Source organism: Pinus tabuliformis, chromosome 7, assembly GCF_031772625.1.
Source record: "Pinus tabuliformis cultivar Carrire ecotype Pingquan chromosome 7, CPIR1, whole genome shotgun sequence".
In the NCBI taxonomy this organism is placed as follows: Eukaryota; Viridiplantae; Streptophyta; class Pinopsida; order Pinales; family Pinaceae; genus Pinus; species Pinus tabuliformis.
In genome coordinates, this window is record NC_142293.1 from 740,559,175 (window position 1) to 740,631,263 (window position 72,089).

The following is a 72,089-nucleotide window of genomic DNA, read 5'->3' on the forward strand; positions in this document are numbered from 1 at the left end:
AGTACCCTCACACCTAGGAGCCTTTCTGCTCATCCTCCCCACCCCCACAAGTCCATGGCTAGTCGAAAGATTGGGGGAAGAGCATATGCTCTTTGTTCTCGATTAGCAGTGCTCCTTCCCAGGGAGGGATACATTGTCCTGCACTCCACGCTACACTCTAAAAAATAAGAACTTCGCTTTTGACAAAGGCTAAGTGAGAATGTTTGCAACCTATTCATCTATCGAGATGTGTTGGAGCCTCACTACTCCTCTCTGTACCATATCTCTGATATAGTGGTACTTGATCTCGATGTGCTTCGACTTGTCATGCAATACTGGATTCTCTAAAAGTTTGATCCCCCTTTTATTGTCACTTGTATATCACGGTCGTATCTAGCACATGATCAAACAGCTCTGCAAAGAGCTTCTGCAAAAACACTATCTCATAGCTAGCCATACTAGTTACAATATACTTTGCCTCGGTTGTACTGAGAGCCACAGATTTTTGCTTCTTTCTCATCTAAGAAATCAAGGGAGATCCCAACCTAAAACAACACCCTGATGTGCTCTTCCTATCGATAACACTCCTAGCCCAATCTGCATCTGTATATCCATGTAGTCTCAAATAATCACCAGAGGCATATCTCAGTCCATAATTGATTGTCCCACGTAGATATCAAAACACATGTTTTTGTGAAAAATCCTTGAAATGTAGCTACTATAATTAATTCTTCTAACTGATAAATTATGCAGTTTATTTTGTTACAAAAAAATATCGAATGAATCACAATGCAATTCTTCACAAATAAAAATACTACAGAAGCAAAAATACGAACTGAGAAATGCTATCACACAGACATAAGAATTGACACTTATTTTTGGACAAATGTCCCCGAAAAAAACCAATGCAACAGCTGAGGGTTTTATTATTATGCAACATTGAATTATGAGTACAATAAATATGGATGCCCAACTGGTTATCCAATATGAGAGAAACACTGGCAAAATCACCAGAGGGAATTTACCCTCATCTCAAAGAAATCCCAACTCAAAACTAACAAGCCCAAGCAAGTCGTCCAAACCCTCTACGTAGGCTCTACATCACCTCTGCGCAGTGTATCACACACTCATCCCAAAACTAATGCTACTCAATTCGTCCTAACTGTTGCTGATTGGGGAAGTGTATATATTTCCTACTAGAAAATCCTCCTGACCTTTATAAACTGAAACAACCTCCTCTCCAGCTAAATCGAACTGCCTCTTTGAGGCTCTACATAGGCCTTACACTACCTCTTAGAGAAAATAATTCTGCCTCCTCTCTTGCCTTTCCAAAATTGGAAAGTCTTCCTCTCATCACTGTCTTTGCCCCTCTCTAGCCCTGTGTCCCCTCTCTAGCTCAAACTTTGCTGCTGGCTAGCTCGACCTGTCAAACGAACTCGAACAGCTAGCTCTCACTCACTGAGATGTGTTTTTCCATCTACCCATCGACCTCCTCTTAATCTTTAGTTGAGTCTTCAACGGCTAAGATTAAAACTTAATTAATGACTGAGATCAGCTCTAAGTCGATCTATGTGAGTTTCTAGAGAATTCTCACCTTTCTCAATTAATTACTTTTAATTACTCAATTTCCCTAAGTTAGATTAAGGCATTTTTGTTAATTTTAGGTATGTTCTATGCTTAGAGCAATTTATTTCAATTTTTCCAATTAGCTCAATATCTTTTCCGGATTAGTGTAGAAATTTTGAATAATATGACACTTATTCACAGAGATTATCCTGATTATACACTATTTTCGGAATGCATGCATAATACATAACCTCCTCTACGTTGATCATCAATTTTGCAGTATTCAGAAACAATCGCATGTGCACATTGAAGCATCAATCACACATATCAACACAGTATATCACGGGGAAAGCATACAGCTGAAAACCCCCAACTATTTGTATATTATATTGATTGAGAACATGTAACAATACATAGTACAATACTCCTCACAAGTACTCAGTACTATCTCCACCTGTTACACACAAACTAGCTCAGATTTGAATCAATCACAGGTTCAAATATCCTCCATTGCTTGCCTGCCTCCACTATGCAATCCTGCATGAGAATAGATGAGAATGGCTGATCCAAACTCGTATTTCCCTTGGCTGAACCATGAAATCCTCATTGGCAATACTCAATCCATTGATTTTGCAAATCTCATGCATAGCTATAGTCACAACTGATAGCTGTCTTGCCCTTTCACTCACCTCTAACACTTGTCTCCACTGAACTGTCCATGCACTGAGTTAACTGATGTATTCTTTAGTTGCTTTATGAGTTAATAATCAGTGAATTAATTAACAATTAATTCACATCACTCATCACTAGTGTATTCTGCAGTTAGACTAAATACAACTAGTTCAACTAAGTCAAACTGAACACAACTCCATCAACTCCTCAATCAACTCCACCAAACTCAATCACTTGAGTTCTAACTGAAGTCCATCATGCAATAGCTCAACTAACCCATAAGAAAAGAATATTTCCTTCAGGCAGTTGCATGTACCACATCTGTAGCTCGAACTGAAGTGCTCCGAGAGGATAAGATAATGTTTATATTCCAAATATTATTAAGAGCTAATAATATTCGACTGTTCTATTTTTAGCTTGGCAGTCTAAAAATAGACTCCGCCCATATGTCTAAAAATAGAAGTCCATCTATTTTTACCAACATGACCAATCATCCACAAATAGCATCCTGCAACTCATAGACCATGATCCATATGTCTACAAATAGACATAGTCTAAAAATAGACTTTGCACCAAAAATAGCCTGCAGCTCACTTAGTGAAGGCGACTCCTTTCCACTAAGCTCCATCATCTTGTTGCATTTTCAACAATTAGCAATCACATCAGCATAATAGTATATTGCAGATAGAACATAAACATAAATCGCAAAAGGCAAGCCATGATAAGAGGACACAATATGTGGCGCTAGCCAGGGACAAACCCCAATGTGGGGAAACCCTTGATCAATTCTTCTTATATGTTATTCAATAGTTCAGCAGAGAGAGAGATAGTACATATACATTAGAAGTCTACATATTGACTTATCTAAATAAGAGCAGAGATCTTCTCTAAGAAGATAGCATAAGAGGCAGTTGATCTGAGCTGAGTAGAAGGCATACTGCTTCCACTGATCCAAGGTGACTCCATCACCATGCGCTCCTCACTGTGCTGCACTCAATCATCATGTTGTACCTGATAATGTGTTGCACCCAATCATCACTATACTACATCTCTTCATGTTGCACTATGTTGAGCTCTTCATTGCGCTATGTTGCACCCAAATGTGTGCTACAATACATCATCATCCCGCTGCTACTATACATCCATGCCCATCATTACCATGTTGTACCATTGTGCTGCATCATACTACACCATGTTGCCTTCATCATGTTGCCACCTATCACATCATTATGTTGTTGTACTCATAGTGCACTATGCTGCACCATTATTATGTTGCATATACCAGCCTTAGCTGCTTTCTATGGCTTGCAACCTAGTAGAGCAACTAGGCTATAGTTTAAGTTCAAACAAACAACTTCTCCCTCAATATAGAGGCAGCTGCTACCATACATAATCCAGGCTTGAGAACAACAGTGTTTTAACATTGTTGCTGCTATTTTTCCATTGTAGTGACTTAGGGAAGTATACAAGTAGCATATAGAAGGCAGCGTATGCATCCTCCTTGACTGTGGCCATAGTGTTAAGGACAATGTTAGGGTGACTGATTATTTCCTATCATTAGGCCGATGTATAGATCTCACTATAGTGGATATTATGACAGCAGATGAGGACCCTTGAAGATTCTGGATTAGGCTACTCTCTTCATGACCTGCGGCCAACGTAATGGGGACAATGTATTAGGACCTTCTACCTCCAGCTGTGTAAATGCCTATCTTATTGTGGCTAGCCCGTTCTTCCTAGTTCTGCAGCTTGGGCTCCCTTAAGGCCTCCTCATGACAGTGAATCTTGCTACGTATATAAACTCCCCTAACCGTGGATAGATCTCCCTTTTGCTGTAGCTAGGAGCCTTTTTTGACTGAGGTTAGGGTATCCCTTTTTACTGTCTAAGGGCTATCTCAAACCTTTCCAAAACAACGTATAGGATTAGGGCATGACTGCGTTTAGCTAGGGCATGATAAGACCTGTGGCTAGGGCATGATAGGACTGCATTAGGGTCAGTTGTTAGGCTTCCTTCACTATGCTAGATCTCCCTACTTGGATTGTGGCTAAGTCTCCTTGTTTAGCTATGAATAGGGTCTCCTTCTAGACCTTCGTTTAGGGCTTCATCCTCTTACATTTCTCTTGCCACTAAAACCAAAAAAAGGTGGAGAGAAATCAAGAGTGAAGTTTGTGTCTAAATGACTATCAAGTCACCTCTTTTTATACTAAAACGTTGAGCACAAGTGGGGGTTATTTGGTTGCTAGCTTACCTTCTAGAATTGTCCCATAACACAAATAAATTCATATCTCCATGAATACTTATCGGAATCGGATGATATTTAGATCAATCCTACACCTCTCGATGAGAGGAATCCAAGAAAAATATCAACTGCTATAAATAATATGACCCACATGGATTTTGGCCCTAGTTTCCAATTTTAAGACCCCCTCTCAACTAGGGAGAACTCCATATGTTGATCCATCTGCCAGATTGTACTCTCTCTGCCATCAGTACCCTGCACTACTTTACTCTACTCTGCTCTGTTGAACCATGAAGAAGAAGAATTGACCAAGAATGTCTCATACCATTCTCTACTAACCCAAAGTCAGTCCCATATGAAGAGAGTGTGTCATACAACTCTTACTGATCCCAGATCAGTTCCAAAAGAGAGTGAGTTATGTGACTCTTATTGACCTGAAGTCAGTTTCATTAATCCCAGATTAATATCACAAGAGAGTGTCTCAAACCACTCATACTGACCCGAAGTCAGTTTCATTGATCCTAGATCAATATCAAAAGAGACTGTCTCAAACCACTCATACTGACCCAAAGTCAGTTTCATTGATCCCAGATCAATATCATCCTAGCATAGGGAGTACAGTAGTAACACGATGTGTCCATTAGTACTACTATGGTCCCTATCCTCATTTCCCTACTCATTGGCCAAATGAGAGGTACTTCCCATGAGTCTCAGACTGCATGGGTAGCATGTCTCAGCGGGAGAAGGATGAACCATTCATCTTTCCTACATGTCGCAAAGGGTATACGAGGGGAAGGCTGAACCACTCACCCTGTACACAACAGATCACTAGGGGAAGGCTGAGCCACTCACCCTATGATTGTGTCTCGGTAGGAAAAGGATGAACCACTCATGTTGCCTACATAGTAGACCACTAGGGGAAGGCTGAACCATTCACCCTATGGTTGCTCATCGCTCCAAGATGTACCCGCAAGCCCCCTGAAGCTCCCAGAGCTCAATGTCCATATCATATAGGACCCTTACGAGAGAGTCTCTCCACGACTCCTGGTCGTTCTCAGAAAGTCACAAATTTGACCTTTCCCGGGGGCTTCAACAAAATGTCGGCTACCTACACATCAGTCTAATGCGATGGAGCCTTCTTGCTCATCGATGTACTATATCCCAAATAAAGTGGTACCTGATGTCTATATGCTTGGAGCGATCATAGAATATGAGATTCATAAGCAATCGAATCCCCCTCTGGTTGTAACAAAAGATCATGATGGTATCCAACATGTGTCCAAACAGCTCACTGAAGAGCTTCCTCAACCAAGTATCTTCACACGAGGTCATAATCGTAGCTATGTATTCAGTCTCAGTAGTGATCATGGCAACCGACTTCTGCTTCCTGCTCATCCAGGATATTGTAGCAGAACCCAAAGAGAACCAACACCCAGAAGTGCTCTTGTGATCCTCCACATTGCCTGCCCAGTCAGTATTCGAATAATCATTCAACGTCACATTTTCGGCAATGTATCTAAATCCATGAGAGATTGTGCACCAAAGATATCTCAGAAGATTCTTGGCACCAATCCAGTGAGGCTCAACCATATATGAGCTCAACATCTAACTGCAAAACATATATCCGGATGGGAGTTCACCAAGATCATTAATGCTAGTATGAGTTTATGAAACTCAAAGGAATTTCCTAAATCAGGTCCGGCATCACTACCACATAACTTCTGAAAGTTAACCTCCATCGAGGTAGTCACAGGGTTGCAGTTTACCATTCCAAATCCGGAATCCAACTCCCTCTTACTTTTGCAAATGAGAGGGTTTGCACCTGTAAGGAAGAGATTGTCCTCATAAGGAGCTAGTATGAGAGGTCTATCATCCACAACCTTCAAGCAATGGTTTGGATAAGCTTCACTCCTAGTGAATCTCAGCTTCATCAGACAGCTATCAATCCTCTCATATCAAGCCCAGGGTGTTTTGCTTCAAGCCATGGAAGGATTTCTTCCACCTACATAAATGATATTCCCGGTCATGAATCTCAAACTCCTCGGGTTGTTCCAAACCTGTGGACCTGCTACATGAGGGGAATGGTCCCCTTGTAAGATTTTCCTTCGGTACATCTCAAACATGTACCTTCTTGCTCTTCTTAAATTCAGGCATCCCTATCACCATCTGACTCACATCAGGTAGGGCCCCATAATAGGCAGACCTCCAGTAATATAGATGAGATGTGTCAACTGACATGGTCCCCAATGGACTTTCTGCAACTTGATACAAATTGCCAACCTTGAACCCATGAGTAAAAGCATCTTTGAAAATTCCATTTGCAAACACGTACCATTCCTTCGATGAATGCTACCCTTAAACCTTTGACTTCCATTGCCGAAATGGACACCAGGTTCTTCTTGAGATCAGGCACATAAAGAGCTTCTTTTAAATGAATCGAGTTGCCCTCATTCAATTGAGGGGTAACATTCCCTACACCCTTTCCAAGATAGGTGGCATTGACTCCAAGTATAATCCTGTTAAACACACATGGCAACCAGCATAATCTAAAGGATAAAACATGAGAGTGCAATTTTTATTATCAAGAGATATACATTTATAGTACATTATGTGACCGTTGGGTTCCACATGCCATGGTCTCTTGGACTACTTTGTCTATTCGGCTTCCACACTAACCCATTGAGGATTAGGTGTCCAACATTCCCCCCCTTAATCTGAAGGGTTATGTATGAGTCCAAGAAGAGAGCTGTAATACAAAATGTGCAAAAATGCATGGCAACACTAGGTTGAATGTGCTCTCTGAAATGTTGGTATAAAGGGCAGTGGTTTAAGGATGACCACCAACACTGGAATGCTTAGTGCAGTTCCTGGAACTCTTCCAAAACTGGCAAGAAGCTGAAGTCTTCTGCTAGAGGAGGTGCTCCTATTGTTTTGAAGAGGGAACCTTCAACCAATAAAGGGAGGTCTCACCCCGCATAAAAGGGAGAACTTCAACCTGAAAAGGGAAGTCTCAACCTGTGATGGTTTAAGGATGACCAACAACTATGGAATGCTTAATGCAATTCCTGGAACTCTTCCAAAACTGGCAAGAAGCTGAAGTCTACTGCTAGAGGAAGTGTTCTCAATTTTTTTCCTGGAATTCTTCCAAAACTGGCAAGAAGCTGAAGTCTTCTGCTAGAGGAAGTGTCCCAGATTACCAACTAAAGGCATGTTTTAGGGGCATCTTTGTTTCTGGCTACAACTCTGAAACTGGTGTGGCAGGTTGTGGCTCAGGCTCGCTTGATGTGACTTTGAAGCTTGTAGATGACCATCATTTCCCCCCCTGTCAAATACAAGGTGAGATGATGGAGAAAACTCAATTGCAAGACTGTTCAATACTCTGGAACAAGTTCTGACATGTGATTGGAATATCTTCTTGGCTGTTGATGCCCATTGCCAAGAAGCGATCCATCCAAGATGAATCTTTGTTCTTGCAAGACGTTTGTTTCTGAAGCATTTGTGTGAAGAATGGGTGGTTTTATGACAGTGCTTACATGGATGAAGATCAAAACAGTGATCTTTCAAATGGCCAACTCGGTCATAGTGTTGGCATTTCATGATCTGTTGTTGTTGTTGTTGCTGTCGAAGAGGGGCAATATCTAGAACAATTGGAGGTGAACTGTCATAAGGAGCAGTTGAATTGTCATGAATGAATCTAGCACTCTAAAACTGAATGAGTTTTGAGTAGTCTGGAATATGAAAGGACAAGTCCTTGTCATATCCAAGACTGGTTTTATGCTTGTTGTGGACAAGCTATTCCCAAGGTCTGATAATGGGCTTGGGAATTGCAGACTAAGTTTCTGCATCTGCATGTACAACTGTTGCTTTATTGGGTACTAAATCTGAACCAACTGTAACATTATTGTCTCGCTGTTTATGGGAGTCTGTTTCACTCTTCTAAACAGAAATAGGTTCAGAATGATGACTCCACTGCTATAGCTTTGTCTCAAGTTGCAAAAACTCAATATTCTCTTGTACATTAAGCAAACAGGTTCTAATGTCAACAAGAGAAGCTTTGCTTATTCTTACTGTACCATGATCAGAGGAATGTATCAGAGTTTTTAAGAACTCCAATACTTCACCAATTCTGGCTATTTTATTCATTGTCAAAATTACATTGATCAGAACTATGAACTTGTAGAGAAAAATCAACACTTTCTCGCAATATGTCAATACAATTGGATTTTACAAGAGATTGCAATTGTCTTCAAAAATAGTAATGGCTCTCGATTTCAGTTGTGTTTGGTTATATAAGCTTCATATTCCAACACATTTGAAATAACATAAAGTAATCAACGCCACATAAGGAGCATGAATCGACAAGAAAAATGACCAACGCATATGCCAGATTGAAGAGCAACCACGGGATTTTAAGAGGAAAATTTCTTAATATATAAAACCTGACAAGAATAGAGAAGGAACAATGCTTTGAACTCTGGATTCAAAACCTCTCACGCTTCCATTTCTTCATTGGGAAGGGATGCATTTAAAACCATTTTTCGTGGCCCACATGGAATGAAAATTTGTTGTCACAGTATTTGCAATTACGGAATATAGTTAACGCCAAAGAAATGGATTGAATCATCACTGTTTTCACACCATACATTGTCTTACCATAAGCAACCTCCTTGAATGCATTATACGCAACGCATACACTTTGGGAAAGACTGATAAACACGACCTCCTCACTTCTGCTTTACAATGCCTACTACAGCCACAATTGAAGATGCACGTCCAGCTACCCAACCTTTTTGAAATTAGCAGAGGAATTCACACCTAGACTTGTGCAATCCCAACGATCTCTGGCAATACTAAGTCAGCCTCCAACTATAATCGAATTGTCTATGGATTAAGCAAATTGACTTGTCCAGAAAATAATAAATTCGTTCAAGAATATTATTGCTTCAGGAATTAAATGCATAGTTGCATCACTCATTACAGGACGATAGCAACAATTTTTATATCAGTGAAGTATTTGATCTCCAACAATCACACTACAGGCGTCTAGTCTTTGAAAGCGACAATGTACATAGAATTTGTTCAAAATTTTTGCAAGCATTCATATGTGGCAGCAGAATTTGTCCATCAAGCCATGCACAGAGAACAACCATAGTTCATAGGAAATTTATCAACAAATATGATATATATACCCATTTGCAGGAGCGCACACGCCAACCTACACAGTATTTAATGTCATGCAACATTCACCATCGCACAGTAGAACACTCGCAGCTCATGTTAAACACACGACAATGAACAAGGTTTAACGCACCTCCAGGGTTCACAATACTTCTTGAAATTTCATTATTTCACAAGCGTCCATTGGAAATGCATATCTTTCAGTACTTGGAGCTGATCAAATACCTGACTATAACTCACCAAAAAGCTCGTAGATGACAGATAGCCGCTTTAAGGCCTTATATAAAACTCATTTAAAGTACATTTCTTGAACTTGAAACTCACTTCATACTCTTCAATATTCGTCTATTTTAGCAGCCTCCCTTGACAATGCAAATCTTCCAGATGACCAAATATCACCTGTAGCCAGCTCTGTAGCTGACAAATATAGACTGTAACTTGAAGCAAACCTCTCTACCTTAAAATTTTGAATCTTTAAAGAAAACTTATTTAAAGTACATGTCCTGAACTTCAGAACGACTTTATTTTCTTCAAAATTTCTCCATTCCACAGATGTGGATCTCTTAAAAGATCAAATATCGAATAATGAAAAAGCCTTACCACATGATAATTTGAAATCATTTCACAGCAGCCTCACCATTAAATCCGTAATGAAGATGATCTTTATAGCTTTGGTACTCCCTGTTTCATCTTGGCTCTCCTCGTACACGACAGGTTTACATTCATAGACGTTCTCTGGGCATTCTCTATTTACTTGGAAGCAGTTGCTATTCTTCTACAGCTAGTTTTATTATAGAGGAGTAGGAATATAGACAACTTGACGAGGCAATATATTTTCTTTCTTGCAGCTTACAGGGGGTTTCTACATCCTAAATTGGATTTATGGCTATTTCACTAAAAAACATTACTTCCGATGGATACCCTGCATATCTAAGCTCATGTAGACAACTCTTTTATGTGGATTTCTTTATACCATGTGTATCTGGGTTCATGTAGATAGCTCTTTTATGCGGATTTCTTTATACCCTATGTATCTGGGCTCGTGAAAACAACTCTTTTATGCGGATTTCTTTTACTATAATTTCAAAAGTTGGAAAAACAATGGAAGGTTGCCTGTTCATTTCACATCAGGCTCACGAAGCTTCCGTTGCACATACCATCTCCAGCTCCCGCAATCAAACAATGATTCAACATATTTAGAATTGGAGGAATGTAACGTATTCAATGTTGGAATGTAACGTCTGACGAATCTCAGCTACAGCCATAATTTAAGGATCCGATGTCTTCAATACATAACCGCCACAATGTGGACCTGCATAAGCGACCTCTTACAAAACAGCCACAACGTGGATCTGTTTGCAGGTGATTCGATACCATCTGGTAGGTGCATTGATAAATATGATGATTATGGTGCTAGCCAAAACGCAGGTTTGCAGAACAGACAGAAATGCGGAATTGGTTGAGAGAATGGTAAGAAAAGTAACGCCAACTCTTACAGGTGAGACTAGCAGAGAAACATCTAATTTCACAAAATTCAATACAGAGTAACACACAACGAATCAATGTTTGAGTGTGGGATTTTGGCAAATTTCAAGAAGAGAAGTGGATGAATATCATTAAGCAGACTGGAGAAAGATTCGGCCACTTTTTCTATTGATTTCTAGAGGGTGAATCAGAGAAATCACAACTAGAAAATAGCTGATAGGATTAGCTCTGAGCTCTAAGTTAAATGTAATGCATAGGCTCGGGAGAAGGCAGATGGATCAAGTTTCAAACATGACAACAAAGAGAATTTTAGCATATGAAGAGAGGCAGAGAGACCATCAATGTATCAATAGATCCTTAGCATTTGAATTGTGCATATGACATACCTGGTGATGCAGGATGATAGAAAACGCTTGAATTTATAGACCCGGGATGCCAATTTTTACTATTTATGGATTATGGGCAAAGGTGCAGGACTGACATGAACAGAACTGGCAGGTCTACACATAGTAAAACACTTTATAAGGTGGCAATTTTGCTCAATTCTAATTAGGAGAAAGGCAGAACTGACATATATATAGAGACCACAAAACAAGTGGCTCAAATTCGAGCAGGACCAGCAATCGCCTGCTCTGATACCATGTTAAACACACATGGGCAACCAGCATAACCTAAAGGATAAAACATGAGAGTTCAATTTTTATTAGCAAGAGATATACATTTATAGTACATTATGTGACCGTTGGGTTCCACATCGCAAGGCCTCTTGGACTACTTTGTCTATTCGGCTTCCACACTAACCCATTGAGGATTAGGTGTCCAACAAATCCCATGATTGTTTCCATCTCTACCAAATTAGAGAGAGCTTCATACTCCTTTAACTTATCAGAAACAACATTTGATTCTTCATGCTTGGGGTTCCCTGCTCTCTTTGAAGAGTTGGCCATTTCCTTGATGACCTGCATTCCTTCAATCATTGAAGATGTCTGTGGAATGATGTTATCACCATTAAGTGATGTGTCCCTACCATTTGGACACTCCTTCACATAATGGCCAAACTTATTGCAAGAAATTCATCTGCCTTTCCTTCCACCCTTAGATCTGGACTTCCTATTGAAGTGATATTTAGGTAGGCCATCATAAGCTTTCAATGTGCCATTCTTGTAAAATTCTCTGCTTTGACTTCACCCTTGGTGAATTTGAAGAGGGATGAGGAATCCATTGATCCTTTTTTCCTTTCCAACTATCTTCGGTGATTTCTCTTTCACTCTTGCTTGGGCTTTGTCTTCACCTCAGCTCTGATACCATGTTAATTTTAGGTATGTTATATGCTTAAAGCAATTTATTTAAATTTTTCCAAATAGCTCAATATCTTTTATGGATTAGCAATCACATCATCATAATAGTAAATTGCAAATAGAACATAAACATGAATCGCAGAAGACAAGCCAAGACAAGAGGACACAAGATGTGGTGCTAGCCAGGGACAAACCCCAATGTGGGGAAACCCTTGATCAATTCTTCTTATATGTTCTTCAATAGTTCAGCAGAGAGAGAGAGGTAGTACACATAGATCAGAAGTCTACATGTTGACTTATCTAAATAAGAGTAGAGATCTTCTCTAAGAAGATAGCATAAGAGGTCGTTGATCTGAGCTGAGTAGAAGGCATACTGCTTCCACTGATCCAAGGCGACTTCATCACCATGCGCTCCTCACTATGCTGCACTCAATCATCATTCTGTATGTGACACTGTGCTGCACCCAATCATCACTATACTGCATCTCTTCATGTTGCACTATGATGAGCTCTTCATTGCACTATGTTGCATCTGAATGCATGCTACAATACATCACCATCCTGCTGCTGCTATACATCGATGCCCATTATTACCATGATGTGCCATTGTGCTACATCATACTAGTAACTGCACCATGTTGCCTTCATCATGCTGCCACCTACCACATCATTATGCTGTTGTACTCATTGTGCACTATGTTGCACCATTATTATGCTGCATATACCAGCCTTAGCTACTTGCTATGGCTTTCAACCTAGCAGAGCAGCTAAGCTATAGTTCAAGTTCAAACAAACAGCTTCTCCCTCAATATAGAGACAGTTGCTACCATACACAATCTAGGCTTGAGAACAACAGTCTTTTAATATTGTTGTTGCTAGGTTTCCATTGCAATGACTTAGGGCAGTATACAAGTAGCATATAGAAGGCAGCATATGCATCCTCCTTGATTGTGGCCATAGTGTTAAGGACAGTGTTAGGGTGACTGAGTATTTCCTATCATTAGGCCAACGTATAGATCTCACTATAGTGGATATTATGATAGAAGATGAGGTCCCTTGAAGATTGCAAATTAGGCTGCTCCCTTCATGACCTATGGCCAACATAATGGAAACAACGTATTAGGACCTTCTACCTTTAGCTGTGTGAATGCATATTCTATTGTGGTTAGGGTTCTTACTAGATCTACGGCTTGGGCATCTTTAAGGCCTCCTCATGACAGCAGATCTTGTTGCGTATAGAAACTACCCTAACCATGGATAGATCTCCCTTTTGCTACGGCTAGGAGCCTATTTTGACTGCGTTAGGGCATCCCTTTTTGCTATGTCTAAGGGCTGTCTCAAAGGCTTCCAAAATAGCGTATAGTATTAGGGCATGATTGTGTTTAGCTAGGGCATGATAAGACCTATGGCTAGGGCATGATGGGACTGTGTTAGGGTCAGTTGTTAGGCCTCCTTCACCATGCTAGATCTCCCTGCTCGGACTATGGCTAAGTCTCCTTGTTTAGCTGCGAATAGGGTCTCCTTCTAGACCTGCATTTAGGGCTTCATCCTCTTAGATTTCTCTTGCCACTAAAACCCAAAACAAGTGGAGAGAAATCAAGAGTGAAGTGTGTGTCTAAATGACTATCAAGTCACCTCCTTTTATACTAAAAAGTTGAGCACAAGTGGGGGTTATTTGGTTGTTGGCCAACCTTAACGAATTGTCCCATAACACAAATAAATTCATATCTCCATGAATACTTATCGGAATCGGATTATATTTAGATCAATCCTACACCTCTCGATGAGAGGAATCCAATAAAAATATTAGCTACCATAAATAAGATGACCCACATGGAGTTTGGCCCTAGTTGCCAATTTTAACAATTTTTAGTTAGTGATTAATTAATTTAATTGAGCCATCTCTAGTTGGAATTTCCAAAAATGATTTTTGGGTTTTGGAGAAATCCTGTGTTTTAGCCTCTTCACAATGTTTCGAGACTAGAACACTATATGATGCTACAAAAACTAACACTCCCTCTTAGCTAGGAAGGTGTTCTCTCTCATAATATCCTCCATACATGCTCCTAATGTTTGACATCTATAGTTGTCTGCCACTGTCCATCAACCAATGCACTACCTCTGATTCATCTGCCACTAACTATAGTTGATTGCATCTTTGTTACTGCTGACATTGCATTGTACAACTTGTATTGTAGCCAACTTTGCATCTGTACTGCAACCCATCTAACATCCCTCTCACTATTGTTGCTGCTACTGCAACGCAACAACATCCAAAATAATGAATCAATAGTGTCTCTATGTTGCAACTGCGTCCTGAGCCTCTAAATGCTACTAGCTTTTTCACTGTCCATTGTCCACTATGAAATTTTTGTTGTCGTCGACTCTGCACTGAACCTCTTTCTCTATTATCAACACTGCTCTGCACTCCTCAACATCTGACTACCACTAGTCTGCAACTGTCACTCTGGAATCTAACTACATCAACTGATGTTGATCCTCCTACTACTGAATACTGTGGGCCCCTGTAGCAAGGTAATGATCCATGAGGAATCACCATCCAATGCTCACCTCAATGGACCTTGCCAAAATCTTTGTGCAACTCTGGGACAAAAGCTCGATATCACCCCACCTCTCTCCTAGAGGTATAGCTGCATATATGGTGAATTGTTCCTCCAATAGGGAGGACACCTGGTCTATCTCTATGGTTGTTATGACCTGATCCTGCTTCTCCTTCTTGTCCTTCTTCCTTTGAGGACACTGGGTACTGTTGTCCTTCTTCCTCTGAGGACACTGGGTACTGTTGTCCTTCTTCCTCTGAGGACACTAGGTACTGTAGTGGCCAAACTCACCACACCTGAAGCACTTGACCTTAGATCATTTTTATTCTTCTTCTCTCCCTGTGAGCCTTGTCCCTGACTAGGACCTTTTTCTTTCCCCTTCGATGCAAGGGCCACATTGTCTTCTGTTGAAATATGTATCTAGGTTTGGTCTTCATAATGACATATGTAATCATTTTTTTATGTATTTGATGTAATAAGAAAGATAAATTACTTTTGTTGATCTTGAGGCATGGGTTTCATTCTCAAGAAAATTTATCTTTTAGGTCAAGCAACCATTCAGAGCTTCTAGGTCATTGTCATGTATGACCCATTTGGACATGTTACATATTGTAAAAAGAAATTATTTAAGTCGAAGTCAAGTCAAATAACCCTCCAAGACCTTGTTAATGTGCTACAATCAAGCCGGCCTATCAAAAGGACATGTCAGCCTAGAGCTGAAGTCAAGTCAGCCTAAAAGCAAGGGAGAGAAGCCTTTATATAGGAGGACTCAACCTCACTCAAGAGATCAATCATCAAGCTTACAAGTCAAGGAAAGAATTATGAATAGGAAGCCTATTGAATAAACGAAGAAAAGGAGAGAGAAAATTGAGAAGTTTGGATCTGTTTTTGGGCTATTTTTTGTTCACATGTGTGAGGAGTTTAGGGTTTATCACACTGCTGGAAATCTGAAGTACAGTCATCTCAAGGCAGTCGAAAAAAGATAAGGAAAGAGTCTATCTTGAAGGCCGAAGTCACAAGGAAGCTAGCTTAAGCCAAGCGAAGAAGAAGAAGGGCTAAACATTGCCCTAATCTTGTCACATGTGCGAAAAGTATAGTCAACTGCAGGAGGCCAAGAATTGCATGAAGGAGGGCCAAAAATTTCAAGATTGCAGGGTTGAGGGTCAAGGTCAAAGAGGAGATTGAAGCAATATCAAGAAGTTGACTTTGACTTGAAGCAAGGATTGACTTGGTCTTGGAGGGGTTATTGGTCAAGGGTCTAGGTATTGGAATTTGTCAATTGAAGATTCTATAAGAAGAAGAATTTTGTGGGTTTTCCTCTCACGATTGGAGAGATTTTGGCCCTAGTTGATCACCTATATCTTGTGTCATTTGTCTTATTGTTCTTTACGATTTGATAGTTGTTTGATGGAGAAAACACTAATAAGAAACAAGTGAAGGAAGAAGCTAATAAAAATGAGTAAAAATACACCACAAATAGTTATCAAGTAAGAGAAATCATCCTTACACTATTGCCCTAGATTTCTCAACATCTTCCTCCACATCTTTCGATCCCATGTTGCTATTGCCGTTAATTGAGCTCTTAACTAGAGATCTCCTCATCTCCTCCTGTTGCAGGTTTGACTACATGTGGTCCTACCTAGGTAATGTATCTCATCCCAAAATGTAGCTTTTAACCCTGTACATAAATTACCTACATACGAATTCTAAAAATAGGAAAATAAACAATGGCAAGAACATAAAATATAAAACAAATATACATAGAGATTTTCCCCTAGATCCCAAAACCGGGACTACCAGATTGATTTTTCATTATGTTCCTTTCAATGTTACAATACATATATATACATGTCAAAGCCTTCATAAGCCACACTCCATTAAACATGGATTAGAATATAACCATAGTTCCCTTGATTGGATCTACAAAATACCATGGGTAGAAAACCATCATGCCCAAAATCATGTGCAAAACCCATGTACAAAACCATAGGTAGGTCCGCCCACCTAATATAGGGTCCAAAAACAATTCCCAGGGCGCTACCCTAGACCCCGTGTAGGGGGGTTACCGCCCCCTGAAAACCCCTAATAGCGGTGGTTGCAGCCCCTTTGTGACCCCCCTACTGTGCCCGGCACAACAAACAGGGGGGGCTATCGCCCCCCCTGTGACCCCCTGCGCGTGTGACTAGTCGTTGAAAGAATATAACACAAACCTAACAAAAAATGCCTTGGACAAAGATTTCATATTCCTTAGAGACACTGTCCAAGCCCAAACACACAAGATTTGTAGTTTGAGTCGCTTCTCCTACAGCTACAAGTTGATCCCGAATATCCTAAATTCTGGTGAGAAAGAGATCCATGCCTTCACCCTTTTGCAACTTTTCCTTTAGAAACATCTTCAGCTACTCGGAAGGATTCTGATATAACCTTTTGAGATCATCCCACATCTCTTTGGTCATATTCTTGTTCCATATGTGTGAGACTATATGATCTCAAACTCCATCCAGAATAATTTGCTTCGCCTTGGCCATTTCCTTTCTAAAGTTCACTAGTTGATGCTGATCTGTAGGTTATACCACAATGTTGTCTACATAAGTTCTCATACCATGCTCATTTAGGAGAAAGGACATCATGGCTTTCCAGATGATATAGTTGGAAGCATCGTCCAATCTGCCCTAATCTCTAAGCCCAATTGTGGCCATTTCTACAAAAAACTCTATTAGTGATGGCAATCTCCCTCTTTCTCATGCTTGGCTGCTAGCTCTGCTATTCACACTCCCTTCCGGAGTGAGAAAATATGCTTGTTGCTACTGGTTGCTACAACTGGAAATATTAAATTTTTGAACTAGAAACCCTCTAAGAGAAACTCCCTCTGTGTGTGCACCTCCTCTTCCACTCGACACTGAATTTTCTCTAGAAAACTGTTGCAAACCCTCTGTGCCCAAACAAGAAATCTTCTCTATCAAAATACCGAGTCGTTGCTTCCTCTGCCTGCTAGAGTCGCTTTCTTGGACAAATCAAATTTTCCTGTTGTTATCAGGAAATCTATTGTCTATGCAGAGCTGCTAGTCCCACTAAGATGGGTAGCTATCTTAGAAACAAACAGATTAAAGTTACTTTCGTTTTCCTTTATGAGAAGTAGATAGGAAAAGATCAAAGAATACCAACCTCGATCTTTCGCTTGGTTCTTTGCTTGTTCCTTCTCCTCAGCGACAGGTCTTTGCCGCTTCTCTCTTGACCACTCCGCTTCAAAGAGTACCTGTAAAGTCAAAGCAGCATAATACCTTCAAGGTGTAGATATCTACGATCATAAGAAATATAGGACCAGATATATATTGACCACACGAATGCATATACTATCAGACATAGAAGAATGTGGAGGAAAACTTGAATAGCTTTATTGATATAGAGATTAGAAGAGAGGATTACAACCCATTGATCTGACCTAGCATCATCCTCCCAGCATGAAAGCCCTTCTTCACCTCATGAAAAGCTTAGATCACCCAACACTATGATATTCCACCAGGAAACCAACAACACTTCCTTACAAGATACAAAATTCCAGCCTTTGGATCTTTGGGATGAGGGGTCCATATATAGATGATTGCAGGGAGGTGAGTCAGCTTCTAGGATTTTGATTAGTGTCTTCTCTCTGATAGTTCTTGATTCCACTTGGAGATTGATGATCTCTTACTCATCCCTAGGCGAATTCAGAGAGGCAAGTGTCAGAGGAGAAGTTTCTGGAAGATTCCATGATCATCCACCTCGAAAACTATCTCTGCCATTTGTCCATTTTCTCCCATCACACCCTACAGAAGGGATTTCCAGTATGCATCACACCTTTTACACTGGACAGGTGAGATGCATCACACCCTTAGCACTGAGCACCCTGTATGGTCCAGTTTTGATCAGTTCTGAGCAGTTTCCTGTGGAGAACTTCTGGGAGATGATGTAATCAACTGACCTTGTTCCTTTAGGGTATGAAACAACACTTTTATGGATTTAGAAGCCCTTGGTTTATGGAAATATATGATTGGGGTTGCAGCGCCCAAAAATGTCTATAACAGTTGCCCCCTAAAGCATGAGGTCGTTAATCTTTTGATGTTGGGTGAAATGCTTTATCATGAGGATCTGAGGTTTTTTGAACTGGAAGGTGACCTGTAATAAGATACAATACAATACATTATCTTCATAACATATTCATGATCTAGCTGAGGCAGGCATTCCCATGCTCAGCTTTATAAATTCATTTTCATGTACATAGGACAGACAATCGTCTGTGTGGCAGACTGATGATTCTGATAGAGCCATCATCCTTTGATTCGGATGATCATCTGTGCAGCAATGATGTGCATTTGATGTCTTTATTTTCCTGAATATATCGCAGCTCGAATGGATGAAACTAGATCCGGGGTCTTCAAACTCGTCCAATCCTCGCCCGAAGTACAAGTCGAGCCATGTGAAAAATGTTCTGGAGTCGAACATGGAAAGACATTGCCTGATTATCAGCCAATGATGTAAGTTGTTAACAGGCACAAGAGGAATCACTGATAATGATGGTGACCCTCAAGGTATGACAGTACAATTCGCATGGTGTGAAAATGGGACTTGGCGTCGAACACCATGCAAAATCTCTCAGTCGAAGGCCATTGATGTAAACTTGTCGCCGAAAGTGAGAAACTTTCCATTGAGGCATGCAAGCTTCAAAGTACTGAAAGGGTTGTTCCTAGGTCGACTTCTTGGATAATGAGCTGATGTCGACAAGAAGTGACCTGTCGTAGGAGGGTCTTAATGAATCCCACATCTATGACACGGAACAGAGCAAATGACTTTTGGAGGTGAAAACAATATGATGATACAGGGTTCAGGGTGGTGGTCATGAAAGAATGAAGCATAAAGGTATTGCAGCGGATGAGACACAAGATGGGTTGGTGAATTCTCTGATCGACTTCACTTGAACATATCAACGACACTTGAAATGGATTGGTAGCATTAACCCCAAAGATGGATGGTACGGTGGACCAATGGTAATATGACCGGTGAACGGAATAACCCAACCTAACTCAGACATGGAGTGAAAGTGTCATGTTCAAGAGCGACTTTGCTACCAATAAAGTTTCTTCAAGTTTTCTTCCCAATTTTTCCCCAGTCATTGCTGACCAGTACCTCTTTATTTTTATCAAGATTGAGGAGGATAACATATGCTTGTTCTATAATTTTCCCTTCGGGAAAACCTGTCGCTATGTTTTAACGAGCCTAGTGACAATGAAACTCGTTCTTGTCTAAATGGACAAGTTTGTCGCTATTGGTTTTAACAATTTTAATGACAAAGATAACTTGGTCCTTTTCAATTTTAGAGAGTCTGAAAGGGACGTAAAGGAAACTCCAATAATCCTTTTTCGTCATATAATCCCTTAAGTCCGAAAAAGTATAAAACAATACGAAAGGGATGAATTTTTGATAATTTTAACGAGCTAAACAAGACAAGCACTCGATCTTTTTGTGTAATAATCCCTCAGGTCCAAAAAGATTAAAATCTAGAGGAGGGATAGCACTTCCAATAGTTTTAACGAGTTGGAGAGGCCAATTGCTCGGCAATATTTTCATATTTTATGAGTTAGACGAAAAGAGCTTAAAGGAGACTTGTTTTTCGAGGAACGAGTGATAATTTCGGGTAACATCTGATTCCAGGTAAGGTTTGGAATTTCCAATCACGGCAGTGTCATAAGGATGGCTAATAGAATCACGCGTCACAGATGTTCCTCAAAAGGGTAAACAATCAAATGGAGGCATATGATCGGCTAAAACAGAGTGGACGTGATGATGAGAACACGACCAAGGCTCAAAAAGTTGATGATAATGCATTCACATTGGTTATTTACCGAAGACGGGTTCATTTTTTAACGAGCTTAAACTCTAGGGGGAACATGTGCTCATTGCTTAGGTTTAATTTTTAACGAGCTTGAACTTCACATAAAAACTGCTCATTCCAGTCATATAATAAGGACATCTCATCGGTAGATTCCATTTTTATGGAGCTTGCACCTTTCGAAGCTTTGCTCCGTATCCTTTCTTTATGTAAGCTAGGAACGACCAATCATACAAGTTTAAAGGGTTTGAGAATATACAAACTAAGAAAATAAATGGTTGCTCTTCACTAGCATGCAAAAAGGTTTGCATGCCCCTAGGTATAGTGAAGTAGAGTTTCAAGGTTACCCATCAATTTGCAAACAAAACATTTGCTTTGTTAGGAAAGGCCTACCTTTTACAAGTTACCCCTCAATTTGCAAAAAAAAAAATTGTTCTATCAGGAAAGGCATACCTTCTAACGAAGGTATCTTATTCGGTCTAATCCCATTTTCCTATACGGACGGGTGTTAGACTAGTCATATATCTTTCGGAGAAACCTACCCTATACCCAGAGTTTTCCTGCCGAAGCAGACCAGGGTGCATGCCCCCTGGGTTTCAGTCACGACCCCTGAATTACTTGCGTTCTTTAGGTGGATGGACTGGAGATTGATGAGACATTCCTTGCATGAAAAGACCATTTAGGGATGGTATTTGATCTGCTTATGTGCTTTAATGCTAATTAATGAGTTAGTTGCCAGTCATTAATGGAATATGGCTTTGAGCTTATCGAAGAGTCATTTCATGTAAGGTGGTATATTTTGTACGTCTTCGACATTTAAAACTTTCCTGTCACCTTTCCTTATCATTATTCCCACTTCGCTTGTAAATTGCAGGAACAAAGAGCAGAGAAATATACGAAGTAGTACGCAAGATGCTATGGGAAAGAAAGGCAAAGCCCTGAGCTGTGAAGAGAAGGAAATGGCGCCCTTATATATAGACACTGCCTGTAACAGAGACGCTGGTATTGCTACTTGGGAAGGCATGTATAATCTACTTGAGAAAGAGAATCCCAGAATAATGTAGGTTGAGGCTACTGCAGGCTCACATAGTTCTTCTGAGGCATCCATTATAGAGCTGGCTTGTTCGTTCTTACACAGGATAGCAGCGAGGCCCAAAATTCTTCCATACACGGACATGATTAAATGGATACTGGACAACACTGATATCAGAAACAGACAGTTTAAGACTCAGGGTCAAGAGCTTACAGAATCATTATTTTTACAAGATTTGAGATTTATATCCGCTAAAAGAAAACGCGCAAAAGGCAAAAAATGCACCAAGGAAGCTCGGATCAAGAAACGGAGGCAGTTTCCGATGCACGATTGCTGAGAAAAACTTCTTGAAAAGGAAAGCTTCTAATTGCTCAGTCACCTGTAAGCCCAGAAATTTGTAAGAAAGAAATAATAGAGGTAAAAAAGTAAAACTTGAATCCTAAAACCAGTGGTATTTGTCAGAAATATCTTCAAAATGGTATGTATATATGCACATCAACTGCAGACAGGTTGGAGACAAAAGGATCAAGAAAAGGCAGAATCAATCCAAAGGTTAACCAAGTTGAATTGGGATTCTTACTGTGCATACTTGGTAAAGCCACACAGCTAGTGGATGACTCTCAAGTGTATCATCAATTCTGCCGAGAAGATGGTGCCAGCTCTCGCCAATTTTGTTTTCGTAGCACAGCTAAAATCGGAAGTCGGCCAGCTAACTCTTCTTAAACAAATGCTGAATGCGTGCGATTTCAGGGACCAGATACATAATTAATTAGTAATTTTAGTTTTAGATTTAGTTTTAGTTCTAGAGTTTGTTTTATTTTTGCCTGAAATGAGGACGGTCATTTAAAACACATCCTACATTTTTGTAATAAGTTATTTTTAGATTTAGTATTAGTATTTAAACCCTTCTCATGCATTTAGAGAAGGGTCCTGAAATTTATCAAAAATATATCCCCAGAACATGCACTTTTGTACCCTCTGAGGAGGTTTTGATAATGAATGGAATAGGATTTATTGATATCTCCATTTAATATCTGCTACTAATGTTGCACTTCTGTACTCTTAATGGATGTTGGATTAAGAAGAGATAAATCATTATCGCTTGAAGCTCATGAGTAGAACTAGTTATAAATGGTACTTTTATCTCTTAACTATTTCTGCCTTTGTGTTAAAAGTGATATCCATGTTCAGCTATTTATATATTGATGCATGAATGCTTGAGTTATCATTTGGCACTTTTGTACGGTGATAGCTATTTATTTATGCTTAGTGTATGAGTAGCTTATTATGCTATATGCCTTTCACAACTGTTTCGTCTAACTTTTTATACGAAGTGGTTCATCTTTATTGAATTCTTTTCTCATAACAGTTGAATGATCTTTATTACCAATTGTTATCTGAAATCATTTTAGATCGCATAACAGAAGGATTACACCCCGAGTTAGTGTAGATTTAGATATTTCTGTTTATTAGAATAAAATTTTCATATTATTAGATTAGAGTTAGAATTAGAGCATCTCACTTAGGAACTTTTAGAAAGGGAAATATCAATTCTTCACACGCACACACATAAATTGGGAAACTGGTCCCATATCCCCAGTCGGACCCACTACACCAAACGGAAAAGGAGCTGCTAAACAAGGTCCAGACCGGGTGGGTATCCCCCTTGTTGTAGACCCAATTTTCAGGGCTTCAACATATTTGGCGCTAGAAGGAGGGCCCCGAACTGTGAATGGAAAATAAGTCTAAATCTAAATACCATTCTGAGAGTAAATTGCCCTCACCATCTCCCCTGACTTCTCCATCGCATTTAGAATCTTTAAATCCAGAGCCAGAAGTCGCAGGAGCAACAGCAGCTGCTACCAACCCTCACATTTCAGAACAATCTACTATTGAACCTCCTGAAGTTGAATCTTTGATTCACAAACTTCAGTGATTTTCTATATCTCCTCAAAGATCTGATAAATCTCAATACAGTGTGACTTCACAATATAACACTGCTCACCCTCTTACCAGATTAAAGAGCGAAAATTTTGGTGTTCAGCCAACCGAGTTACCTCTACCTAAAAGGAAGAGAGCAAGGAAATCACCTAAAGGGTCTGATAGCGAGACTCATTCATCATCATCATCCATCTCAACCTCTTCACTGCGAAGTCAACCATCCACTCCTCCACTTCAGATCATTGTCCATCAATCCACCGGTACTCCCACATCTCCTTCTCAATCATCTGGAATTGTAATATCCTCATCTTCTCAACCACAGGGATCATCTTCTGCACTTTCCTCTGTTAGTAGTTCAGCGATGGCCCAATCTCCATGGAATAACCCAGGGGCAGTCTTAATGCCTGCGCCCTTGAGTCAGTTACCGGCCCATCCTGAAAAATGGCTGCCTAAGTTTAATCCTGAGGAAGGCATGCTAGCGGAAGAACATATAAATAGCTTTATGCTATCCATAAATCTCAATGGAGTTACCAACGAAGATGCTGTTGCTTGACTTTTTCCTTATACTCTGCAAGGAACAGCCGGATCATGGTATTTCTCATTACTGTCTGGATCTATTACTAGTTGGGAAATTTCCAAGAACAATTCCTGACTAAGTTTGGTGATGATAGGTCGACGGCGACACTAATCAACGACCTGTCTAACCTTAGGGCCGAGTCAAAAGAACCTATCAAAGATTTCAATTTACGTTTCAATAAAATCTTAAACAAAATTCCTACTGCTTCCAAGCCTAGCGAAGAAGTGCGAAGTGAATGGTACATCACTGCTTTACCATCAAACATAGCAATGTTTGTTGATAGGGCTAACAAAACAACTTTAGTTGAAAATATGAAAGAAGCAATAGCATTAGAGAAACATATTATAGCGTTAGAAAAGAAAAACGCGTTAGAAGAATGAAAATCCAAGAAGGTTACTTTCAAGGAAGATCCCAAGAAAAAACAATCGAAAGATCCATTCGATTTAGAAGGATTGCAAAAAGTTTTGAAGACCATGTCTAACGAGATGGTCGACATTAAGAAACAAGTGGCATAAACTTCTTCTAAAAAGCCGTACAAACCTTTTAAAAGAAACCCTTCGACCGATCCCAAACCCCCTAATGCTATTACAAGTGCTGAATCCGAAGAAGAAGAAGGGGAAATCGCTACTGAGGAATATACCGATGAAGAAGAAGTTGTAGAGTTACAAGGTATGTGGGATTTCATCCTCCCAGATGAAGAGGATCAAGAAGCATTCCCAGTTAGTACTCACAGCAGAAATTAACTTGATCCTCCTCAACCTACACCTAAGCCAAAGAGCGCAAGCTCAATGACTAAGGATAAAGTCGCAGCCAAGAAAACTTCACCTAAAGCGACTCAAACCAGCCCAGTCCAAACAGACCCATCAACTCCATCTAAAACGCTGATCGTTTCGAATGAAATGGAGTATAATATCATAGAAGACATGAAAAAGACTAAGGCCAATATCACTTTTTATGAATTGAGCAAGTTAAAACACCAACAAAAGGTACTTTTGAAAGAATTACATGTTGTACCAGTTGCACCTTTGCCCGCCACTGTAATCTCTCAAGATTCCCATGATATGGGAAGACCTCCAACTAATGCTATTAATAAAGTTGATCCAAATGATATTGCCTTAATTGGAGGAATATCGAGATCCCATACTCCCCCATTTCTTCTTACTTATGAATTTTTCTATAAAAAATTGCATAATTACTTAGTGGATTCTGGAGCTTCATTGAATATTTTACCAAAGTCAATATGTGCAAAATTGAACGTTCAACCACAAAAATCAGCTGTGTGTATAGTTCAATTAGATCGATCACAAGTCGAAGTGATTAAAAAATTAAATCAGGTTACCATAAGGTTGTCATCCAACCCAAAGGTATGTAAAGTTATCGACATTTTAGTTGTTGATATTCCGGAATTTTATGGCTTAATTCTTAGCAGAGATTGGTCAGAAAAACTTCATGGATACTTTGCAACTGATTGGTCGCACATGTGGCTCCCTCACAATGGTAAACCAAATCAGATAAAAGTTGAGCGGGAAAGACATCAAAAATACATAGTGACAGAACTAGAGGGAGAAAATGAACCAATAGCATACAACAATAACATAATTGGCAACTACTCAGTAGATTATTTCCTAGGAAATTTTAATGCTCATACTTCAACGTACTTAGAACATTCTGTTTTATCTCAAGTAGAAAATTTCTCTCAAACAGGTAGTTCTAAATGTATTAATTTTATAGATAGTCCTGTAAATAAATCTTTATTTTGGAAATTATTTTTTGACGGTTCTAAGTCTAACGAAGGAGTAGGAGCAGGATGCGTGTTAATAAGTCCATAGGGAGATAAAACTATGCTAACTTGCAGAATAGAATTTGATTGCACCAAAAATACCATAGAATACGAGGCTTTAGTCCAAGGGTTGTACAAAGCAATCGGATTAGACGTCAAATACCTTCAAGTTTTTGGAGATTCTGAAATTGTAATCAGACAGGTACGTAATACTATACATTGTTTATCAGGTCATTTAAAACATTACCAATCTTTAGTTCAAGATCTGACTGAACACCTTATAGCATTTAATATTTCATCAATTCCTAGACTTCAGAATGTTAGTGCAGACCTCTTAGCTAACATAGCTTCCAAGCTCATTCCTTCAGAAGATGTTAGCCCTGATCGATTTTCAATTGAATTAATTTTTAGACCATCTATTCCTGATAACATTACCAATTGGAGGATTTTCAATGACGATCCCGATATCGTGAGTTTCCTCACATCTGAAGGATCCTACACCAATCAAACAATTGACAAATACCAACATGAATGACAATTGCAACAGGATAGCACTAACAATGCCATACCTAACTCAGTAGTCAAGTTAGAAGATCTTTATGATTTGAAAGATCGATTTAAAAGATCTACTAATTCAAAACTGCAAATTTCAACGTTGAAATATGAATTAGTAAATCTAGGAACTGATACCAAACCACAGAATCTCAATCTAGGCCTTGGTCTAGCTCCTGAAGAAAAATTAGTGTATATTCGTCTCTTGAGACAATACAAAAGTGTCTTTGCTTGGAATTACGATAAACTCAAAACGTATGACACCTCCATCATCCAACATACTATTCCAATGATAGATGATGAAAAACCCATCCAACAAAAGTTGAGAAAGATCCATCCCAATCTAGAAAACCAGATTAAATCTGAAGTCAATAAGTTATTGAAAGCCAAAATAATTTTTCCTGTTCGACATTCCAAATGCGTTTCCAATATGGTCCCTGTTAGAAAGAAAAATAGAGACATTAGAATCTGCATTGACTTTCGAAATCTTAACAAAGCCTGCCAAAAGGATAATTTTCCTTTACCTCCCATGGAACAAACACTACAGGCAGTCGCGGGCTCAGAATTAATGTCATTCTTGGATGGATTCTTAGGATACAATCAAGTGTTGGTACATCCCGATGATCAATTAAAAACCACATTCAGAACTAAATGGGGCACATACACATATCAAAAGATTCCATTTGGTCTGATTAACGCTGGTGCCACATTCCAGAGAGCCATGGACATCGCATTCAAGGGGTTAGTTAATAAATCAATGGTAATCTATTTGGATGATATAACTGTATATTCCAGGAAACGAAACAATCATCTTAGATATTTAAAACAAATTTTCCAACGTTGTCAAAGGTATGGAATTTCACTTAACCCTAAAAATTCCTTTTTCGCATTAAGTGAAGCAAAACTTCTCGGATTCATAGTGTCAAAATCTGGAATTCACATTGATCTTGACAGAATCAAGGAGATTTCCGCAGTACCCCTACCTCACAACAAGAAAGCCATGCAATATTTTCTTGGCTAGATTAACTTTGTAAAAAGATTTGTTCCAGATTTTTTAAGAATCGTATCTCCTTTACAAGCAATGATTAAAAAAAACTCAAACTTTAAATGGGGTCAAGATGAACATGAGGCATTCAATCTGATCAAACAAGCAATTGTTAATGCTCCATCTTTAGCAACTCCAAATTTTTCCGATCCTTTTATTTTATATACATTTGCCTCTGATAGATCATATGCTGCGATACTCACTCAAGAAAATCAAGAAAAGGTAGAAGCCCCAATTGCTTTTTTCAGTTCCAATTTACAAGGGGCTGAGTTGAATTATTCAGATGTGGAGAAACAAGCTTATGCTGTTTTCAAAGCAATGAAGTATTTCTGACCTTTTTTACTCAAAACACATACAAAAATCATAGTACAGTTTCCAGCGGTAAGAAATCCTCTAGTACAGAAGGATGTGGGTGAGAAAAGAGCCAATTGGGTTACTGCCTTACAGGAATATGACATAGAAATCAAACCAACAAGCATTGTAAAAGGTTAAGACTTTTGCAAAATGCTGGCCGGAGCATCGCTTATGTCCGAAATTCCATCTCCAAAGATACAAACGTATGAGGTAAGTCTAAACGATGTCGAGTCATTATACGCTGATATCATTTATTATCTAAAGAATTGATACGCTCCTTCAATCCTCGATCATACCAAGAAAAGAGATCTAAGGTTGAAAGCCAAACAATATCAGCTCGTGAAAGATGTTCTTTTTAGAATAAATTATGATTCTATTTTCCTTAGATGTCTTGAGAAATCTGAAGCTGAAAAAGTCTTGCAGGAACTCCACGATGGGCCAGCAGACAAACACTATGCCAGAGACGATACTGCTCATAAAATCTTTCGCGAAGGCTATTACTGGCTCACATTATTCAAAGACTCACATAACTACGTGAGGAAATGTCAACTCTGTCAAAACGCTTCTGGGAGACAAAAGAAACCATCTTTTCCACTACAACCAGTTAACATTGAGCAGCCTTTCGATCAGTGGGGATTGGACATAATAGGTGAGATTGTTCCTCACTCTTCTAAACAGCATAGATATATCCTTACAACAAAAGATTACTTTACTAAATGGGTAGAAGCAGTTCCACTCAAGACGGCTAATGTTGAACATATCATCGAATTCATAGATCAGTTCATAATCACCAGGTTTGGGTTGCCTTCTGCTTTAATGTTTGATAATGCATCATATTTTTCTGGTAATGCAATGACTAAATTTGCACTCAAAAGGGGTTTCAAGCTTAAATACTCTGCCAATTACTATCCACAAGGGAATGGGTTAGCTGAATCTACAAATAAGAATTTAATCAGAATCATTAAGCGAACCATTGATCAAAATCATAAAAATTGGCACAAGTCTTTAATATATGCTTTATGGGCAGATCGAATAACGCAGAAAGCCTCCATTGGCACTTCTCCCTTTAATTTAGTTTATGGAAAAGAAGTGGTTATTCCAACTCATTTTTCAATTCCCTCTTTAGCCTTGGTTCAATATATTGATGAAGCACTAACTTCTTCCTTACAACTAAGGAAGTTGGAAATAATTAAGTTGGAAGAACAACGAGAACAGGCTAATATAACTCATGCTCATCATCAAGCATTAGTAAAAGTATCTTTTGATTCAAACATGATATCTAGAAAAGATTTTTAGATGGGAGATCTAGTTTTAAAATGGGACAAGGCTCATGAAGAAAAAGGGAAACATACGAAATTTCAACGAATGTGGCTTGGCCCTTTTCAAATCATAGAAGTCATAGGTCCGTCTACTTTTATGTTACAGGATTTAACAGGAAGAAGAGATTCTTTACCTGTTAACGGAAAAATCCTCAAAAAATATTTTCCATAGGAGATCATTCTTCTATTTTGTAGAGCAGTTGTTTTAGTTTCATAATAAAACCGGTTGTAAATGGTTACATTAGGAATTCATGAAAAGGACACAAATTCTCTTTTAGATTTTGTTTTTTTTCACTTGTATAAATAGAATTCTTTTAGAAAATTGATCGTTATTATTGAAAGATGCAGTTAAAGACTCTAGACCTAGAAATGATACTAGTTTCGACTTTGTAAATTTTGATAAAAAGAAACCTTTAGTGGGAAATTGTTTATATCAGTCCAATGAAAGGTATCAATAACAAAAATGAAGATTCTCTGTAGAAAGGCTCTTTCCAAAAACTCTACTATTGTCTCCCAGATCTATCTTAAGGAAACAATGACTTCCTCCCCACCTAGGAAACTACAATGTTCAGAGAATGATCCAAAGATACACTTTAATTTAAAGAGTAAGAGGTCTCATCACGAGCCGACTTATCATGATCATAGATATTATAGCTTGCTGACTTTGCCAATACTGCATACCACAACAGGGCAATGACTCAAGATTGTTGCAATCAAAAGACAAGGGGTCTCATCACGAGCCAACTTGTTCAGCAACGCTATAAATCAGTGAATGAATGTGTCATAAATTGGCTACCAAACCAACACATTGTTCTTTAAGGGTAAAAAATAAAATGAAAGTAATAAGTGTGGATATGTTTTTTCTCTTTGAAAGTTGTAAATTTCTCTAAGTAGGATACAGGATCATTGTTGGGTAACAGGTAACCCTGTCGACGCTATAAACGCCTGCTGGCAGCAGAGGCTCTACCTACAACAAATGAGCATATTTAAAACTGATTTACAGAGAAGGCTTTGTTTTTATATTTATAAACCAAGTAATGACTGATGTAGATACAAGGATTAGCTTGAGAGAGTAAACAATCAAAGTTGAAAATAGAAGAAACAAAATATCATTGACAGGTAAAAGCATAATGTACTTTGTCTTTCTATAATAAAGTTTAATTTTCTAGAAAATTTTCTGTTTTGGAAGTTTAGAAAATTCAAAAGAAAAGCAGAGATAACTGGTTCTGTCAAGTGAATCGCCAATTGTTGTGGCCAACAACAACCCCCCTTCTTATTTAGTGTTATTCCTAATACTAAATAAGTGGGGACCCTTAGTAAAAAATTTAAACATTAATTAGTGCTTGAATTTCCTTTTTCAATAAAACTTACCATCATAAACTTATGAGAATACCCTAGAAAAATCTTAAAAAGCTTAAGTTTTATGATAAAGTAGAATTATTCTTTAGGAAATATCGCATCGCAAAAAGATAATGGATACCTCCTTACAAGCAGAAGTCTAAGATTGCGAGATCATGATGCGAAACTACACATTAAGAAAACATTTATCGCATCGCATGTCTAAAAAATCACTTACGCTAAATAACTTTAAACTGCCGATATGCGATGGCGCATATTGCAAATCGCATTCCACAGAAAACAGATTAACGAATGATTGACATATATTGTGCTCCTACGATTTGCGATATGGCGATATAGTGATATAGTGATGTTACCGTACTGCGATTTGCGATACTACGATTTGCGATATGACGATATAGCGATATAGAAATACTGCGATGTTGCGATAATACGATGTTGCGATTCTGCGATGTTGCGATCTGCGTTATTGCGAAGCAAATCGCAAATTCGCTTCATCTCATATCTTTCGGGCTCATCATTCAAAAAAGTATTTTCCATAAATTGAGACCTGCCTATGCGCTTTAATGCTAATTAATGAGTTAGTTGCCAGTCATTAATGGAATATGGTTTTGAGCTTATCGAAGAGTCATTTCACGTAATGTGGTATATTTTATACGTCTTCGGCATTTAAAACTTTCCTGTCACCTTTCCTTATCATTATTCTCACTTCACTTGTAAATTGCAGGAACAAAGAGCAGAGAAATATATGAAGAAGTACACAGGATACTATGGGAAAGAAAGGCAAAGCCCCGAGCTCTGAAGAGAAGGAAATGGTGCCCTTGTATACAAACACCACCTGTAACAGAGACACTGGTATTGCTACTTGGGAAGGCATGTATAATCTACTTGAGGAAGAGAATCCCAAAATAATGGAGGTTGAGGCTACTGCAGGCTCACATAGTTCTTCTAAGGCATCCATTACAGAGCTGGCTCGTTCGTTCTTACAAAGGATAGTGGTGAGGCCAATAATTCTTCCATACATGGACATGATTAAATGGATACTGGAATGCATTGATATCAGAAATAGACAGTTTAAGACTCACGGTCAAGAGCTTATAGAATCATTATTCTTACAATATTTGAGATTTATATCGGCTAAAAGAAAACGCGCAAAAGGCGAAAAACGCACCAAGGAAGCCCGGATCAAGAAACGGAGGCAGTTTCCGATGCGCGATCACCGAGAAAAACTTCTTCAAAATGGTATGTATATATGCACAGCAACTGCAGACAGATTGGAGACAAAACGCTCAAGAAAAGGCAGAATCAATCCAAAGGTTAACCAAGTTGAATTGGGATTCTTACTGGGCATACTTGATAAAGCCACACAGCCAGTGGATAACTCTCAAGTGTATCATCAATTCTGCCGAGAAGATGGCGTCAGCTCTTGCCGATTCTGTTTTCGCAGCACAGCAAAAATCGGAAGTCGGCCAACCAACTCTTCTCAAACAAATGCTGAAAGCGTGCGATTTCAAGGAGCAAATACATAATTAGTTAGTAATTTTAGTTTTAGATTCAATTTTAGTTTTGGATTTTGTTTTATTTTTGCCTGAAATGAGGATGGTCATTTAAACCGCATCCTACATTTTTGTAATTAGTTATTTTTAGATTTAGTTAGTAGTATTTAAACCCTTCTCATGCATTTAGAGAAGGGTCCTAAAATTTATCAAAAACTTATCCCTAGAACATGCACTTTTGTACCCTCTGAGGAGGTTTTGATGAATGAATGGAATAGGATTTATTGATATCTGCATTTAATATCTGCTACTAATGTTGCACTTTGTACTCTTAGTGGATGTTGGATTAAGAAGAGATAAATCATTATCGCTTGAAGCTCATGAGTAGAACTAGTTATAAATGGCACTTTTATCTCTTAACTATTTTTGCCTTTGTGTTAAAAGTGATATTCATGTTCAGCTGTTTATATATCGATGCGTGAATGCTTGAGTTATCATATGGCACTTTTGTACGGTGCTAGCTATTTATTTATGCTTAGTGTATGAGTAGCTTATTATGCGATATGCCTTTCACAACTATTTCATCTAACTTTTTATAGAAGTGGTTCATCTTTATTGAATTCTTTTCTCATAACAGTTGAATGATCTTTATTACCAATTGTTATCTGAAATCATTTTAGATCACATAACAGAAGGATTACACCCTGAGTTAGTGTAGATTTAGATATTTCTGTTTATTAGAATACAATTTGCATATTATTAGATTAGAGTTAGAATTAGAGCATCTCACTTAGGAACTTTAGAAAGGGAAATATCAATTCTTCACACACACACACATAAATTGGGAAACTGGTCCCATATCCCCAGTCGGACCCACTACACCAAATGGAAAAGGAGCTGCAAACCAAGGTCTAGACCGGGTGGGTATCGCCCTTCTTGTAGACCCGATTTTCGGGGCTTCAACATATTTGGTGCTAGAACGAGGGCCCCGAACTGTGAATGGCAAGTAAGTCTAAATCTAAATACCATTCTAAGAGTAAGTCACCCTCACCATCTACCCCGACTTCTCCATCACATTTAGAATCTTTAAATCCAGAGCCAGAAGTTGCAGGAGCAACAGACGCTGCTACCAACCCTGACATTTCAGAACAATCTACTATTGAACCTCCTGAAGTTGAATCTTTGATTCACAAACTTCAGCAATTTTCTATATCTCCTCAAATATCTGAGAAATCTCAAGACAGCGTGACTTCGCAATATAACCTTGCTCACCCTCTTACCAGATTAAAGAGCGAAAATTTTGGTGTTCAGCCAACCGAGTTACCTCTACCTACAAGGAAGAGAGAAAGGAAATCTCCTAAAGGGTCCAATAGCGAGACTCTTTCATCATCATCATCCATCTCAACCTCTTCACCGCGAAGTCAACCATCCACTCCTCCACTTCAGATCAGTGTCCATCAGTCCACCGGTACTCCCACATCTCCTTCTCAATCATTTGGAATTGTAATATCCTCATCTTCTCAACCGCAGGGATCATCTTCTGCACTTTCCTCTGTTAGTAGTTCATCGATGGCCCAATCTCCATGGAATAACCCAGGGGCAGTCTTAATGCCTGTGCCCTTGAGTCAGTTACCGGCCCATCCTGAAAATGGCTGCCTAAGTTTAATCCTCAGCAGGCATGCTAGTGGAAGAACATATAAATAACTCTATGCTATCCATAAATCTCAATGGAGTTACCAACGAAGATGTTGTTGTTTGACTTTTTCCTTATACTCTGCAAGGAACATCCGGATCATGGTATTTCTCATTACCATCTGGATCTATTACTAGTTGGGAAATTTTCCAAGGACAATTCCTGACTAAGTTTGGTGATGACAGGTCGATGGCGACACTGATCAACGACCTGTCTAACCTTAGGGCCGAGTCAAAAGAACCTATCAAAGATTTCAATTTACGTTTCAATAAAATCTTAAACAAAATTCCTACTGCTTCCAAGCCCAGCAAAGAAGTGCGAACTGAATGGTACATCACTACTTTACCATCAAACATAGCAATGTTTGTTGATAGGGCTAACAAAACAACTTTAGTAGAAAATATGAAAGAAGCAATAACAGTAGAGAAACGTATTACAGCCTTAGAAAAGAAAAACGCATTAGAAGAACAAAAATCCAAGAAGGTTACTTTCAAGGAAGATCCCAAGAAAAAAAAATCGAAAGATCCATTCGATTTAGAAGGATTGCAAAAAGTTTTGAAGACCATGTCTAACGAGATGGTCGACATTAAGAAACAAGTGGCATAAAATTCTTCCAAAAAGTTGTACAGATCTTTTAAAAGAAACCCTTCGACTGATTCCAAACCCCGTAATGCTATTAGAAGTGCTGAATCCGAAGAAGAAGGAGAGGAAATCGCTACTGAGGAACATACTGATGAAGAAGAAGTTGTAGAGTTACAAGGTATGTGGGATTTCATCCTCCCAGATGAAGAGGATCAAGAGGCATTCCCGGTTAGTACTCGCAGCAGAAATCAACTTGATCCTCCTCAACCTACACCTAAGCCAAAGAGCGCAAACTCAATGACTAAGGATAAAGTCGCAGCCAATAAAACTACACCTAAAGGGACTCAAACCAGCCCAGTCCAAACAGACCCACCAACTCCATCTAAAACGCTGATCATTTGGGATGAAATGGAGTATAATATAATAGAAGACATTAAAAATACTAGGGCCAATATCACGTTTTATTAATTGAACAAGTTAAAACACCAGCAAAAGGTACTTTTGAAAGAATTACATGCTGTACCAGTTGCACCTTTGCCCGTCGTTGTAATCTCTCAAGCTTCCCATGATATGGGAAGACCTCCTACTAATGTGATTAATAAAGTTGATCCAAACAATATCACCTTAATTGGAGGAATATCGAGATCCCATACTCCCCCATTTCTTCTTACTTATGAACTTTTCAATAAAAATTTGCATAATTGCTTAGTGGATTCTGGAGCTTCATCTAATATTTTACCAAAGTCAATATGTGCAAAATTGAACGTTCAACCACAAAAATCAGCTGTGCGCACAGTTCAATTAGATCGATCGCAAGTCGAAGTGAATGGCGAATTAAATCAGGTTACCATAAGGCTATCATCCAACCCAAAGGTATGCAAAGTTATCGACATTTTAGTTGCTGATATTCTAGAATTTTATGGCTTAATTCTTAGCAGAGATTGGTCAGAAAAACTTCATGGATACTTTGCAACTGATTGGCCGGACATGTGGCTCCCTTACAATGGTAAACCAAATCAGATAAAATTTGAGCGGGAAAGACATCAGAAATACGTAGTGATAGAACTGGAGGGAGAAAATGAACCAGTAGCATACATCAATAACATTATTGGCAACTACTCAGTAGATTCTTTCCTAGGAAATTTTAATGCTCATACTTCACCCTACTTAGAACATTTTGTTTTATCTCAAGTAGAAAATTTCTCTCAAACAGATAGTTCTAAATGTATTAATTTTATAGATAGTCCTGTAAATAAATCTTTATTTTGGAAATTATTTTTTGACGGTTCTAAGTCTAACGAAGGAGCAGGAGCAGGATGCGTGTTAATAAGTCCAGAGGGAGATAAAACTATGCTAACCTGTAGACTCGAATTTTATTGCACCAACAATACCACAGAATACGAGGCTTTAGTCAAAGGGTTGTACAAAGCAATCGGATTAGACGTCAAATACCTTCAAGTTTTTGGAGATTCTGAAATTGTAATCAGACAGGTACGTAATACTATACATTGTTTATCAGGTCATTTAAAACATTACCAATCTTTAGTTCAAGATCTGACTGAACACCTTATAGCATTTAATATTTCATCAATTCCCAGACTCCAGAATGTTAGTGCAGACCTCTTAGCTAACGTAGCTTCCAAGCTCATTCCTCCAGAAGATGTTAGCCCTGATCGATTTTCAATTGAATTAATTTTTAGACCATCTATTCCTGATAACATTACCAATTGGAGGATTTTCAATGATGATCCTGATATCGTGAGTTTCCTCACATCTGAAGGATCCTACACCAATCAAATAATTGACGAAGACCAACATGAACGACAATTGCAACAGGATAGAACTAACAATGCCATACCTAAGTCAGTAGTCAAGTTAGAAGATCTTTATGATTTGAAAGATCGGTTTAAAAGATCTACTAATTCAAAACTGCAGAGTTCAATGTTGAACTACGAATTAGTAAATCTAGGAACTGATACCAAACCACAGAATATCAATCTAGGCCTTGGTCTAGCTCTTGAAGAAAAATTAGCGTATATTCGTCTCTTGAGACAATACAAAAGTGTCTTTGCTTGGAATTACAATGAACTCAAAACATATGACACCTCCATCATCCAACATACTATTCCAATGATAGACGATGAAAAACCCGTCCAACAAAAGTTGAGAAAGATCCATCCCAATCTAGAAAACCAGATTGAATCTAAACTCAATAAGTTATTGAAAGCCAAAATAATTTTTCCCGTTTGACATTCCAAATGGGTTTCCAATATGGTCCCTATTAGAAAGAAAAACGGAGAAATTAGAATCTGCATTGACTTTCGAAATCTTAACAAAGCCTGCCAAAAGGATAATTTTCCTTTACCTCCCATGGAACAAATACTGCAAGCAGTCGTGGGCTCAGAATTAATGTCATTCTTGGATGGATTCTTAGGATACAATCAAGTGTTGGTACATCCCGATGATCAATTAAAAACCACATGTAGAACTAAATGGGGCACATACGCGTATCAAAAGATGCCATTTGGTCTGAATAACGTTGGTGCCACATCCCAGAGAGCCATGGACATCGCATTCAAGGGGTTAGTTAATAAATCAATGGTAATCTATTTGGATGATATAACTCTATATTCCAAGAAATGAAACAATCACCTTAGAGATTTAAAACAAATCTTCCAACGTTGTCAAAGGTATGGAATTTCACTTAACCCGAAAAAATCCTTTTTCGCATTAAGTGAACGAAAACTTCTCGAATTCGTAGTGTCAAAATCTGGAATTCACATAGATCCTGATAGAATCAAGGAGATTTCCACAGTACCCCTACCTCACAACAAGAAAGCCATGCAATATTTTCTTGGCCAGATTAACTTTGTAAAGAGATTTGATCCAGATTTTTTAAGAATCGTATCTCCTTTATAAGCAATGATTAAAAAAAACTCAAACTTTAAATGGGGTCAAGACGAACATGAGGCATTCAATCTGATCAAACAACCAATTGTTAATCCTCCATCTTTAGCAACTCCAAATTTTTCCGATCCTTTTATTTTATATACATTTGCCTCTGATAGATCATATGCTGCGATATTCACTCAAGCAAATCAAGAAAAGGTAGAAGCCCCAATTTCTTTTTTCAGTTCCAATTTACAAGGGGCTGAGTTGAATTATTCAGATGTGGAGAAACAAGCTTATGTTGTTTTCAAAGCAATCAAGTATTTCAGACCTTTTTACTCAAAACATATACAAAAATCATAGTACCGTTTCCAGCGGTAAGAAATCTTCTAGTACAGAAGGATGTGGGTGAGAAAAGAGCTAGTTGGGTTACTGCCTTACATGAATATGACGTAGAAATCAAACCAGCAAGTATTGTAAAAGGTCAAGGCTTTTGCAAAATGTTGGCCGGAGCATCGCTTATGTCCGAAATTCCATCTCCAAAGATACAAACGTACGAGGTAAGCCTAAACGATGTTGAGTCATTATACGCTGATATCATTTATTATCTAAAGAATGGATACGCTCCTTCAAACCTCAATCATACCAAGAAAAGAGCTCTAAGGTTGAAAGCCAAACAATATCAGCTCGTGAAAGATGTACTTTTTAGAATAAATTATGATTCTTTTCTCCTTAGATGTCTTGAGAATTCTGAAGCTGAAAAGTCCCTTAGGAACTCCAATATGGGCCAACAGGTAGACACTATGCTGGAGACGCTACTGCTCATAAAATCTTTCGCGCAGGCTATTACTGACCCACATTATTCAAAGACTCACATAACTACGTGAGGAAATGTCAACTCTGTCAAACCGCTTCTGGGAGACAAAAGAAACCATCTTTGCCACTACAACCAGTTAACATTGAGCAGCCTTTCGATCAGTGGGGATTGGAAATAATAGGTGAGATCGTTCCTCACTCTTCTAAACAACATAGATATATCCTTACAACAACAGATTACTTTACTAAATGGGTAGAAGCAGTTCCACTCAAGACGGCTAATGCTGAACATATCGTCGAATTCATAGATCAGTTCATAATCACCAGGTTTGGGTTGCCTTCTGCTTTAATGTTTGATAATGCATCATATTTTTCTGGTAATGCAATGACTAAATTTACACTCAAAAGGGGTTTCAAGCTGAAATACTCTGCCAATTACTATCCACAGGGGAATGGGTTAGCTGAATCTACAAATAAGAATTTAATCAGAATCATTAAGTGAACCATTGATCAAAATCATAAAAATTGGCACAAGTCTTTAATATATGCTTTATGGGAAGATCGAATAACGAAGAAAGCCTCCGTTGGCACTTCTCCCTTTAATTTAGTTTATGGGAAAGAAGTGGTTCTTCCAACTCATTTGTCAATTCTTTCTTAGCCTTGGTTCAATATATTGATGAAGCACCAACTTCTTCCTTATAACTAAGGCAGCTGGAAATAATTAAGATGGAAGAACAACGAGAACAGGCTAAAATAACTCATGCTCATCATCAAGCATTAGTAAAAGCCTCCAAACATGATATCTAGAAAAGGTTTTTAGATGGCAGATCTAGTTTTAAAATGGGACAAGGCTCATGAAGAAAAAGGGAAACATACGAAATTTCAACGAATGTGGCTTGGACCTTTTCAAATCATAGAAGTCATAGGTCCGTCTACTTTTATGTTACAGGATTTAACAGGAAGAGGAGATTCTTTACCTGTTAACAGACAGATCCTCAAAAAATATTTTCCATAGGAGATCATTCTTCTATTTTGTAGAGTAGTTGTTTTAGTTTCATAATAAAACTAGTTGTAAATGGTTACATTAGGAATTCATGAAAAGGACACAAATCTCTTTTAGATTTTGTTTTTTTTCACTTCTATAAATAGAATTATTTTAGAAAATTGATCGTTATTATTGAAAGATACAGTTAAAGACTCTAGACCTAGAAATGATACTAGTTTCGACTTTGTAAATTTTGATAAAAGGAAACCTTTAGTGGGAAATTGTTTATATTAGTCCAATGAAAGGTATCAATAACAAAAATGAAGATTCTCTGTAGAAAGGCTCTTTCCAAAAACTCTACTATTGTCTCTCAGAGCTATCTTAAGGAAACAATGACTTCCTCCCCACCTAGGAAACTACAATGTTCAGAGAATGATCCAAAGATACACTTTAACTTAAAGAGTAAGAGGTCTCATCACGAGCCGACTTATCATGATCATAGATATTATAGCTTGCTGACTTTGCCAATACTGCATACCACAACAGGGCAATGACTCAATATTGTTGCAATCAAAAGACAAGGGGTCTCATTACGAGCCAGCTTGTTCAGCAAGGCTATAAATCAGTGAATGACTGCGTCATAAATTGGCTACCAAATCAAGACATTGTTCTTTAAGGGTAAAAAAGAAAATGAAAGCAATAAGTGTGGATATGGTTTTCTCTTTGAATGTTCTAAATTTCTCTAAGTAGGATACAGGATCATTGTTGGGTAACAGATAACCCTGTCGAGGCTATAAACACCTGTTGGCAGTAGAGGCTCTACCTACGACAAATGAGCATATTTAAAACTAATTTATAGAGAAGGATTTGTTTTTATCTTTATAAACCAAGTAATGACTGATGTAGATACAAGGACTAGCTTGAGGGAGTAAACAATCAAAGTTGAAAATAGAAGAAACAAAATATCATTGATATGTAAAAGCATAATGTACTTTGTCTTTCTATAATAAAGTTTAATTTTCTAGAAAATTTTCTGTTTTAGAAGTTTAGAAAATTCAAAAGAAAAGCAGAGATAATTGGTTCTTCCAAGTGAATCGCCAATTGTTGTGGCCAGCAACAACCCCCCTTCTTATTTAGTGTTATTCCTAATACTAAATAAGTGGGGACCCTTAGTCAAAAATTTAAAAATTAATTAGTGCTTGAATTTCCTTTTTCAATAAAACTTACCATCATAAACTTATGAGGATACCCTTGAAAAATCTAAAAAAGCTTAAGTTTTATGATAAAGTAGAATTATTCCTTAGGAAATATCGCATCGCAAAAAGATAATGGATACCTCCTTACAAGAAGAAGTCTAAGATTGCGAGATCGCGATGCGAAACTACACATTAAGAAAACATTTATCGCATCGCATGTCTAAAAAAACACTTACGCTAAAAAATTTTAAACTATCGATATGCGATGGCACATATCGCAAATCACATTCCGCAAAAAATAGATTAACGAATGATTGAAATATATTGTGCTCCTACGATTTGCGATATAGCGATATAGCGATATAGCGGTGTTGAGATACTGCGATACTGCGATTTGCGATATGGTGATATAGCGATATAGTAATACTGCGATGTTGCGATACTGTGATGTTGCGATTCTGCGATGTTGCGATCTGCAATATTGCGAAGCAAATCACAAAATCGCTTCATCGCAGATCTTTTGGGCTCATCATTCAAAAAAGTATTTTCCATAAACCGAGACCTGCTTATGCGCTTTAATGCTAATTAATGAGTTAGTTTCCAGTCATTAATGGAATATGGTTTTGAGCTTATCGAAGAGTCATTTCACGTAAGGTGGTATATTTTATACGTCTTCGGCATTTAAAACTTTCCCATCACCTTTCCTTATCATTATTCTCACTTCACTTGTAAATTGCAGGCACGAATAGTAGAGAAATATACGAAGCAGTATGCAGGATACTATGGGAAAGAAAGGCAAAGCCTCAAGTTCTGAAGAGAAGAAAATGGCGCCCTTGTATACAGACACCGCCTATAACAGAGATGCTGGTATTGCTACTTGGGAAGGCATGTATAATCTACTTGAGGAAGAGAATCCCGAAATAATGGAGGTTGAGGCTACTACAGGCTCACATAGTTCTTCTTAGGCATCCATTACAGAGCTGGCTTGTTCGTTCTTACACAGGATAGCAGCGAGGCCCAAAATTCTTCCATACACGGACATGATTAAATGGATACTGGGCAACACTGATATCAGAAACAGACAGTTTAAGACTCAGGGTCAAGAGCTCACATAATCATTATTTTTATAAGATTTTAGCTTTATATCCACTAAAAGAAAACATGCAAAAGGCGGAAAACGCACCAAGGAAGCCCGGATCAAGAAACGGAGGAAGTTTCTGATGCGCGATTGCTAAGAAAAACTTCTTGAAAAGGAAAGCTTATAATTGCTCAGTCACCTGTAAGCCCAGAAATTTGTAAGAAAGCAAAAATAGAGGTAAAAAAGTCAAACTTGAATCCTAAAACTAGTGGTATTTGTCATAAACATCTTCAAAATGGTATGTATATATGCACGGCAACTGCAGACAGGTTGGAGACAGAAGGCTCAAGAAAAGGCAGAATCAATCCAAAGGTTAACCAAGTTGAATTGGGATTCTTACTGGGCATACTTGGTAAAGCCACACAGCCAGTGGATGACTCTCAAGTGTATCATCAATTATGCCAAGAAGATGGCGCCAGCTCTTGCCGATTTTGTTTTCACAGCACAGCTAAAATCGGAAGTCGGCCAACCAACTCTTCTCAAATAAATGCTAAACGCGTGTGATTTCAAGGAGCAGATACATAATTAGTTAGTAATTTTAGTTTTAGATTCAGTTTTAGTTTTAGATTTTGTTTTATTTTTGCCTAAAATGAGGATGGTCATTTAAACTGCATCCTACATTTTTGTAATAAGTTATTTTTAGATTTAGTTAGTAGTATTTAAACCCTTCTCATGCATTTAGAGAAGGGTCTTGAAATTTATCAAAAACTTATCCCCAGAACATGCATTTTTGTACCCTCTGAGGAGGTTTTGATGAATGAAAAGAACAGGATTTATTGATATTTGCATTTAATATCTGCTACTGATGTTGCACTTCTGTACTCTTAATGGGTGTTGGATTAAGAAGGGATAAATCATTATCGCTTGAAGCTCATGAGTAGAACTAGTTATAAATGGTACTTTTATCTCTTAACTATTTTTGCCTTTGTGTTAAAAGTGATATTCATGTTCAGCTGTTTATATATTGATGCGTGAATGCTTGAGTTATCGTTTGGCACTTTTGTACAGTGATAGCTATTTATTTATGCTTAGTGTATGAGTAGCTTATTATGCAATATGCCTTTCACAACTGTTTCGTCTAACTTTTTATACGAAGTGGTTCATCTTTATTGAATTCTTTTCTCATAACAGTTGAATGATCTTTATTACCAATTGTTATCTGAAATCATTTTAGATCACATAACAGAAGGATTACACCCCGGGTTAGTGTAGATTTAGATATTTCTATTTATTAGAATAAAATTTCATATTATTAGATTAGATTTAGAATTAGAGCATCTCACTTAGGAACTTTTAGAAATTGAAATATCAATTCTTCACACACACACACATAAATTGGGAAATTGGTCCCATATCCCCAGTCGGACCCACTACACCAAACGGAAAAGGAGCTGCTAACCAAGGTTCGGACCGGGTGGGTATCCCCCTCGTTGTAGACTCGATTTTCAGGGCTTCAATATATTTGGCGCTAGAAGGAGGGCCCCAAACTGTGAATGGCAAGTAAGTCTAAATATAAATACCATTCTGAGAGTAAATTTCCCTCACCATCCCCCCCGACTTCTCCATCGCATTTAGAATCTTTAAATCCAGAGCTAGAAGTCGCAGGAGAAACAGCTGTTGCTACCAACCCTGACATTTCAGAACAATCTACTATTGAACCTCCTAAAGTTGAATCTTTGATTCACAAACTTCAGTGATTTTCTATATCTCCTCAAAGATCTGATAAATCTCAAGACAGCGTGACTTCACAATATAACCCTGCTCACCCTCTTACCAGATTAAAGAGCGAAAAGTTTGGTGTTCAACCAACTGAGTTACCTCTATCTACAAGGAAGAGAGCAAGGAAATCTCCTAAAGGGTCCGATAGTGAGACTCTTTCATCATCATCATCCATCTCAACCTCTTCACCGCGAAGTCAACCATCCGCTCCTGCACTTCAAAACATTGTCCATCAGTCCACCGGTACTCCCACATCTCTTTCTCAATCATCTGGAATCGTAATATCCTCATTTTCTCAACCGCAGGGATCATATTCTGCACTTTCCTCTATTAGTAGTTCATCGATGGCCCAATCTCCATGGAATAACCCAGGGGCAGTCGTAATGCCTGTGTCCTTGAGTCAGTTATCGGCCCATCCTGAAAAATGGCTCCCTAACTTTAATCCTGAGGCAGGCATGCTAGCGGAAGAACATATAAATAACTTTATGCTATCCATAAATCTCAATGGAGTTACCAACGAAGATGTTGTTGTTTGACTTTTTCCTTATACTCTGCAAGGAACAGCCGGATCATGGTATTTCTCATTACCGTCTGCATCTATTACTAGTTGGGGAATTTTCCAAGAACAATTCCTGACTAAGTTTGGTGATGACAGGTCGATGGCGACACTGATCAATGACCTGTCTAACCTTAGGGCCAAGTCAAAAGAACCTATCAAAGATTTCAATTTACGTTTCAATAAAATCTTAAACAAAATTCCTACTGCTTCCATGCCAAGCGAAGAAGTGCGAAGTGAATGGTACATCACTGCTTTACCATCAAACATAGCAATGTTTGTTGATAGGGCTAACAAAACAACTTTAGCTGAAAATATGAAAGAAGCAATAGCAGTAGAGAAACATACTATAGCCTTAGAAAAGAAAAACGCGTTAGAAGAACAAAAATCCAAGAAGGTTACTTTCAAGGAAGATCCCAAGAAAAAACAATCGAAAGATCCATTCGATTTAGAAGGATTGCAAAAAGTTTTGAAGACCATGTCTAACGAGATGGTCGACATTAAGAAACAAGTGGCATAAACTTCTTCTAAAAATCCATACAGACCTTTTAAAAGAAACCCTTCGACCGATCCCAAACCCCCTAACGCTATTACAAGTGCTGAATCCGAAAAAGAAGAAGAGGAAATCGCTACTGAGGAACATACCGATGAAGAAGAAGTTGTAGAGTTACAAGGTATGTGGGATTTCATCCCCCAGACGAAGAGCATCAAGAGGCATTCCCGGTTAGTACTCGCAGCAGAAATCAACTTGATCCTCCTCAACCTACACCTAAGCCAAAGAGTGTAAGCTCAATGACTAAGGATAAAGTCGCAGCCAAGAAAACTACACCTAAAGCAACTCAAACCAGCCCAGTCCAAACAGACCCATCAACTCCATCTAAAACACTGATCGTTTCGGATAAAATGGAGTATAATATCATAGATGACATGAAAAAGACTAGGACCAATATCACTTTTTGTCAATTGAGCAAGTTAAAACACCAACAAAAGGTATTTTCAAAAGAATTACATGCTGTACCAGTTGCACCTTTGCCTGCCGTTGTAATCTCTCAAGCTTCCCATGATATGGGAAGACCTCCAACTAATGTGATTAATAAAGTTGATCCAAACGATATCACCTTAATTGGAGGAAGATTGAGATCCCATACTCCCCCATTTATTCTTATTTATGAAATTTTCAATAAAAATTTGCATAATTGCTTAGTGGATTCTGGAGCTTCATCGAGTATTTTACCAAAGTCAATATGTGCAAAATTGAACGTTCAACCACAAAAATCAGCTATGTGCATAGTTCAATTAGATTGATCGCAAGTCGAAGTGATTAGCGAATTAAATCAGGTTACCATAAGGCTATCATCCAACCCAAAGGTATGTAAAGTTATTGACATTTTAGTTGCTGATATTCCGGAATTTTATGGCTTAATTCTTAGCAGAGATTGGTCAGAAAAACTTCATGGATACTTTGCAACTGATTGGTCGCACATGTGGCTCCCTTACAATGGTAAACCAAATCAGATAAAAGTTGAGCGGGAAAGACATCAGAAATACAAAGTGACAGAACTGGAGGGAGAAAATGAACCAGTAGCATACATCAATAACATCATTGGCAACTACTCAGTAGATTCTTTCCTAGGAAATTTTAATGCTCATACTTCACCCTACTTAGAACATTATGTTTTATCTCAAGTGGAAAATTTCTCTCAAACAGATAGTTCTAAATGTATTAATTTTATAGATAGTCCTGTAAATAAATCTTTATTTTGGAAATTATCTTTTGACGGTTCTAAGTCTAACGAAGGAGCAGGAGCAGGATGCATGTTAATAAGTCCAGAGGGAGATAAAACTATGCTATCCTGCAGACTTGAATTTGATTGCACCAACAATACCGCAGAATATGAGGCTTTAGTCCAAGGGTTGTACAAAGCAATCGGATTAGACATCAAATACCTTCAAGTTTTTGGAGATTCTGAAATTGTAATCAGACAGGTACGTAATACTATACATTGTTTATCAGGTCATTTAAAACATTACCAATCTTTAGTTCAAGATCTGACTGAACACCTTATAGCATTTAATATTTCATCAATTCGCAGACTCCAGAATGTTAGTGCAGACCTCTTAGCTGACGTAGCTTCCAAGCTCATTCCTTTAGAAGATGTTAGCCCTGATCGATTTTCAATTGAATTAATTTTTAGACTATCTATTCCTGATAACATTACCAATTGGAGGATTTTCAACGACGATCCTGATATCGTGAGTTTCATCTGAAGGATCCTACACCAATCAAATAATTGACGAAGACCAACATGAATGACAATTGCAACAAGGTAGCACTAACAATGCCATACCTAACTCAGTAGTCAAGTTAGAAGATCTTTATGATTTTAAAGATCGGTTTAAAATATCTACTAATTCAAAACTGCAAAGTTCAACATTGAACTATGAATTAGTAAATCTAGGAACTGATACCAAACCACACAATATCAATCTAGGCCTTGGTATAGCTCCTGAAGAAAAATTAGCGTATATTCGTCTCTTGAGACAATACAAAAGTGTCTTTGCTTGGAATTACTATGAACTCAAAACATATGACACCTCCATCATCCAACATACTATTCCAATGATAGGCGATGAAAAACCCGTCCAACAAAAGTTGAGAAAGATCCATCCCAATCTAGAAAACCAGATTAAATCTGAACTCAATAAGTTATTGAAATCCAAAATAATTTTTCCCGTTCGACATTCCAAATGGGTTTCCAATATGGTCCCTGTTAGAAAGAAAAAAGGAATCTGCATTGACTTTCTAAATCTTAACAAAGCCTGCCAAAAGGATAATTTTCCTTTACCTCCCATGGAACAAATACTGCACGCAGTCGCAGGCTTAGAATTAATGTCATTCTTGGATGGATTCTTAGGATACAATCAAGTGTTGGTACATCCCGATGATCAATTAAAAACCACTTTCAGAACTAAATGGGGCACATATGCATATCAAAATATGCCATTTGTTCTGATTAATGTTGGTGCCACATTCCAGAGAGCCATGGACATCACATTCAAGGGTTAGTTAATAAATCAGTGGTAATCTATTTGGATGATATAACTGTATATTCCAAGAAATGAAACAATCATCTTAGAGATTTAAAACAAATCTTACAACACTGTCAAAGGTATGTAATTTCACTTAACCCGAAAAAATCCCTTTTCGCATTAAGTGAAGGAAAACTTCTCGGATTCATAGTGTCAAAATTTGGAATTCACATTGATCCTAACATAATCAAGGAGATTTCCACAGTACACCTACCTCACAACAAGAAAGCCATGCAATATTTTCTTGGCCAGATTAACTTTGTAAAGAGATTTGTTCCAGATTTTCCAAGAATCGTATCTCCTTTACAAGCAACGATTAAAAAAAACTCAAACTTTAAATGGGGTCAAGACGAACATGAGGCATTCAATCTGATCAAACAAGAAATTGTTAATGCTCCATCTTTAGTAACTCCAAATTTTTCCGATCCTTCTATTTTATATACATTTCCTCTGATAGATCATATGCTGTGATACTCACTCAAGCAAATCAAGAAAAGGTAGAAGCCCCAATTGCTTTTTTTAGTTCCAATTTACAAGGGGCTGAGTTGAATTATTCAGATGTGGAGAAACAAGCTTATGCTGTTTTCAAAGCAATTAAGTATTTTAGACCTTTTTTACTCAAAACACATACAAAAATCATAGTACCGTTTCCAGCGGTAAGAAATCTTCTAGTACAAAAGGATGTGGGTGAGAAAAGAGCCAATTGGGTTACTGCCTTACAGGAATATGACGTAGAAATCAAACCAGCAAGTATTGTAAAAGGTCAAGGCTTTTGAAAAATGTTGGTCAGAGCATCGCTTATGTCCGAAATTCCATCTCCAAAGATACAAACGTACGAGGTAAGCCTAAACGATGTTGAGTCATTATACGCTGATATCATTTATTATCTAAAGAATGGATACGCTCCTTCAAACCTCGATCATACCAAGAAAAGAGATCTAAGGTTGAAAGCCAAACAATATCAGCTCGTGAAAGATGTTCTTTTTAGAATAAATTATGATTATGTTTTCCTTAGATGTCTTGAGAAATCTGAAGCTAAAAAAGTCTTGCAGGAACTCCACGATGGGCCAGCAAGTGGACACTATGCTGGAGATGCTACTGCTCATAAAATCTTACGCGCAGGTTATTACTGGCCCACATTATTCAAAGACTCACATAACTACGTGAGGAAATGTCAAATCTGTCAAACCGCTGCTGGGAGACAAAAGAAACCATCCATTCCACTACAACCAGTTAACATTGAGCAGCCTTTCGATCAGTGGGGATTGGACATAATAGGTGAGATCGTTCCTCACTCTTCTAAACAGCATAGATATATCCTTACAACAACAGATTACTTTACTAAATGGGTAGAAGCAGTTCCACTCAAGACGGCTAATGCTGAACATATCATCGAATTCATAGATCAGTTCATAATCACCAGGTTTGGGTTGCCTTCTGCTTTAATGTTTGATAATGCATCATATTTTTCTAGTAATGCAATGACTGAATTTGCACTCAAAAGGGGTTTCAAGCTTAAATACTCTGCCAATTACTATCCACAGGGGAATGGTTTAGCTAAATCTACAAATAAGAATTTAATCAGAATCATTAAGCGAACCATTGATCAAAATCATAAAAATTGGCACAAGTCTTTAATATATGCTTTATGGGCAGATCGAATAACGCAGAAAGCCTCCATTGGCACTTCTCCCTTTAATTTAGTTTATGGGAAAGAAGTGGTTCTTCCAACTCATTTGTCAATTCCCTCTTTAGCCTTGGTTCAATATATTGATGAAGCACCAACTTCTTCCTGCAGCTGGAAATAATTAAGTTGGAAGAACAACGAGAACAGGCCAAAATAACTCATGCTCATCATCAAGCATTAGTAAAAGCCTCTTTTGATTCAAACATGATATCCAGAAAATATTTTCAGATGGGAGATCTAGTTTTAAAATGGGACAAGGCTCATGAAGAAAAAGGGAAACATACGAAATTTCAACGAATGTGGCTTGGCCCTTTTCAAATCATAGAAGTCATAGGTCCGTCTACTTTTATGTTACAGGATTTAACAGGAAGAGGAGATTCTTTACCTGTTAACAGACAGATCCTCAAAAAATATTTTCCATAGGAGATCATTCTTCTATTTTGTAGAGTAGTTGTTTTAGTTTCATAATAAAACTAGTTGTAAATGGTTACATTAGGAATTCATGAAAAGGACACAAATCTCTTTTAGATTTTGTTTTTTTACACTTGTATAAATAGAATTCTTTTAGGAAATTGATCGTTATTATTGAAAGATACAGTTAAAGACTCTAGACCTAGAAATGATAGTAGTTTCAACTTTGTAAATTTTGATAAAAAGCAACCTTTAGTGGGAAATTGTTTATATCAGTCCAATGAAAGGTATCAATAACAAAAATGAAGATTCTCTGTAGAAAGGCTCTTTCTAAAAACTCTACTATTTTCGCCCAGAGCTATCTTAAGGAAACAATGACTTCCTCCCCACCTAGGAAACTACAATGTTCAGAGAATGATCCAAAGATACACTTTAACTTAAAGAGTAAGAGGTCTCATCACGAGCCGACTTATCATGATCATAGATATTATAGCTTGCTGACTTTTCCAATATTGCATACCACAACACAGCAATGACTCAATATTGTTGCAATCAAAAGACAAGGGGTCTCATCATGAGCCAGCTTGTTTAGCAAGGCTATAAATCAGTGAATGACTGTGTCATAAATTGGCTACCAAACCAACACATTGTTATTTAAGGGTAAAAAAGAAAATGAAAGTAATAAGTGTGGATATGGTTTTCTCTTTGAAAGTTGTAAATTTCTCTAAGTAGGATACAGGATCATTGCTGGGTAACAGGTAACCCTGTCGAGGCTATAAACGCCTGCTGGCAGCAGAGGCTCTACCTACGACAAATGAGCATATTTAAAACTGATTTACAGAGAAGGCTTTGTTTTTATCTTTATAAACCAAGTAATGACTGATGTAGATACAAGGACTAGCTTGAGGGAGTAAACAATCAAAGTTGAAAATAGAAGAAACAAAATATCATTGATAGGTAAAAGCATAATGTACTTTTTCTTTCTATAATAAAGTTTAATTTTCTAGAAATTTTTCTGTTTTGGAAGTTTAGAAAATTCAAAAGAAAAGCAGAGATAACTCGTTCTTCCAAGTGAATCGCCAATTGTTGTGGCCAACAACAACCCCCCTTCTTATTTAGTGTTATTCCTAATACTAAATAAGTGGGGACCCTTAGTCAAAAAATTTAAACATTAATTAGTGCTTGAATTTCCTTTTTCAATAAAACTTACCATCATAAACTTATGAGAATACCCTTGAAAAATCTAAAAAACATTAAGTTTTATGATAAAGTAGAATTATTCTTTAGGAAATATCGCATTGCAAAATGATAATGGATACCTCTTTACAAGCAGAAGTCTAAGATTACGAGATCGCAATGCGAAACTACACATTAAGAAAACATTTATCGCATCGCATGTCTAAAAAATCACTTACGCTAAAAAAATTTAAACTGCCGATATGTGATGGCACATATCGCATTCCGCAGAAAATAGATTAACAAATGATTGACATATATTGTGCTCCTGCGATTTGCAATATGGCGATATAGCGATATAGCGATGTTACGATACTGCGATTTGTGATATGGTCATATAGCGATATAGCAATACTGCGATGTTGCGATTCTACGATGTTGCAATCTGCGATATTGCAAAGAAAATCGCAAAATCACAGATCTTTCGGGCTCATCGTTCAAAAAAGTATTTTCCATAAACCGAGACCTGCTTATGCGCTTTAATGCTAATTAATGAGTTAGTTTCCAGTCATTAATGGAATATGGTTTTGAGCTTATCGAAGAGTCATTTCACGTAAGGTGGTATATTTTATACGTCTTCGGCATTTAAAACTTTCCCGTCACCTTTCCTTATCATTATTCTCACTTCACTTGTAAATTGCAGGAACGAAAATTAGAGAAATATACGAAGCAGTACGCAGGATACTATGGGAAAGAAAGGCAAAGCCCTGAGCTCTGAAGAGAAGGAAATGGTGCCCTTGTATATAGACATCGCCTGTAACAGAGACGCTGGTATTGCTACTTGGGAAGGCATGTATAATCTACTTGAGGAAGAGAATCCCAGAATAATGGAGGTTGAGGCTACTGCAGGCTCACATAGTTCTTCTGAGGCATCCATTACAGAGCTAGCTTGTTCGTTCTTACACAGGATAGTGGCGAGGCCCAAAATTCTTCCATACACGGACATGATTAAATGGATACTGGATAGCACTGATATCAGAAACAGACAGTTTAAGACTCAGGGTCAAGAGCTTATGGAATCATTATTTTTACAAGATTTGAGCTTTATATCCGCTAAAAGAAAACGCGCACAAGGCGAAAAACGCACCAAGGAAGCTCGGATCAAGAAACGGAGGCAGTTTCCGATGCGCAATCGCTGAGAAAAACTTCTTGAAAAGGAAAGCTTCTAATTGCTCAGTCACCTGTAAGCCTAGAAATTTGTAAGAAAGCAACAATAGAGGTAAAAAAGTAAAACTTGAATCCTAAAACCAGTGGTATTTGTCAGAAATATCTTCAAAATGGTATGTATATATGCACAGCAACTGCAGACAGGTTGGAGACAGAAGGATCAAGAAAAGGCAGAATCAATCCAAAGGTTAACCAAGTTGAATTGGGATTCTTACTGGGCATACTTGGTAAAGCCACACAGCCAGTGGATGACTCTCAAGTGTATCATCAATTCTGCCGAGAAGATGGCGCCAACTCTTGCCGATTCTGTTTTCGCAGCACAACAAAAATCGGAAGTCGGCCAGCCGACTCTTCTCAAACAAATGCTGAACGCGTGTGATTTCAAGGAGAAGATACATAATTAGTTAGTAATTTTAGTTTTAGATTCAGTTTTAGTTTTAGATTTTGTTTTATTTTTGCCTGAAATGAGGACGGTCATTTAAACCGCATCCTACATTTTTGTAATAAGTTATTTTTAGATTTAGTTAGTAGTATTTAAACCCTTCTCATGCATTTAGAGAAGGGTTCTGAAATTTATCAAAAACTTATCCCCAAAACATGCACTTTTGTACCCTCTGAGGAGGTTTTGATGAATGAATGGAACAAGATTTATTGATATCTGCATTTAATATCTGCTACTGATGTTGCACTTCTGTACTCTTAGTGGATGTTGGATTAAGAAGAGATAAATCATTATCGCTTGAAGCTCATGAGTAGAACTAGTTATAAATGGTACTTTTATCTCTTAACTATTTCTGCCTTTGTGTTAAAAGTGATATTCATGTTCAGCTATTTATATATTGATGCGTGAATGCTTGAGTTATCATTTGGCACTTTTGTACGGTGATAGCTATTTATTTATGCTTAGTGTATGAGTAGCTTATTATGCAATATGCCTTTCACAACTATTTCGTCTAACTTTTTATACGAAGTGGTTCATCTTTATTGAATTCTTTTCTCATAACAGTTGAATGATCTTTATTACCAATTGTTATCTGAAATCATTTTAGATCGCATAACAGAAGGATTACACCCCAGGTTAGTGTAGATTTAGATATTTATGTTTATTAGAATACAATTTGCATATTATTAGATTAGAGTTAGAATTAGAGCATCTCACTTAGGAACTTTTAGAAAGGGAAATATCAATTCTTCACACACACACACATAAATTGGGAAACTGGTCCCATATCCCCAGTCGGACCCACTACACCAAACGGAAAAGGAGCTGCTAACCAAGGTCCGGACCGGGTGGGTATCCCCTTGTTGTAGACCCGATTTTCGAGGCTTCAACATATTTGGCGCTAGAAGGAGGGCCCCGAACTGTGAATGGAAAGTAAGTCTAAATCTAAATACCATTCTGAGAGTAAATCACCCTCACCATCTCCCCCAACTTCTCCATCGCATTTAGAATCTTTAAATCCAGAGCCAGAAGTTGCAGGAGCAACAGCTGTTGCTACCAACCTTGACATTTCAGAACAATCTACTATTGAACCTCCTGAAGTTGAATCTTTGATTCACAAACTTCAGCAATTTTCTATATCTCCTCAAAGATCTGATAAATCTCAAGATAGCATGACTTCGCAATATAACCCTGCTCACCCTCTTACCAGATTAAAGAGCAAAAAGTTTGGTGTTCAGCCAACCGAGTTACCTCTACCTACAAGGAAGAGAGCAAGGAAATCTCCTAAAGGGTCCGATAGCGAGACTCTTTCATCATCATCATCCATCTCAACCTCTTCACCACGAAGTCAACCATCCACTCCTCCACTTCAGATCATTGTCCATCAGTCCACCGGTACTCCCACATCTCCTTCTCAATCATCTGGAATCGTAATATCCTCATCTTCTCAACCGCAGGGATCATCTTCTGCACTTTCCTCTGTTAGTAGTTCAGTGATGGCCCAATCTCCATGGAATAACCCAGGGGCAGTCTTAATGCCTGCACCCTTGAGTCAGTTACTGGCCCATCCTGAAAAATGGCTGCCTAAGTTTAATCCTGAGGCAGGCATGCTAGCGAAAGAACATATAAATAACTTTATGCTATCCATAAATCTCAATGGAGTTACCAACGAAGATGTTGTTCGACTTTTTCCTTATACTCTGCAAGGAACAGCCGAATCATGGTATTTCTCATTACCGTCTGGATCTATTACTAGTTGGGAAATTTTCCAAGAACAATTCCTGACTAAGTTTGGTGATGACAGGTCGACGACGACACTGATCAACGACCTGTCTAACCTTAGGGAAGAGTCAAAAGAACCTATCAAAGATTTCAATTTACATTTCAATAAAATCTTAAACAAAATTCCTACTGCTTCCAAGCCTAGCGAAGAAGTGCGAAGTGAATGGTACATCACTGCTTTACCATCAAACATAGCAATCTTTGTTGATAGGGCTAACAAAACAACTTTAGTTGAAAATATGAAAGAAGAAATAGCAGTAGAGAAACGTATTACAGCCTTAGAAAAGAAAAACGTGTTAGAAGAACGAAAATCCAAGAAGGTTACTTTCAAGGAAGATCCCAAGAAAAAACAATCAAAAGATCCATTCGATTTAGAAGGATTGCAAAAAGTTTTGAAGACCATGTCTAACGAGATGGTCGACATTAAGAAACAAGTGGCAGAAACTTCTTCTAAAAAGCCATACAGACCTTTTAAAAGAAACCCTTCGACCGATTCCAAACCCCCTAACGCTATTACAAGTGCTGAATCCGAAGAAGAAGAAGAGGAAATCGCTACTGAGGAACATACCGATGAAGAAGAAGTTGTAGAGTTACAAGGTATGTGGGATTTCATCCTCCTAGATGAAGAGGATCAAGAGGCATTCCCAGTTAGTACTCGCAGCAGAAATCAACTTGATCCTCCTCAACCTACACCTAAGCCAAAGAGCGCAAGCTCAATGACTAAGGATAAAGTCGCAGCCAAGAAAACTACACCTAAAGCGACTCAAACCAGCCCAGTCCAAACAGACCCATCAACTCCATCTAAAACGTTGATCGTTTCGAATGAAATGGAGTATAATATCATAGAAGACATGAAAAAGACTAGGGCCAATATCACTTTTTATGAATTGAGCAAGTTAAAACACCAACAAAAGGTACTTTTGAAAGAATTACATGCTGTACCAGTTGCACCTTTGCCCGCCGCTGTAATCTCTCAAGCTTCCCATGATATGGGAAGACCTCCAACTAATGTGATTAATAAAGTTGATCCAAACGATATCGCCTTAATTGGAGGAAGAATGAGATCCCATACTCCCCCATTTCTTCTTACTTATGAAATTTTCAATAAAAATTTGCATAATTTCTTAGTGGATTCTGGAGCTTCATCGAATATTTTACCAAAGTCAATATGTGCAAAATTGAACGTTCAACCAAAAAATCAGCTGTGCACATAGTTCAATTAGATCGATCTCAAGTCGAAGTGATTGGCAAATTAAATCAGGTTACCATAAGGTTGTCATCCAACCCAAAGGTATGTAAAGTTATTGACATTTTAGTTGCTGATATTCTAGAATTTTATGGCTTAATTCTTAGCAGAGATTGGTCAGAAAAACTTCATGGATACTTTGCAACTGATTGGTCGCACATGTGGCTCCCTTACAATGGTAAACCAAATCAGATAAATTTGAGCGAGAAAGACATCAGAAATACATAGTGACAGAACTGGAGGGAGAAAATGAACCAGTAGCATACAACAATAACATCATTGGCAACTACTCAATAGATTCTTTCCTAGGAAATTTTAATGCTCATACTTCACCCTACTTAGAACATTATGTTTTATCTCAAGTAGAAAATTTCTCTCAAACAGATAGTTCTAAATGTATTAATTTTATAGATAGTCCTGTAAATAAATCTTTATTTTGGAAATTATTTTTTGACGGTTCTAAGTCTAACGAAGGAGCAGGAGCAGGATGCGTGTTAATAAGTCCAGAGGGAGATAAAACTATGCTAACCTGCAGACTCGAATTTGATTGCACCAACAATACTGCAGAATACGAGGCTTTAGTCCAAGGGTTGTACAAAGCAATCAGATTAGACGTCAAATACCTTCAAGTTTTTGGAGATTCTGAAATTGTAATCAGACAGGTACGTAATACTATACATTGTTTATCAGGTCATTTAAAACATTACCAATCTTTAGTTCAAGATCTGACTGAACACCTTATAGCATTTAATATTTCATCAATTCGCAGACTCCAGAATGTTAGTGCAGACCTCTTAGCTAACATAGCTTCCAAGCTCATTCCTTCAGAAGATTTTAGCCCTGATCGATTTTCAATTGAATTAATTTTTAGACCATCTATTCCTGATAACATTACCAATTGGAGGATTTTCAACGACGATCCTGATATCGTGAGTTTCCTCACATCTGAAGGATCCTACACCAATCAAATAATTGACGAAGACCAACATGAACGACAATTGCAACAGGATAGCACTAACAATGCCATACCTAAGTCAGTAGTCAAGTTAGAAGATCTTTATGATTTGAAAGATTAGTTTAAAAGATCTACTAATTCAAAACTGCAAAGTTCAACATTGAACTATGAATTAGTAAATCTAGGAACTGATACCAAACCACAGAATATCAATCTAGGCCTTGGTCTAGCTCCTGAAGAAAAATTAGCGTATATTCGTCTCTTGAGACAATACAAAAGTGTTTTTGCTTGGAATTATGATGAACTCAAAATGTATGACACCTCCATCATCCAACATACTATTCCAATGATAGACGATGAAAAACCTGTCCAACAAAAGTTGAGAAAGATCCATCCCAATCTAGAAAACCAGATTAAATCTGAACTCAATAAGTTATTGAAAGCCAAAATAATTTTTCTCGTTCGACATTCCAAATGGGTTTCCAATATGGTCCCTGTTAGAAAGAAAAACGGAGACATTAGAATCTGCATTGACTTTCGAAATCTTAACAAAGCCTGCCAAAAGGATAATTTTCCTTTACCTCCCATGGAACAAATACTGCAGGCAGTCGCGAGCTCAGAATTAATGTCATTCTTGGATGGATTCTCAGGATACAATCAAGTGTTGGTACATCCCGATGATCAATTAAAAACCACATTTAGAACTAAATGGGGCACATACGCATATCAAAAGATGCCATTTGGTCTGATTAACACTGGTGCCACATTCCAGAGAGCCATGGACATCGCATTCAAGGGGTTAGTTAATAAATCAGTGGTAATCTATTTGGATGATATAACTGTATATTCCAAGAAACGAAACAATCATCTTAGAGATTTAAAACAAATCTTCCAACGTTGTCAAAGGTATGGAATTTCACTTAACCCGAAAAAATCCTTTTTTGCATTAAGTGAAGGAAAACTTCTCGGATTCATAGTGTCAAAATCTGGAATTCACATTGATCCTGATAGAATCAAGGAGATTTCTGCAGTACCCCTACCTCACAACAAGAAAGCCATGCAATATTTTCTTGGCTAGATTAACTTTGTAAAGAGATTTGTTCCAGATTTTTCAAGAATCGTATCTCCTTTACAAGCAATGATTAAAAAGAACTCAAACTTTAAATGGGGTCAAGACGAACATGAGGCATTCAATCTGATCAAACAAGCAATTGTTAATGCTCCATCTTTAGCAACTCCAAATTTTTCCGATCCTTTTATTTTATATACATTTGCCTCTGATAGATCATATGCTGCGATACTCACTCAAGCAAATCAAGAAAAGGTAGAAGCCCCAATTGCTTTTTTCAGTTCCAATTTACAAGGGGCTGAGTTGAATTATTCAGATGTGGAGAAACAAGCTTATGCTGTTTTCAAAGCAATTAAGTATTTCAGACCTTTTTTACTCAAAACACATACAAAAATCATAGTACCGTTTCCAGCGGTAAGAAATCTTCTAGTACAGAAGGATGTGGGTGAGAAAAGAGCCAATTGGGTTACTGCCTTACAGGAATATGACGTAGAAATCAAACCAGCAAGTATTGTAAAAGGTCAAGGCTTTTGCAAAATGCTGGCCGGAGCATCGCTTATGTCCGAAATTCCATCTGCAAAGATACAAATGTACGAGGTAAGCCTAAACGATGTTGAGTCATTATACGCTGATATCATTTATTATCTAAAGAATGGATACGCTCCTTCAAACCTCGATCATACCAAGAAAAGAGCTCTAAGGTTGAAAGCCAAACAATATCAGCTCGTGAATGATGTTCTTTTTAGAATAAATTATGATTCTGTTCTCCTTAGATGTCTTGAGAAATCTGAAGCTGAAAAAGTCTTGCAGGAACTCCACGATGGGCCAGCAGGTGGACACTATGCTGGAGACGCTACTGCTCATAAAATCTTACGCGCAGGCTATTACTGGCCCACATTATTCAAAGACTCACATAACTACGTGAGGAAATGTCAAGTCTGTCAAACTGTTGCTGGGAGACAAAAGAAACCATCCTTGCCACTACAACCAGTTAACATTGAGCAGCCTTTCGATCAGTGGGGATTGGACATAATAGGTGAGATCGTTCCTCACTCTTCTAAACAGCATAGATATATCCTTACAACAACAGATTACTTTACTAAATGGGTAGAAGCAGTTCCACTCAAGACGGCTAATGCTGAACATATCATCGAATTCATAGATCAGTTCATAATCACCAGGTTTGGGTTGCCTTCTGCTTTAATGTTTGATAATGCATCATATTTTTCTAGTAATGCAATGACTGAATTTGCACTCAAAAGGGGTTTCAAGCTTAAATACTCTGCCAATTACTATCCACAAGGGAATGGGTTAGCTGAATCTACAAATAAGAATTTAATCAGAATCATTAAGCGAACCATTGACCAAAATCATAAAAATTGGCACAAGTCTTTAATATATGCTTTATGGGCAGATCGAATAACGCAGAAAGCCTCCATTGGCACTTCTCCCTTTAATTTAGTTTATGGGAAAGAAGTGGTTCTTCCAACTCATTTGGCAATTCCCTCTTTAGCCTTGGTTCAATATATTGATGAAGCACCAACTTCTTCCTTACAACTAAGGAAGCTGGAAATAATTAAGTTGGAAGAACAACGAGAACAGGCTAAAATAACTCATGCTCATCATCAAGCATTAGTAAAAGCCTCTTTTGATTCAAACATGATATCCAGAAAAGATTTTCAGATGGGAGATCTAGTTTTAAAATGGGACAAGGCTCATGAAGAAAAAAGGAAACATACGAAATTTCAACGAATGTGGCTTGGCCCTTTTCAAATCATAGAAGTCATAGGTCCGTCTACTTTTATGTTACAGGATTTAACAGGAAAAAGAGATTCTTTACCTGTTAATGGACAGATCCTCAAAAAATATTTTCCATAGGAGATCATTCTTCTATTTTGTAGAGTAGTTGTTTTAGTTTCATAATAAAACCGGTTGTAAATGGTTACATTAGGAATTCATGAAAAGGACACAAATTCTCTTTTAGATTTTGTTTTTTCACTTGTATAAATAGAATTCTTTTAGAAAATTGATCGTTATTATTGAAAGATACAGTTAAAGACTCTAGACCTAGAAATGATACTAGTTTCGACTTTGTAAATTTTGATAAAAAGCAACCTTTAGTGGGAAATTGTTTATATCAGTCCAATGAAAGGTATCAATAACAAAAATGAAGATTCTCTGTAGAAAGGCTCTTTCCAAAAACTCTACTATTGTCGTCCAGAGCTATCTTAAGGAAACAATGACTTCCTCCCCACCTAGGAAACTACAATGTTCAGAGAATGATCCAAAGATACACTTTAACTTAAAGAGTAAGAGGTCTCATCACAAGCCGACTTATCATGATCATAGATATTATAGCTTGCTGACTTTGCCAATACTGCATACCACAACAAGGCAATGACTCAAGATTGTTGCAATCAAAAGACAAGGGGTCTCATCATGAGCCAGCTTGTTCAGCAAGGCTATAAATCAGTGAATGATTGTGTCATAAATTGGCTACCAAACCAAGACATTGTTCTTTAAGGGTAAAAAAGAAAATGAAAGAAATAAGTGTGGATATGGATTTCTCTTTGAAAGTTGTAAATTTCTCTAAGTAGGATACAGGATCATTGCTGGGTAACAGGTAACCCTGTCGAGGCTATAAACGCCTGCTGGCAGCAGAGGCTCTACCTACGACAAATGAGCATATTTAAAACTGATTTACAGAGAAGGCTTTGTTTTTATCTTTATAAACCAAGTAATGACTGATGTAGATACAAGGACTAGCTTGAGGGAGTAAATAATCAAAGTTGAAAATAGAAGAAACAAAATATCATTGATAGGTAAAAGCATAATGTACTTTGTCTTTCTATAATAAAGTTTAATTTTCTGGAAAATTTTCTGTTTTGGAAGTTTAGAAAATTCAAAAGAAAAGCAGAGATAACTGGTTCTTCCAAGTGAATCGCCAATTGTTGTGGCCAGCAACAACCCCCCTTCTTATTTAGTGTTATTCCTAATACTAAATAAGTGGGGACCCTTAGTCAAAAATTTAAAAATTAATTAGTGCTTGAATTTCCTTTTTCAATAAAACTTACCATCATAAACTTATGAGAATACCCTTGAAAAATCTAAAAAAGCTTAAGTTTTATGATAAAGTAGAATTATTCCTTAGGAAATATCGCATCGCAAAAAGATAATGGATACCTCCTTACAAGAAGAAGTCTAAGATTGTGAGATCGCGATGCGAAACTACACATTAAGAAAACATTTATCGCATCGCATGTCTAAAAAATCACTTACGCTAAAAAACTTTAAACTGTCGATATGCGATGGCGCATATCGCAAATTGCATTCCGCAGAAAATAGATTAACGAATGATTGACATATATTGTGCTCCTGCAATTTTCGATATGACGATATAGCGATGTTGCGATACTGCGATTTGCGATATGGTCATATAGCGATATAGCAATACTGCGATGTTGCGATTCTGTGATGTTGCAATCTGCGATATTGCGAAGCAAATCGCAAAATCGCTTCATCGCAGATCTTTTGGGCTCATCGTTCAAAAAAGTATTTTCCATAAACCGAGACCTGCTTATGCGCTTTAATGCTAATTAATGAGTTAGTTTCCAGTCATTAATGGAATATGGTTTTGTGCTTATCGAAGAGTCATTTCACGTAAGGTGGTATATTTTATACGTCTTCGGCATTTAAAACTTTCCCGTCACCTTTCCTTATCATTATTCTCACTTCACTTGTAAATTGCAGGAACGAAGAGCAGAGAAATATACGAAGCAGTACGCAGGATACTATGGGAAAGAAAGGCAAAGCCCTGAGCTCTGAAGAGAAGGAAATGGCACCCTTGTATACAGACACCGCCTGTAACAGAGACGTTGGTATTGCTACTTGGGAAGGCATGTATAATCTACTTGAGGAAGAGAATCCCAAAGTAATGGAGGTTGAGGCTACTGCAGGCTCACATAGTTCTTCTGAGGCATCCATTACAGAGCTGGCTTGTTCGTTCTTACACAGATAGCAGCGAGGCCCAAAATTCTTCCATACACGGACATGATTAAATGGATACTGGACAGCACTGATATCAGAAACAGACAGTTTAAGACTCAGGGTCAAGAGCTTAGGGAATCATTATTTTTACAAGATTTGAGCTTTATATCCGCTAAAAGAAAATGCACAAAAAGAAGAAAACGCAGCAAGGAAGCTCGGATCAAGAAATGGAGGCAGTTTCCGATCCGCGATCATTGGGGAAAACTTCTTGAAAAGGAAAGCTTCTAATTGCTCAGTCACCTGTAAGCCCAGAAATTTGTAAGAAAGCAACAATAGAGGTAAAAAAGTAAAACTTGAATCCTAAAACCAGTGGTATTTGTCAGAAATATCTTCAAAATGGTATGTATATATGCATAGCAACTGCAGACAGGTTGGAGACAGAAAGCTCAAGAAAAGGCAGAATCAATCCAAAGGTTAACCAAGTTGAATTGGGATTCTTACTGGGCATACTTGGTAAAGCCACACAGCCAGTGGATGACTCTCAAGTGTATCATCAATTCTGCCGAGAAGATGGCGCCAGCTCTTGCCGATTCTGTTTTCGCAGCACAGCTAAAATCGGAAGTCGGCCAGCCGACTCTTCTCAAACAAATGCTGAACGCGTGTGATTTCAAGGAGCAGATACATAATTAGTTAGTAATTTTAGTTTTAGATTTTGTTTTATTTTTGCCTAAAATGAGGATGGTCATTTAAACCGCATCCTACATTTTTGTAATAAGTTATTTTTAGATTTAGTTAGTAGTATTTAAACCCTTCTCATGCATTTAGAGAAGGGTCCTGAAATTTATCAAAAACTTATCCCCAGAACATGCACTTTTGTACCCTCTGAGGAGGTTTTGATGAATGAATGGAACAGGATTTATTGATATCTGCATTTAATATCTGCTACTGATGTTGCACTTCTGTACTCTTAGTGGATGTTGGATTAAGAAGAGATAAATCATTATCGCTTGAAGCTCATGAGTAGAACTAGTTATAAATGGTACTTTTATCTCTTAACTATTTCTGCCTTTGTGTTAAAAGTGATATTCATGTTCAGTTGTTTATATATTGATGCGTGAATGCTTGAGTTATCATTTGGCACTTTTGTACGGTGATAGCTATTTATTTATGCTTAGTGTATGAGTAGCTTATTATGCGATATGCCTTTCACAACTGTTTCGTCTAACTTTTTATACGAAGTGGTTCATCTTTATTGAATTCTTTTCTCATAACAGTTGAATGATCTTTATTACCAATTGTTATCTGAAATCATTTTAGATCACATAACAGAAGGATTACACCCCGGGTTAGTGTAGATTTAGATATTTCTGCTTATTAGAATACAATTTGCATATTATTAGATTAGAGTTAGAATTAGAGCATCTCACTTAGGAACTTTTAGAAAGGGAAATATCAATTCTTCACACACACACACATAAATTGGGAAACTGGTCCCATATCCCCAGTCGGACCCACTACACCAAATGGAAAAGGAGCTGCTAACCAAGGTCCGGACCGGGTGGGTATCCCCCTTGTTGTAGACCCGATTTTCGGGGCTTCAACATATTTGGTGCTAGAAGGAGGGCCCCGAACTGTGAATGACAAGTAAGTCTAAATCAAAACACCATTCTGAGAGTAAATTGCCCTCACCATCTCCCCCGAATTCTCCATCACATTTAGAATCTTTAAATCCAGAGCCAGAAGTTGCAGGAGCAACAGCCATTGCTATCAACCTTGACATTTCAGAACAATCTACTATTAAACCTCCTGAAGTTGAATCTTTGATTCACAAACTTCAACGATTTTCTATATCTCCTCAAAGATCTGATAAATCTCAAGATAGCATGACTTCGCAATATAAGCCTGCTCACCCTCTTACCAGATTAAAGAGCGAAAATTTTGGTGTTCAGCCAACTGAGTTACCTCTACCTACAAGGAAGAGAGTAAGGAAATATCCTAAAGGGTTCGATAGCGAGACTCTTTCATCATCATCATCCATCTCAATCTCCTCACCATGAAGTCAACCATCCACTCCTCCACTTCAGATCATTGTCCATCAGTCCACCGGTACTCCCACATCTCCTTCTCAATCATCTGGAATCGTAATATCCTCATCTTCTCAACCGCAGGGATCATCTTCTGCACTTTCCTGTGTTAGTAGTTCAGTGATGGCCCAATCTCCATGGAATAACCCAGCGGCAGTCTTAATGCCTGCGCCCTTGAGTCAGTTACCGGCCTATCCTGAAAAATGGCTGCCTAAGTTTAATCCTGAGGAAGGCATGCTAGCGAAAGACATATAAATAACTATATGCTATCCATAAATCTCAATGGAGTTACCAACGAAGATGTTGTTGTTTGACTTTTTCCTTATACTCTGCAAGGAACAGCTAAATCATGGTATTTCTCATTACTGTCTGGATCTATTACTAGTTGGGAAATTTTCCAAGAACACTTCCTGACTAAGTTTTGTGATGACAGGTCAACGACGACACTGATCAACGACCTGTCTAACCTTTGGGCCGAGTCAAAAGAACCTATCAAAGATTTCAATTTACATTTCAATAAAATCTTAAACAAAATTCCTACTGCTTCCAAGCCTAGCGAAGAAGTGCGAAGTGAATGGTACATCACTGCTTTACCATCAAACATAGCAATGTTTGTTGATAGGGCTAACAAAACAACTTTAGCTGAAAATATGAAAGAAGAAATAGTAGTAGAGAAATGTATTACAGCCTTAGAAAAGAAAAACGTGTTAGAAGAACGAAAATCCAAGAAGGTTACTTTCAAGGAAGATCCCAAGAAAAAACAATCGAAAGATCCATTCGATTTAGAAGGATTGCAAAAAGTTTTGAAGACCATGTCTAACGAGATGGTCGACATTAAGAAACAAGTGGCATAAAATTCTTCTAAAAATCCATATAGACCTTTTAAAAGAAACCCTTCGATCGATCCCAAACCCCCTAATGCTATTACAAGTGGTGAATCCGAAGAAGAAGAAGAGGAAATCGCTATTGAGGAACATAACGATGAAGAAGAAGTTGTAGAGTTACAAGGTATGTGGGATTTCATCCTCCTAGATGAAGAGGATCAAGAGGCATTCCCAGTTAGTACTCGCAGCAGAAATCAACTTGATCCTCCTCAACCTACACCTAAGCCAAAGAGCGCAAGCTCAATGACTAAGGATAAAGTCGCAACCGAGAAAACTACACTTAAAGCGACTCAAACCAGCCCAGTCCAAACAAACCCATCAACTCCATCTAAAACATTGATCGTTTTGAATGAAATGGAGTATAATATCATAGAAGACATGAAAAAGACTAGGGCCAATATCACTTTTTATGAATTGAGCAAGTTAAAACACCAGCAAAAGGTACTTTTGAAAGAATTACATGCTGTACCAGTTGCACCTTTGCCCGCCGCTGTAATCTCTCAAGCTTCCCATGATATGGGAAGACCTCCAACTAATGTGATTAATAAAGTTGATCCAAACGATATCGCCTTAATTGGAGGAAGATCGAGATCCCATACTCCCCCATTTCTTCTTACTTATGAAATTTTCAATAAAAATTTGCATAATTGCTTAGTGGATTCTGGAGCTTCATCGAATATTTTACCAAAGTCAATATGTGAAAAATTGAACGTTCAACCACAAAAATCAGTTGTGCACATAGTTCAATTAGATCGATCTCAAGTCGATGTGATTGGCAAATTAAATCAGGTTACCATAAGGCTGTCATCCAACCCAAAGGTATGTAAAGTTATTGACATTTTGGTTGCTGATATTCCAGATTTTTATGGCTTAATTCTTAGCAGAGATTGGTCAGAAAAACTTCATGGATACTTTGCAACTGATTGGTCGCACATGTGGCTCCCTTACAATTGTAAACCAAATCAAATAAAAGTTTAGCGGGAAAGACATCAGAAATACATTGTGACAGAAGTGGAGGGAGAAAATGAACCAGTAGCATACAACAATAACATCATTGGCAACTACTCAATAGATTCTTTCCTAGGAAATTTTAATGCTCATACTTCACCCTACTTAGAACATTATGTTTTATCTCAAGTAGAAAATTTCTCTCAAACAGATAGTTCTAAATGTATTAATTTTATAGATAGTCCTGTAAATAAATCTTTATTTTGGAAATTATTTTTTGATGGTTCTAAGTCTTACGAAGGAGCAGGAGCAGGATGCGTGTTAATAAGTCCAGAGGGAGATAAAACTATGCTAACCTGCAGACTCAAATTTGATTGCACCAACAATACTGCAGAATACGAGGCTTTAGTCCAAGGGTTGTACAAAGCAATCGGATTAGACGTCAAATACCTTCAAGTTTTTGGAGATTCTGAAATTGTAATCAGACAGGTACGTAATACTATACATTGTTTATCAGGTCATTTAAAACATTACCAATCTTTAGTTCAAGATCTAACTGAACACCTTATAGCATTTAGTATTTCATCAATTCCCAGACTCCAGAATGTAGTGCAGACCTCTTAGCTAACATAGCTTCCAAGCTCATTCCTTCAGAAGATGTTAGCCCTGATCGATTTTCAATTGAATTAATTTTTAGACCATCTATTCCTGATAACATTACCAATTGGAGGATTTTCAACGACGATCCTAATATCGTGAGTTTCCTCACATCTGAAGGATCCTACACCAATCAAATAATTGACAAAGACCAACATGAACGACAATTGCAATAGGATAGCACTAACAATGCCATACCTAAGTCAGTAGTCAAGTTAGAAGATTTTTATGATTTGAAAGATCAGTTTAAAAGATCTACTAATTCAAAACTGCAAAGTTCAACATTGAACTATGAATTAGTAAATCTAGGAACTGATACCAAACCACAGAATATCAATCTAGGCCTTGGTCTAGCTCCTGAAGAAAAATTAGCGTATATTCGTCTCTTGAGACAATACAAAAGTGTCTTTGCTTGGAATTACGATGAACTCAAAATGTATGACACCTCCATCATCCAACATACTATTCCAATGATAGACGATGAAAAACCCATCCAACAAAAGTTGAGAAAGATCCATCCCAATCTAGAAAACTAGATTAAATCTGAACTCAATAAGTTATTGAAAGCCAAAATAATTTTTCCCGTTTGACATTACAAATGGGTTTCCAATATGGTCCCTGTTAGAAAGAAAAACGGAGACATTAGAATCTGCATTGACTTTCAAAATCTTAACAAAGCCTGCCAAAAGGATAATTTTCCTTTACCTCCCATGGAACAAATACTGCAGGCAGTCACGGGCTCAGAGTTAATTTCTTTCTTGGATGGATTCTCAAGATACAATCAAGTGTTGGTACATCCCGATGATCAATTAAAAACCACATTTAGAACTAAATGGGGCACATACGCATATCAAAAGATTCCATTTTGTCTGATTAACGCTGGTGCCACATTCCAGAGAGCCATGGGCATCGCATTCAAGGGGTTAGTTAATAAATCAGTGGTAATCTATTTGGATGATATAACTGTATATTCCAAGAAACGAAACAATCATCTTAGAGATTTAAAACAAATCTTCCAACGTTGTCAAAGGTATGGAATTTCACTTAACCCGAAAAAATCCTTTTTCGCATTAAGTGAAGGAAAACTTCTCGGATTCATAGTGTCAAAATCTGGAATTCACATTGATCCTGACAGAATCAAGGAGATTTCTGCAGTACCCCTACCTCACAACAAGAAAGCCATGCAATATTTTCTTGGCCAGATTAACTTTGTAAAGAGATTTGTTCCAAATTTTTCAAGAATCGTATCTCCTTTACAAGCAATGATTAAAAAACTCAAACTTTAAATGGGGTCAAGATGAACATGAGGCATTCAATCTGATCAAACAAGCAATTGTTAATGCTCCATCTTTAGCAACTCCAAATTTTTCCGATCCTTTTATTTTATATACATTTGCCTCTGATAGATCATATGCTGCGATAAGCAAATCAAGAAAAGGTAGAAGCCCCAATTGCTTTTTTTAGTTCCAATTTACAAGGGGCTGGGTTGAATTATTCAGATGTGGAGAAGCAAGCTTATGCTGTTTTCAAAGCAATTAACTATTTCAGACCTTTTTTACTCAAAACACATACAAAAATCATAGTACCGTTTCCAGCGGTAAGAAATATTCTAGTATAGAAGGATGTGGGTGAGAAAAGAGCCAATTGGGTTACTGCCTTACAGGAATATGACGTACAAATCAAACCAGCAAGTATTGTAAAAGGTCAAGGCTTTTGTAAAATGCTGGCCGGAGCATTGCTTATGTCCGAAATTCCATCTCCAAAGATACAGACGTACGAGGTAAGCCTAAACGGTGTTGAGTCATTATACGTTGATATCATTTATTATCTAAAGAATGGATACGCTCCTTCAAACCTCGATCATACCAAGAAAAGAGCTCTAAGTTTGAAAGCCAAACAATATCAGCTCGTGAAATATGTTCTTTTTAGAATAAATTATGATTCTGTTCTCCTTAGATGTCTTGAGAAATCTGAAGCTGAAAAAGTCTTGCAGGAACTCCACGATGGGCCAGCAGGCGGACACTATGCTGGAGACGCTACTGCTCATAAAATCTTACGCGCAGGCTATTATTGGCCCACATTATTCAAAGACTCACATAACTACGTGAGGAAATGTCAAGTCTGTCAAACTGTTGCTGGGAGACAAAAGAAACCATCCTTGCCACTACAACCAGTAAACATTGAGCAGCCTTTCGATCAGTGGGGATTGGACATAATAGGTGAGATCGTTCCTCACTCTTCTAAACAGCATAGATATATCCTTACAACAACAGATTACTTTACTAAATGGGTAGAAGCAGTTCCACTCAAGACGGCTAATGCTGAACATATCATCGAATTCATAGATCAGTTCATAATCACCAGGTTTGGGTTGCCTTCTGCTTTAATGTTTGATAATGCATCATATTTTTCTGGTAATGCAATGACTGAATTTGCACTCAAAAGGGGTTTCAAGCTTAAATACTCTGCCAATTACTATCCACAGGGGAGTGGGTTAGCTGAATCTACAAATAAGAATTTAATCAGAATCATTAAGCGAACCATTGATCAAAATCATAAAAATTGGCACAAGTCTTTAATATATGCTTTATGGGCAGATCGAATAACGCAGAAAGCCTCCATTGGCACTTCTCCTTTTAATTTAGTTTATGGGAAAGAAGTGGTTCTTCTAGCTCATTTGTCAATTCCCTCTTTAGCCTTGGTTCAATATATTGATGAAGCACCAACTTCTTCCTTACAACTAAGGCAGCTGGAAATAATTAAGTTGGAAGAACAACGAGAACAGGCTAAAATAACTCATGCTCATCATCAAGCATTAGTAAAAGCCTCTTTTGATTCAAACATGATATCTAGAAAAGATTTTCAGATGGGAGATCTAGTTTTAAAGTGGGACAAGGCTCATGAAGAAAAAGGGAAACATACGAAATTTCAACGAATGTGGCTTGGCCCTTTTCAAATCATAGAAGTCATAGGTCCGTCTACTTTTATGTTACAGGATTTAACAGGAAGAAGAGATTCTTTACCTGTTAACGGACAGAACCTCAAAAAATATTTTCCATAGGAGATCATTCTTCTATTTTGTAGAGTAGTTGTTTTAGTTTCATAATAAAACCGGTTGTAAATGGTTACATTAGGAATTCATGAAAAGGACACAAATTCTCTTTTAGATTTTGTTTTTTTCACTTGTATAAATAGAATTCTTTTAGAAAATTGATCGTTATTATTGAAAGATATAGTTAAAGACTCTAGGCCTAGAAATGATACTAGTTTCGACTTTGTAAATTTTGATAAAAAGAAACCTTTAGTGGGAAATTGTTTATATCAATCCAATGAAAGGTATCAATAACAAAAATGAAGATTCTTTGTAGAAATGCTCTTTCCAAAAACTCTACTATTTTCGTCCAGAGCTATCTTAAGGAAACAATGACTTCCTCCCCACCTAGGAAACTACAATATTCAGAGAATGATCCAAAGATACACCTTAACTTAAAGAGTAAGAGGTCTCATCACAAGCTGACTTATCATGATCATAGATATTATAGCTTGCTGACTTTGCCAATACTGCATACCACAACATGGCAATGACTCAATATTGTTGCAATCAAAAGACAAGGGTTCTCATCATGAGCCAGCTTGTTCAACAAGGCTATAAATCAGTGAATGATTGTGTCATAAATTGGCTACCAAATCAAGACATTGTTATTTAACGGTAAAAAAGAAAATGAAAGCAATAAGTGTGGATATGGTTTTCTCTTTGAAAGTTCTAAATTTCTCTAAGTAGGATACATGATCATTGTTGCGTAACAGGTAACCCTGTCGAGGCTATAAACGCCTGCTGGCAGCAGAGGCTCTACCTACGACAAATGAGCATATTTAAAAATGATTTACAGAGAAGGCTTTGTTTTTATCTTTATAAACCAAGTAATGACAGATGTAGATACAAGGACTAGCTTGAGGGAGTAAACAATCAAAGTTGAAAATAGAAGAAACAAAATATCATTGATAGGTAAAAGCATAATGTACTTTGTCTTTCTATAATAAAGTTTAATTTTCTGGAAAATTTTCTGTTTTGGAAGTTTAGAAAATTCAAAAGAAAAGCAGAGATAACTGGTTCTTCCAAGTGAATTACCAATTGTTGTGGCCAACAACAACCCCCCTTCTTATTTAGTGTTATTCCTAATACTAAATAAGTGGGGACCCTTAGTCAAAAATTTAAACATTAATTAGTGCTTGAATTTCCTTTTTCAATAAAACTTACCATAATGTAGAATTATTCTTTAGGAAATATCGCATCGCAAAAGGATAATCGATACCTCCTTATAAGCAGAAGCCTAAGATTGTGAGATCGCGATGCGAAACTACACATTAAGAAAACATTTATCGCATCGCATGTCTAAAAAATAACTTATGCTAAAAAACTTTAAACTGTCGATATGCGATGGCGCATATCACAAATCGCATTCTGTAGAAAATAGATTAATGCATGATTGACATATATTGTGCTCCTGCGATTTGCGATATGGCGATATAGTGATATAGCGATGTTGCGATACTGCGATTTGCGATATGGTCATATAGCGATATAGCAATACTATGATGTTGTGATTCTGCGATGTTGCGATTTTGCGATGTTACGATCTGCGATATTGCAAAGCAAATCGCAAAATCGCTTCATCACAAATCTTTCGGGCTCATCGTTCAAAAAAGTATTTTCCATAAACCAAGGCCTGCTTATGCACTTTAATGCTAATTAATGAGTTAGTTGCCAGACATTAATGGAATATGGTTTTGAGCTTATCGAAGAGTCATTTCACGTAAGGTGGTATATTTTATACGTCTTCAGCATTTAAAACTTTCCCGTCACCTTTCCTTATCATTATTCTCACTTCACTTGTAAATTGCAGGAACGAAGAGCAGAGAAATATACGAAGCAGTACGCAGGATACTATGGGAAAGAAAGGTAAAGCCCCGAGCTTTGAAGAGAAGGAAATGGCACCCTTGTATACAGACACCGCCTCTAACAGAGACGTTGGTATTGCTACTTGGGAAGGCATGTATAATCTACTTGAATAAGAGAATCCCAAAATAATGGAGGTTGAGGCTACTGCAAGCTCACATAGTTCTTTTGAGGCATCCATTACAGAGCTAGCTTGTTCGTTCTTACACAGGATAGCAGCGAGGCCCAAAATTCTTCCATACAATGACATGATTAAATGGATACTGGACAGCACTAATATCAGAAACAGACAGTTTAAGACTCAGGGTCAAGAGCTTACGGAATCATTATTTTTACAAGATTTGAGCTTTATATCCGCTAAAATAAAATGCACAAAATGCGTAAAACGCACCAAGGAAGCTCGGATCAAGAAACGGAGGCAGTTTCCAATGTGCGATCATTGGGAAAAACTTCTTGAAAAGGAAAGCTTCTAATTGCTCAGTCACCTGTAAGCCCAGAAACTTGTAAGAAAGCAACAATAGAGGTAAAAAAGTAAAACTTGAATCCTAAAACCAGTGCTATTTGTCAGAAATATCTTCAAAATGGTATGTATATATGCACAGCAACTGCAGACAGGTTGGAGACAGAAGGCTCAAGAAAAGGCAGAATCAATCCAAAGGTTAACCAAGTTGAATTGGGATTCTTACTAGGCATACTTGGTAAAGCCACACAGCCAGTGGATGACTCTCAAGTGTATCATCAATTCTGTTGAGAAGATGGTGCCAACTCTTGCCGATTTTATTTTCGCAGCACAGCTAAAATCGGAAGTCGGCCAGCCGACTCTTCTCAAACAAATGCTGAACGCATGCGATTTCAAGGAGCAGATACATAATTAGTTAGTAATTTTAGTTTTAGATTTTGTTTTAATTTTTGCCTGAAATGAGGACGGTCATTTAAACCACATCCTACATTTTTGTAATAAGTTATTTTTTGATTTAGTTAGTAGTATTTAAACCCTTCTCATGCATTCAGAGAAGGGTCCTGAAATTTATCAAAAACTTATATCCAGAACATGCACTTTTGTACCCTCTGAGGAGGTTTTGAGGAATTAATGGAACATGATTTATTGATATCTGCATTTAATATCTGCTACTGATGTTGCACTTCTGTACTCGTAGTGGATGTTGGATTAAGAAGAGATAAATCATTATCGCTTGAAGCTCATGAGTAGAACTAGTTATAAATGGTACATTTATGTCTTAACTATTTCTGCCTTTGTGTTAAAAGTGATATTCATGTTCAGTTGTTTATATATTGATGTGTGAATGCTTGAGTTATCATTTGGCACTTTTGTACGGTGATAGCTATTTATTTATGCTTAGTGTATGAGTAGCTTATTATGCAATATGCCTTTCACAACTGTTTCATGTAACCTCTTATACGAAGTGGTTCATCTTTATTGAATTCTTTTCTCATAACAGTTGAATGATCTTTATTACCAATTGTTATCTGAAATCATTTTAGATCACATAACAGAAGGATTACACCTCGGGTTAGTGTAGATTTAGATATTTATGTTTATTAGAATACAATTTGCATATTATTAGATTAGTGTTAGAACTAAAGCATCTCA